The sequence below is a fragment of the Apium graveolens genome, chromosome 3 (genome assembly GCF_009905375.1).
Source record: "Apium graveolens cultivar Ventura chromosome 3, ASM990537v1, whole genome shotgun sequence".
In the NCBI taxonomy this organism is placed as follows: Eukaryota; Viridiplantae; Streptophyta; class Magnoliopsida; order Apiales; family Apiaceae; genus Apium; species Apium graveolens.
The window spans coordinates 105,055,736-105,127,824 of NC_133649.1; the positions used below are offsets into that span (position 1 = coordinate 105,055,736).

The window sequence follows — 72,089 nt, forward strand, 5'->3', positions numbered from 1 at the left end:
ATTAACTAATTATTAACTACAATTAATTACAAGAATACAACACTTAAATTAACACTTGATTTAACTATCTTAACACACATGAGATCATAACTTCATTACTACTTCCTTCAATAGTCATTGTTATTACCCTTAGCATGTAATGGTGATTATTAATCGAACAACACGAAACTGATAGAAGCCAACTTTCGTTGTACTAATACCATTCTACCAAGCATCCACAATTAAGATAGAAGTTGAATAGTCATCAATTATGTTGAGACCCTATATGTCTACAGAATTTGACAACATAACGATTTAAGCATAAGTTATTCTTTATGATTACACAGGGCAAGTAAAATAGTTAGAGTTACCCACTAATCATGCATACACACACATGAACCTATGCTAGCATGGCAAGTTCTAAATCTTAAGATCCACTGTCACTTCACAAGAGATTAACAGACTATCTTATATGTTCGCAATGCACATAAGACGATTAAGCACAACCTATGCTAGATATCATACAATCATCACACACCAAGGTATTAAACAACTAACTAAAGAATTCTATAGTAAATCCGTTACGACCCCATGATCACAATTAGCCCGTGATAGAACTCATCGTCATCATGGGTTCATATGAAAACATGATAATAACACGCAATATAAACTAACTAACTATTTATTAAAACCAGAGTACGTCACAAGAGTAAATAGGTTCAAAGTAAAGAAAACTAGCATCCACTGTTACAATGAATAAAGAATCACAAGAAAATGTATGCTTCCTCTTCTTCTTTGTTATGTGTTAAAAACGGTCTTCTTCCTTCTCTCCTTGCTCCTTGCTTGATACCACACACTTTGAAACGTCTCTGTAAACTACTTATGTAGAAGCCCACAAGAACCAGCCCTAGCAGAAGTCCATCAGAATAAGGATTGTAAAAATCAGTTTCTAATTTTACGCCCCCGGGCGGCCGTCCAAACTTCCCGGGCGGGCGCCCCAGCTTCAGGAGGCCGCCCCAGCTTCCTGAGCGGGCGCCCAACAGGCTACTGGAAAATTTTTCATTGTGCTCCCGTTTTCTGCTGCGTTCTGCTCATAACTTCCCACACCCAATGCCAAGCACTTCCCTAGGCTTATTCCTAATGAAATCTCCCCACAAACGCAAGTTATACCCTGAAATACAAAAACACTAGAAAAACGCATCAAATACACAAAATACTTGATTTCAAGACATCAATTCAAGTCATTATAAGACGTTCTAAGTGGTATAAAATACCACTTATCACACCCCCAAACTTAAATCGATGCTTGTCCTCAAGCGTCACAGACTAAACAAATAAGACCAAAAACATGCATGAATGCAACTACATGAAATGCAGTGATCCCCCTTCACAATGGCTAAGTCAATCAACTCATGACATCTCAACAAATGAAATTAGGCGATCAAAGATCAATCAAATCATAAAAACTAAAATACAACCAGAAACGTGGTGTGTGCGGATGCTTAACAGATATGCTTCGAAACTAGATCAACTATCATGACTCAACTATCCTCATGGCAATCACATGATTATACGAAGAATAAATTCTAGACACAAAAATGACTTATAACACTTCAAGATCACTGGAGCTTATTACGGAATCATGCTTTTATTCAACACAACATACAAATGCTTATTTGACCGTACAATGAGTGAGGTCCACAAAAGACTTATGCAATGACATCCTTTTAGCGAGCATTAGGTTAGCGGATCCCAGACTATGAAAGCCTTAGGTCACTAGGCACAAAGTCCCCTAAGAACTTAATAACTCGAATACCAAAGAGCCCACTCGTGATCAATTATGCATTAAACTTTATTTTTCTTTTATTTATTTTTATTTATTTTTTATTTATTTTTTATTTTTTTTTCTTTTTTCATTTCTCCTTTTTTTTCAAATTTCTGAGCAAGTGCGTTTCGCTCCATCTTGCTCAACCCTAGACTACTCGCATAAAAATACGAGCCGACTACTAGCCATTTGACGCCTAGCCACCATTAGCAATGAATTCCAATTTTTACTCCAATTTTTTCTTTTCATGTCTTTTATCATTAAGAGTCAATCATACATTCTCAGCATAATCAATAGATTAACCTCAAAAACTATCAAACCATGACAACAATCTAGTCCTTAAGCATACTCTAAGATTTAGTGAAATTACAAGTGTTTCTAGCATGCATGTCAACCTACATGATTCAACATCACTCTAACGCTATCACTACACTTGCATAAATATCATAAATCAATCGGTAAAGCACGCAAAAGGGATCATGATATATGCATGAGCTAAATGACATGATAAATAAAGCTATGAATAAAATAAAATAAAAACTATATGGCAAAAACATGCAACTATATGAACTAAACTATCACGAATATGCAACTATATAACCCACACACAAATATGCTCCTTAACTACCACCCCCAAACTTAAAATCTTCACTATCCCCAGTGAAGGTAGTAGAAAGGAACACAGGATATACCTAATCGGAGAAATCATCATCATCACCCTCAAAGGGTGGAGTGTCAGGAGGCGGATAAGCAGAGTCCTCGCCAAAAATGGGCCACTAGATGTCAGCTCCAAGGCCTCTGAAAGCAGTCCCAAGTGCAAGGGTGAGCTCCTGAGAAAACCTACTATGCGACTCGTACATCGCATCCATCCTCCTGGATAGCCTCCTATATTGGGCATCGGCCATCCCTGAACCAGCACCTCCCTGGGTTCTAGAACAGCCTGCCGCATCAGGAGCCTGACTGGGCTTAGCCATAGTAGCACCAGCTGCTGGACGTCCTCCTCGAAGACGATAACCCAAACCATGCTCTTCGGGCTCTCCACCCGTCCACTCCTGCATCGCATTCAGAGTCGATAAATCAATAGAAGCGGTCGGCATCTACAGCTGCTCATAAGAAGGCTAGTGAACTCCAACTACTCTGTATAGCTTCGTGACAGTAGATGCATAAGGGATATTGCTTTGCGTCCTCCCCCTAAAAAAATTCAAAATCCCTTGGTAGATGAACTCACCAAGGTCCACTTAATACTCCTCATTTACGATCCCCCACAACAATCTGGCTCTCTCAACTGTAACCTCATGTGCATGCGAAGAAGGCAAAATATTAGCACAAATAAACGCATTCCATGCACGGGCATACCTATTCATCGCAACTGCCGGAAAAGAACGATACTCGATAGATCCCGTCTTGAGCTTCCATACCGTGCCCGGCTGACAGAGAGTAGCACAAATTAAATCCAGATCAAAATCCCCGGGGGCCTTCTCATTCCAGTTCTCCTCCTCGGGCTTCTTTTATCGCTGCCCAATGACACGGCGAATCGCCTCGGCCTGATAATCGATAGTAAGGCCACGAACAACCGTATAACCATTCTTATCAGCCTTGGCGTTCGCATAAAACTCACGAACCACACTCATTGGAACCGCCTCCGACGATTCACAAAAAGAAATCCACCCCTTTTCAGTAATCATCGGTAGTAACTCACCATCCCTCCCGGATGGTAAAAATCCCTTCTCCTTCAGAATCGGCTTAGTCAGAAGCCGATTATACTCCACCTCGGCAGCCCTATCCACCAAACGAGGCCTCGCAGCAGTTCCTCTTGAAGAATCAGTAGTAGGAACGGTGTTGCTGCTATCAACAGTTCTAGATCTCTTAGGTGCAATCGAATCTGAGCAAAAGTGTTTGAGAGTTATGTTTTAAGTGTAGGAGAGAGTTTTTGGAGTTAAAAGTATATGGGAGTGTATATGGATGGGTTGTGTGTATATATAGGGTAGGATTTAGGGTTAAAATTAGAGTAGGAGTGGGGTTTGTGGGAGAGAAAACGTGGGTTGTGGGTTGTTGCTGTATTGTGTTTTTTTTGTTTTGATTTTTTTTCTGTTTTTTTTATAAGGCCGAAAAAAAATCTGACAGAAAGGTTCCAGGCGGCCGCCCGAGCCTTTTGGGCGGGCGCCCCAGACTCCAGGCGGTCTCCCGGGATTTCCAGGCGGGAGCCCCAAGGGTTTCTGGAAAAAAATAAATTCTGCCCAATTTTTCTGATTTTTTTGTGGTTTTGGATATGGTACTAATTAATGAATAAAAATCAAGAAGAAAAAGAACTTCTAAGGGTTCCTATAGTATCAAATCTTGGGTTGCCTCCCAAGAAGCGCTTCTTTTACGTCATTAGCTTGACGTAGAGTACTTCGCTCAAGTTGACAATAAAACGGCACTAACCACTTCCCGGTTTGTCGTGTCCCCATAATAATGCTTCAATCTCTAACCATTAACCTTGAATGTTTGGCCCGGATCGTTCTCAAAAATCCCCACCGCTCCATGTGGAAACACAGTTTTGACGATAAATGGTCTAGACCACCTTGATTTCAACTTCCCAGGAAAAAGTCGGAGACGAGAGTTGAATAAAAGAACTTGTTGCCCCGGCACAAATGACTTAGGAGATAGCTTCCTGTCATGCTACCTTTTTACTTTTTCCTTGTACATTTTGTTGTTCTAGTACGCTTGAAGTCTGAATTTATCAAGTTCATTTAACTGAAGCATTCGCTTCTTCCCAGCTGCATCCAAATCAAGGTTCAACTTCTTCAATGCCTAATAAGCCTTATACTCCAGCTCCGCAGGTAAATGACATCCCTTATAATAGACAAGTTGAAACGGGGACATCCCAAGTGGAGTTTTATATGTTGTATATGCGTTTGCAAGTTGAAACGTAAGTTATACCCTAAAATGCATATACTTGTATATGTTGTGCCTAACAAGTTTTTCGCACCGCTGCCGGGGACAAAACACGCGCTAATATTCACGCAAGTATATGCATTTGCAAGTAATATAAAATAATTTCTAGTTCGTTCCCACAGAGACTCAGACTAATTATGTTCAATTACACTCACACACCAATGTATGATTACTTCCCAATGTCAAAACAATAACACTTAAGATTGATTAACTAATTATTAACTACAATTAATTACGAGAATAAAACACTTAAATTAACACTTGATTTAACTATCTTAACACACATGAGATCATAACTTCATTACTACTTCCTTCAATAGTCAGTGTTATTACCCTTAGCATGTAATGGCGATGATATTAATCGAACAACACGAAACTGATAGAAGCCAACTTTCTTTGTACTAATACCATTCTACCAAGCATCCACAATTAAGATAGAAGTTAAATAGTCATCAATTATGTTGAGACCCTATATGTCAGTTATTCTTTATGATTACACAAGGAAAGTAAAACGATTAGAGTTACCCACTACTCATGCATACACACACATGAACCTATGCTAGCATGGCAAGTTCTAAATCTCAAGATCCACTGTCACTTCACAAGAGATTAACAGACTATCTTATATGTTCGCGATGCACATAAGACGATTAAGCACAACATATGCTAAATATCATACAATCATCACACACCAAGGTATTAAACAACTAACTAAAGAATTTTATAGTAAATCCGTTAAGACCCCATGATCACAATTATCCCATGAAAGAACTCATCGTCATCATGGGTTCATATGAAAACATGATAATAACACACAATATAAACTAACTAACTATTTATTAAAACCAGAGTACATCACAAGAGTAAATAGGTTCAAAGTAAAGAAAACTAGCATCCACTGTTACAATGAATAAAAGAATCACAAGAAAATGTATGCTTCCTCTTTTTCGTTGCTATGTGCTAAAAACGGTCTTCTTCCTTCTCTCTTTGCTCCTTGCTTGATACCACACACTTTGAAACGTCTCTGAAAACTACTTATGTAGAAGCCCATAAGAACCAGCCCTAGTAGAAGTCCATCAGAATAAGGATTGTAAAAATCAGTTTCTAATTTTACGCCCCCGGGCGGCCGCCCCAGCTTCCCGGGCGGGTGCCCCAGCTCCCAGGAGGCCGCCCCAGCTTCCTGAGCGGGCGCTCAGCAGGCTACTAGAAAATTTTTCATCCTGCTCTCGATTTCTGCTGCGTTCTGCTCCTAACTTCCCACACCCAATGCCAAGCACTTCCCTAGGCTTATTCCTAATGAAATCTCCCCACAAACGCAAGTTATACCCTGAAATGCAAAAACACTAGAAAAATGCATCAAATACATAAAATACTTGATTTCAAGATATCAATTCAAGTCATTATAAGACATTCTAATTGGTATAAAATGCCACTTATCATCAGGCCGCTCTAGTAATGGAAAGTGACCAGAAGTTGGTTGTTAAGGAAGAGGGTAATAAGAAAAGGAAGTCTGAAGGTGTTATAGACGAGGCAGACCAAGGAGAATCCAGCCAGGAGTTTCAGAATCGGTTTGGCCGAAATAGGAGTTAAAGATTTCGGAGACAGAGTTTCTCTCAGGCTAGGTCTAGTGCTACTTCAGTTGCGTCCACTCCAGCCCAGTCAGTTAAGTTAGCAGTGGATTGCAAGTCCTGTGACAGGAGACACAGTGGTTTGTGCAAAAAGGATGTGTAATGTTTCAAATGTGGTCATAAGGGTCATTATGTGTCGGAATGTAAGCCAGAAAATTCAGGAGTTACTTGTTACAAATGTGGGAAGGTCAGACATATTGCGAGGATCTGTGGAACGTCTATCCAAGATACTGTATCTCAAGGGCCAGCATCCAACACAACTAGAGACAAAACCTTCAAAATGATCGAGGGATCCAACACTTAGGACTCGGATGCAGCTGCAGGTTCTTTTTCTCTCAACTCTATACATGTTAAAGTTTTAATGATTCAGAAGTGTCTAAGCCTTTTATACCAAAGAAATGCATAAATAAAATGAATTTGATATTAGAAGACTTAGCCGAGCCTTTAACCATAAAAGTGTTCAACCAAGATGGACTTTCAGTGAGTCACCACTGTCTAAACTGTCAATTAGAATTCATAAGTATTCTTTTCAGCTGATCTGACACCCTTCGAGCTAGGGGAGTTCGATGTGATTTTAGTAACGGATTGGTTATTCTGTCATAAGGCAAGGATTGATTCTCAGAAGAAGCGAATTATAAAGTGTATTGAATCCAATAGTAAAGTGAGTTTCTAAGGGAAGAAGCAAGATAAGAAGTTCTTCCAATCATACGAGAAAAGGAGTAATAAGCCAAGGATATAAGGTCGATCCACTATATGTAGAGATACGAAGAAGAAAGTACTTAAGCTGGAAGAAGTTCGAGTAACGAATGAATGCCCTGGAGTCTCTCCAGAGGCCAGTGAAAATGAAACAATTAGTTAAGTCATTGCAGGAGTTATTGGAAAGGGGTGCGATCATACCAGATATATCCCCGTGGGGTACACCAGTGATGTTATGGAAAAAGAGGAATGAAATTATGAGATTGTGTACCGATTATCGGAAGTTTGATAAGACGACGAATGAGAATAAGTAACCCCTATTTAGAACTGATTACTTATGTGACCTAATTTAAGGAGTGTGATATTTCTCGAAGGATGACTTAAGCTCTAGTTTGAGAACATATCAAAGACTGCGGTTAAAACAAGTTAGGAGCATCAAAAGTTCTGGTGATATTAATTGGATTAACAAGTGTACCAGCCAATGAACATGGTGTATAAGGAGTGCTTGGATAAACATGATTGTATTTATTGATAACATCCTCAGTGTGGAACGCCCAAGGAATTCCCTATGAAGATTAGAAGGGAAACAGTTATACGCTAAGCTTTCAAGTATGAATTTTGACTGGGATTAACCAAAGATTTCAATTATTTCATTAACAACCACATAAGCAAAGCCGGTGTGGTAATAGATGCCTTGTGCAGAAAGAAAGGATTGAATGTAACTTACTTTCCAGCCTTAATTGATGGAAATGAGTAAGAAGTGTTCAAATGTTTGGAAACTAAGTAGAAAGTGAGTACCATCTATCATCTTTAGACAAAGGGTCAAAGTGAGATGACGATTTACAAGATATAAAATATGTTGAGAGTATATATATTTTGGGTTTAAAAGGAAACTGAGCTAATCACCTACCTTTGATTGAGTTTTCTATACTAATAGTTATCATGCTAGTAGGGGAATGCTACCTCACGAAGCCTTGTATGGACATAAGTGTGGGTTCCCCCTCTATTGAGAGAAAGTGGGAGTAGAGATGTTGTTAGGTCCTGAATTAATTCAGCACACCAAGGACGTAGTGGTGTTGATTTGGAAAAGAATTGAAGCAGCTCGGGTTAGATAAAGAAAGAAGGTGGATTGCATCGAAAGAATATGGATATAGAAATAGGATCATTGGTATTGACAAAAGTTTCACCTTGGAAGAGATTGGTTAGGTTTGATTAGAAGGGGCGAGTTGAGTCCTGAATATATGGAACCGTTCGGGGTATCGAGGAAGATAGATAAAGTTGCTAATGAGTTAGTATTGCCGCCACAGTTGCAGCAAATTTATAGTGTATTCCATGTGTAAATGTTAAAGCGATATGTTTCTGATTCGAACCAAGTCGTTGATTAGGAGCCAATGGGCTCTCATCCAAATTTGTTCTGCTTGGAATGATCGATCCAAGTCCTAGATCGTTAAGAGCGAGTCCTTAGAAATGAGTTTATTTCTATAGTGAATATGCTTTGAATAATCCTCTACTTGGGAGTTAGAGTCAAATATACTTGACAAATAACCTCACTTATTTAGTTAGATCAGATTCTGAGGACAAAATCTTTTTAAGGGGGGAAGGATATAATGACTCGTATATTTTTATTATTATTATTATTTAAATGTGTAATTACTGAATAATTAAACAAATAAAATATGTGTATGGGTTCTGTCTGCTGGATATTATTTTGTTATTAATAATATATGGTTGTTGGTGTTCGAGGATCATTTGTGTAATTAATTGTGTAGCTGTGTTATTTTGTTTTTATATTTAAAGGTGAATTTATTCAAGATTTATTTCCATAAATACTTGGGTTATCTCTAAAATTAATTTTATTACTTTATAATTTTATTTTTTATTTTTAGGATTTTATAAAATTAAGAAATCAATATTTCATTGATTATTTATCTTTAAATGATTTTCTGATTTCATTTATGTGTAAAATCCGTATATAATTACAGAATTCTTCAAAAATTGTGAAACTCATATTTTATTAAGTTCATAATATTTTAAGAATTTTAAAATTATTTTGGAAATTTTTGGGATTAATTTCACAAGCGCGTTAATACGTTTAATTGTTAAAAGCGGGTATAAATTGTATTTCAAAAATTATTTTAAAATCACGAAATTTACGTTTTAATTAGTTTAGGGATATTTAGAAAATTTTAAGACTATTTTGGGATCAATTTGATTAATACTCATTCGCAAGTTGTACAGTTAAAAGATTAAAGACGATACAGAATTGGGCTTCCAGTCGGTAAAGAGGACACGTGGCAGTGTCATGTTACTCCGTTAACACGTGTCAGCTATTTAGTTTATAAAAAAAGGCAGAAACACAGGGAGCTTTCCTTTTGTTCTTTATCTTCCTCGCCTGAATTCTCTCGGCGGCATCTCTCCAGTCAATTCCTCTTCCGAATTTTCTCCATCTCTGTTTCTCCTCTCTTCTTCCTTTTTAATTCTTCTTCCCATCCCTTTTTGTTCTCGTTTTTCTCTTCCCTTTTTCCGGCTTTGGTAGCCGCTGTTCTGTGGTTCTCTGGTAAGCTTGGCCGCCGGCTGTTTTCTGGTCATGTGTGGCTTTGTTTGCTTACCGATATATATATATATATATATATATATATATATGTATTTATGTGTGTATAATCTGTGGTGGTCTGTGATTACTTGTTCTGGTTGCTGCCGGTTTTTCCGGCGAGGTAGCCTTGTGTTCGCGATGCGTGTGTGTTGGCTATTCATGTTTGCTCAATTGATCCTGATGTTAATTTTTAATTAATTCAGCAGAATTTTATTGATTATTTAATGAAATGAATTGTGATGCGTGCGGAAAATAATTATTTATCGGTGAAACCTGTATTTGGAAACCCGATTTGGGTACCTACGGATTTTACCTCCGTCGGTGATGAGCCTCGGCGAGCCGACGGTGGACCATGATGAATCATTCTGAGTCCTAAAGCGATATAAATAATAATTAGTACGTAAAATTATTTTTTTTGGTACGACAATTAGTTATTTTAAATCGAGGTTGGGCACATAATTTGGATTGAGAAATGTGACTGTTGGTTTGATTGCCTGATTGATGGGTTGTTGTTGTTGATTTGTCGTCGAATTGGTTCGACGAGATAGTCCGATAAATAAAGGAAGTGCTGTCCGATTTCTGGGAAATCAAACTACGGAAATACGGAAGCGTATCCGGTAATTATCGGAATGTCGAGCGAATATATATATATATATATTTTATACGAAACTTGATTGTATGTTGTGGTGAAATATTTTGCCAAAACCAATAACCCTAATTTCGTAAAATGACGAGTATTCTTATTTTCTGAAAACGAACACCGAACCGAGTTTCGAGAGCGTGAACCCTAATTGTTGCGTGTGTTATTATAATATGTATAATTATGAGTCAGGATTTGATATCCAATGGGTAGATTTGTTAGCGAGGATATGTCAAGCATACCTAGACGTCTAACATAGAGTATTTCGACTCCTGTAGGTTTTAGTCGGGAGACCTGAAAGTTGACGTCAGACTAAAATTAATCTAGTGATCAGTCGACAAGCGCAGCGAGGTTCCAAGCGAAGGACCTAAGCGTTGAATTCGGATCCAGGATAGTCTGCTAATTAGGTGATAAGACCATACTCTTATGGTTCAGTATATATGAATGAAATATTGTTTTATTTTTGAAATGGAACAGAAATGTTTTAAGTTACGCATCCCCTATATTTAAAAAATGTTATTTAAATATGTTTTTGGGGAAAAGTAACTTCTGAAAGTACCCATCTCTAAAAAGTGATTAAAATGAAAGGAAGTTTTGAATAGTGTGTTATGACAGAATGGTTTTTAACAAGAGATAGGTAAAAGTGACTTTGCAAACTGGATAAAATGAATTAGATATTGGATAATATTGCGTAAGTGGCTAATTCGGTTGCACACCCTATCTTCACCGATTATTCCAGCATAGTTAATCAAAGACCTAGCTAGTCTCTGCGGATCCGGTTAATTTGTGTGAAAGCCCGATCAGCTTCCTAGACAATTTGTGTGATAGCCCGGCCAACTATACTAGATAATTTGTGTGGAGGCCTGATCAGCCGTCCCTAGATAACACCCAATACAAATCTGATTGTGATTGTGGTTCCAGTAACGGAACAAATGGTTTTGTGTTCCCCGTAATGGGACAAATGGTTTTATGGTTCCTGTAATGGAATGGTGGTATTGGAAATGAAAATAACATGCTAAAATTGAACTCTGGTATTTATGCACAGCACACGACTGTTGATTTTGCTTTATAGAGCATGCTAGTTTTGACATCTAGTTTATATATGTTTTACTTGTGATCTAACGAGTTATGAATTTTGTTCCTATAACTGCCTTAGTTTAAATCATTTTACTTGTTATTCATATAGTGGTACTGCTGAGCAATTGATTGCTCACCCTTGCAGAATGTTTTGTATATATGTATTGTAGATGCTTAAACGATTCTCCCGTCGTAGTCAGGGCAGAGTTCTAGTTCTTTCAGTACCAGGCTCCTCTGATATAGTTGTGTTGGACCAAAGGTGGTCTGTTGAGTTGCTGTATTAAGTTAGTATTGTTCAGATTGTTTGTAGTAAGTTGGTTTTGTAATAACCTAAGTCATACTTAAACCTGGTAAAGGTCTTGGTAAAGGGGTCGTGGTTATGTATTATTAATGGTTTGGATTATATTATGCTTATTATTCTCGTTGTTGGTGATGTCAACTCCTGACCCCGGGGTTGAGGCCGTCACATAAGGGAACTGGTTTTGAAGTTGTTGGATATACAGATGCAGATTTTGCTGGATGCAGGTTTGACAGAAAGAGTACTAGTGGAAGCTGTCAGTTTCTTGGACAAAGACTTGTATCCTGGTATAGCAAGAAACAACAATCTGTGTCAACTTCCACAGCTGAAGCTGAGTACATAGCTGCTGGAAGTTATTGTGCTCAAGTGCTTTGGATTAGAAATCAGCTAATGGACTATGGCCTAGTGTAACAAAATTCCAATCATGTGTGACAATACTAGTGCTATATATATTGTGGTTAATCCAGTTAATCATTCTAGGACAAAGCACATTGATGTAAGGTACCATTTTATCAGAGAACATACTGTAAATGGTACCATTGAGCTCATTTTTGTTCCAACAGAAAAAAAATTTTACTAAACCATTGGATGACGCAACTTTCACTAGATTTATAGGTGAAATTGGAATTCTTAATCCTTCATCCTAAGGCAAGAACTCAGCTAATGTGTTGCAGCAAATTAATTTCTAGTAAATCAAAATTAATTTGATTTAATTAGAAATTAACTGAAATATGAATTATAAATATTTCAGATATCTCTGCATATTTATTTTTCAAAATTCAAAATTTAGATTGGAATTTTTCAAATTCTAAGTAAACTGTCTGAATGTTAATTTACATTCTCAGTATGTAAAATTAACAGAAGGCAGAATCAAAGTGATCAAAAGTATATAGAGAACTGAGTTCTCGATAAGTCAAATTGACTTATCGACAAGTCATTTTAAGACTTCTCGAGTGAGTTATCGATAAGTCAATTTACTGACTTCTCGAGTGACTTCTCGATAAGCTTTATTATGACTTATCGATAAGTCATTGTAGAGTTCTCTATAAGTGTTAACTCACAGAGTTCTTTACAACTATAATTTTAGACTTATAAATAACAAAGAACTGAAATAATTTAATCCAATAAATTATTTTAGTAAAATACTTTTGACAAAATTATTCTGATTTTATTTTGATTTATTCAAATAAAAATTGGAAATAATTCAGTCCATTTTTGGACAAACTGGGTATTTATTTGACATCTCGATAAGTTAATTTTTAGTTCTCTAAAGAGTAAATTAAAATGACTTCTCGATATGTAATTCACCTTCAAAATGACTTCTCGATAAGTATACTCCAAACGTCTATTTTTAACTTCTCGATAAGTCATCTGCTTTTACTATAAATACCCCGACATCTGGATACACATATACTTACGCCTTCGAGAACACTAAGTGACCTGGCTTTTTCAATCCAAAACCGATTTCTCTCTAGTTTCGAATCCTTTTCTCTAATTTCTTTTACCCATTAATCTTCACACTCATAACAATGGCAGCAAACAATATTCTACCCTTCATCCCAAAGGAGACCAACTTCCTTGCATTCTTAGATGCAAACCAAGCTCCTGAAACTTTCAAAAGTTTTATCAATTTCTTGTCTGAGACCTATTTTGTTAGAGCTCTCACAGCTAATCCAGTTCTCTATCTGGATGTTTTAGGTGATTTTTGGAACACGGCTATAGCTAGGACAGTTGTGCATGAAGATCAATCTTCAAGCCTGGTTGTTAACTGTCAAATCAAAGGATAACGAGTTGAGATAACTGAAGCTGACATGAACTTGGCCTTGAACATTCCAACTGACAAGGTAGTAGGGATCCCAACTCAGGATGATCTGTATGAATTTATGGACTTCATCAACTACTCTGAGAAGATTAACTTGGCCAACTTGAACAAGAAAAATCCGAGAAGGGAATGGTCTTTTCTGTTTGATTCTGTGATAAGAGCTTTCACATGTAGGAAATCAGGATTTGACAACATTTCTAGTGTTGTCCAGAAGCTGGTCTACTCAATGGCTCACAACAAACAGGTCAATGTAGGACACTACATTCTGGAGGAACTGAGCACCAGGCTCATCGTGCCATTCATTTCAAGAGGTAAAAAAATTTCCTTCCAAGATTCATTATGTATGCTTTAAATCATAAAGTGAATGACATACATATGCTTGAAGGTGTAGATAGGTCACTAATAGGCAACTGTAAGCAAGTGTCCAAAATTCTATTTGGATCACTTACTACTAAAAATAAGGTACAGGTGGGTCTTAAGTTAACACCTTTCATGATTGAAAGATTTAAGACCTATCCTTACCTTATGCCTGACATGAGAACCAATGTGAGTCAAGCTAGTGTAACAATGGTTCCTGAGCCTGTGGAAGCACAAACACAGGCACACCCACAGGAACCTACCCATGTTGAGCCTACTTCTTCAAAACCATTAGCAGTTAGGAAACCAACCACTTCATCCTCTCAAAAGGATGAAGTGAGTAAAAAATAGAGAAAGGAGATAACCCTTACAGTTATGAATGAGAGTGGTGAGGAACAAATGCAACCTGAGTCACCCTTGGTCAGAAAAATAAAGAAGGATAAGAAAACTAAGTTGACCACTCAAACCACCTCTGTATCCTCCCAAAAGGATGCAGTTGTACAAATGGGGCCAAAACAGATTCTAGAAACATCCTCTCAACAGGGTGTTTCTATTAAAAAGAGCATTCTCCCTAATGCACCTTGTACAGAGTCTGCACAACCAACACTTGAACAAATCCAAGTGTATTGTAGAAGAAATAAGGATGCCACACACAAGGAGAGCACATCCCCTGAAGCTCCCTCATCCATTCAGGGGGAGCTGTCAATACTCAGTCTTGAGCTTCACAATCTTATATCTAATGTTTCTTCTTCCTATACTGAAGCACTTGAATCAAATCCTCAAGTGTTTCCCCAATCAAGTGACTTAGTTCAAGAAACCTTGCTCACCACCCAGAAACCACAATTAGTTGGTGAGACACCAACACAAACATGGGGGATTCATCAGTTTTTACCGAATACCCCATGGAGATCACAAATACACCTTCATGTGCAAATCAGTATTCATAGACTGTCAGGTTTGAGGGTAGTACTCCTGAGGGGGAGCTATCTAAATCCTCTTCATTTCAATTGGAGGTTCATGTTTAAGGAACAACTCCCTTCAAAACCCTGGCTGAAATTACTTTGACAATTGAAGCTGGGAGTACAATTGCCAATGATCCTATCATAGAGGAGGTAAGTATAGTACATTTAAGTGATAGTGTGGTGCAAGACACATAAGAGTTTGAGGCTGTTGCAGATGACAGTAGCACAGTCAAATCCCCTCCAATTCAAATGGAGGTTCCCATAACTAGTGAGGAACAACGCCCCGTCATAAATAAAGAGAAATATGTGAGTCAAACTGTGACTCCTGTCACAGGTGGTTCTGACCCTACACTTCAACCCTCAACCTCAACCTCTCAACAACCTCACCTCATCTCCCAATGGTTGCATACAGCTGAAGCTCAACAAACAACTGTGGATGATCTTCTAGTGGATCAGTTGTCTGGACTTGCTCACATCTCTTAACAAATGCTAACCTCAGATATGTCTAACCAGGATTACTGTGATGCTTGGCTGAACAAGGACTATAGTCTGGAGATGGAAGATGTTTTGGCTAAATTCAGGGCAGACTATCTAACCATTTTGGGAAGCAATGCCAAAGCTCTAACTCCTGGTGAGGTTTATGATACAATGAATGAAGTCTCCAAAGCTCAACTCAAAGCTTTCCATCTCTTTGGTAAAGCTCTAGCAATCAAGTTGACTGGTCATGAAGACAAAATAATGGGAATGGTGAGAAGAAAGATGGATGAAATAATCCCCTCATAAGTGTAGATCAAGAATCAATTCAAAACCTTTTCTGAACAAATGTCAAGGTATGATCTAAGTGGGGTGGATAAGAGTGTCACACAACTCAAGGAATCCTTTGTAGCCTTGCACAAGGTAGTTCAAGATCATATAACAAATTCTAATGACAAAAGGTGGAAGTTGGATCAGATGCACACTGCAAGATACACTCTTTCCCCTTTGGTCATTGATGAAATACAGAAGCATGTGCAAGCTTCATTTGGACCATCTACCTCAACCTTTACTTCAAGCTCCTCTACTCAAGATATTCAAGATCTCAAGGCACAGGTTGCTTCTCTAGAGACTTCAAATGCATCCCTCAATGCTCAAGTTCAGACTTTGACTTCTCTAGTCAAGAGTCAACAATCAGATATCAAGACCCTGGTGGACTCTCACAAGCATCTACAAATCCAGAATTCTGTTTCTTTGGGTGCCATCATGGGGAAGCTCAACATACCATTTCCCTCTCTACCTGAAGAAATAAGGCCAGAATTACCAACTCCCCTACTCATGCCTGTCACCAAGACTAAGGGGGAGATTGAGGCTAGGATTTAACAATCCAGGGATGCTAAAGCTAAGTCTAAAGAGCCTATTCAGGTTGGTCAAAGCTCTTTAAGTGCTCAAGTTAATGTTAGAAAAGAAAGACTTCTAAAGGCTGCAGAAGGACCCAATCAAGACCAGAAATTCAGTGAACTTCTTGCAGTACTAAGAATGTCTCTTCAAAGCAATTACATGACCTACAAGAAAGCTTTGGCCAAGAACATCAACTTCATCAGGGCAGTAGTTGTAAAAATTGATAATTTCTTGGAGAAAAGAATTGTTATGAATATCAATGATGGTGGTGTAGACAGATGTCTTCAGGTGTCTCTTCCAAATCTTAAAACCTTAAAAGCATCTAAACTGGATGTAATGATTGACAGAGTAAATCCAGTTATTCCAGAAGACACCCAACTTCTTCATGAGCTCAAAAATGCACAGATAGCAGCTTTTCCTGAAGCTTATCCATATCCAAATAAAGGGGTAGGTCACATCTGTCCAACAACCAAGAAATGCAAACATTTCCTTGTTCATAAAAATAGTGTCACATCAAACATGAGGTTGATCATGACTTTGCAGTCTGATCTAAATTACAAAAGGAGCAAGAAGCATGAGGATGATGAGATGATACAGATTCTAGACAGATACCTAATGAACTTTGACACCATGTTGCCACCTACTCAGTTTAATCTAAGAAATGACAAGGATGATGATGAGCAGAAGCATGGTGAACAAAAACCTTCTGGCTCAAATCCAAGTCAATCATCAAGAGCAACTGGTAGCAAGGATAAGAAGCAGGATGAGAAGAAGGATGGTGACAAGAAAATAGGACAATAAAGGAGAAGTAAGAAAAAGCAGGATGGCTCAGAATTATAACAAACCCTAAAAATCCAAACAAATCAAGCTCAACTTTCAAAGCCATCCAAATCATACACTGAACCACCTCCTACCTCAAAGCCTAAATTCCTATACAAACAAACTGCTAACACCTTTCTGAAATACCAATCACCACAAGCCAAATAGTTCTCAAGAAAATTACAGACCTACCTTCTGTAAAACTATCACTCAAAGTTAACTACAAGTCTGTTGGTAGGAAACCTAAGAAAGCTAAACATACTGAAAAAGTACAGGTTACTGAGAGGCCCATCTGGAACTGTTTCAGCAAAGTGATTTTCTACCTCTAAACCGGTGCATCTCAGATGAAGATTATTTTCAACAACATAAATTATTTTCAGGCAACATTTCTTGACAGTACCTTAATGGACACTTTCTCTCCCACATAAATTAAAAGAGTGATAAGTTTACTAAAGGACAAGGACACTGCTACAAGAGCATGGAGATCTGTTTTAGATGAATGGTTGATTGCAAGGGAGGAAAGAAGAGCAAGGAATAAAGCTAAATATGAGGAGAAGAAGAGGAAGTATGATAAGGAGATTGAAATATATATCAAAAGATCAGAAGAACTCAAAGAAAATGGGATGAGCATAATTTCCAAAGATGGAAGATTTCTAAATGTAAAAGATGGATCATTCTCAAAGTTTAGGATTAAGATGTCAGACTGTTATCCAAAGCAAGACATACTCAAACTTGTGGAAGCTTTAATAGGGACATTAATCATAGAGGAACTTGAAATTCTTGTATATCTAAAGGACCTCATTAGAGAAGAATTAAAAGTCCCAGTTTTGTCTAATGCATGTAACTATTTAAACTCAAGAAATCACCTGATGTATAAATGATGTATTTGTGTCAATTTTTATGTATTATTCTAATTTTCCATTGAAGCTTGGGGTTAGTCTTGTTAACAGACATGAATTTGTGATAAGCAATCTTCTCACAAATTGGGGGAGATTATTGTGCAAGACATGCCTGTATAATAACAAGACTAAGTCAAAATTGACAACCCTGAGTAAGTTATATTATAATCTATGTTCTACATTTTGTATTGTAACATTTAAGTCTGTAAAAATGTATAAGAGCAGACTAAAATATTTTTCTGTAAACAGTATCAAGCCTAATAATTATATATGGAAGAAGATCAAGAAGATCATGCCTCAGAAGAATTATGAAGAAGCTTGGAGTTGAATAAATATGTTTGGGGAAAAATATTTTAAGTCAAGATCTCTACAAGTCACATATTAAGTGTTATAGAGAAGTCATTCGAGAACTCCAGAATGACTTATCGAGAAGTCAGGAAAGCTACTAAAGAACTCAGAGATATCAACAAGCCAATTTGAAGACATGAAGAATGGAGATATCGACAAGTCATTTCTTCACTAGAAAACTCTGAGATATCGACAAGTCAAAATATCACTAGAGAACTCTGAGATATTGACCAGTCAAAAATATCACTAGAGAACTCAGAGATATCGATAAGCCAAAGTGAAGACATGAAGATGAGAGATCTCGACAAGCCAAATTCTCTTATAGAGAACTAAGAGACTTCGATAAGTCAAATCAACTGTAGAGTGATTAGAGATCTCGATAAGCCAATATACTTATCGAGATGTCAAGTTCTTTATATGCCAAACTGGAGATCTCGAGGTAAAACTCAAAATACAAAGTGCAAACCAGTTCAATATCCAAGATTATCAATCAACAAACAATCTAATCAGTTGGATTGACAAGTCTACAAAAGCAGCTTGAAGAGTGCAAGATCAAAGGCCAAGATTATCTGGCAAAGTAAAGTCACAGGCGTGCAAGATTAGCAAAGATACACTAAGCCAGAAAAAGATTTGATTATCTAAAAATAGGGTTTAGTACATTGCTGTTACATGCTATGTAATAACCAGTGTTTACTGTTCTATAAAGTGAACACTGGATGCTTTGTTAGTAGAAACAATTTAGATCAGAAAAATCTTGTATTCTCTCGAGGAAGAAGCTAAGCTCTTTATCAATAAAGAGCCTAGAAATTTTATTGCAAAATATTCTTAATTTTAATATAAAATTAAGTGAGTTTTGAAAGATTTGTCTTTATTGTTTTATCTGTCTAAATTCAGTACTAACACAATTAACTACAAGATTTTAATTTACTCTGTTCATTACCATAAACAATTTAAGAAAAGCAGAAAAACATAAAAATACATCACCCTCCCCCCTCTGTGTGATTCATTATCTAACATAAATCTATTATTATTATATATTTATATAAATATATTAAAGTTACTATATAATTGGATAATTTTTTTTAAAATTATTTCAAAATGAACGAACCCGTGCATTGCACGGGATTTAAGCTAGTATTAAATAATACCATAAACAAAAGCATTAACATGCTTGTGTTCAATCTAAAAAGTTGACGTAAAAAAATCAAATATTTGATGCAGAATTGCAGATTACACAAATAAACAGTACCCATGGTAAATATTTAAGGCATTTTTAATATCGATTTTTCTATTGTGTGTTCATGTAGGGGCGGACACTATATCAAAAGTTTTCGGGGGCCAAAAATATTAACACATATATAAATAAAAAAGTATTTTTTAATAATATTTCAAAATAGAGATATTCGCTTATTCAAGTCAAATATTTTTTCATCTATAAAATATAAATAATAGTCGAATATCGATATATTGATATAAATGTATAAATAGGAAAGTGTTCAAATGAGATCCTATCTTAAAATTAGAACTTAGATTCAATATCAGCCACCCATTTATCTAGGTCCCTTTTAATCATAACTGTGCTTTTTTAATTATTTTAGTCCACGCAATTGTACGCGCTCTCATCATTCTTTTCACTTTCTATCACTCTCCACACTCTCTTTCTCTTCTCAGCATCAGATATATCTTCTCTCTCCGTCATCATTTTCTCTCTCCTCTCTTTCTCTCCTCTCCCAAGCTACAACCTCTCTCTCTCTACACTTACGACCATCACTCTCACCACCTACAGTCTCTCTTCATCTATGACCATCATATCCTTTTGTCGAATCTTAATTACTATTTTCAATTACTGTAATCTAAAAAAACATATATCGCGTATGACTTTTTTTTAACTCCTCTTTCAGATCTGATCAAGTGGAATAAATAAATTCAAGTAAAGGAGTTGGTTATGGCGTGATGATGGTGATGGAGGTGTGAGGGATGAATATTCTATTAAAGATGGTGGTTATGGTGGTGGTATATTTTATGATACAGGTGGTTTGTTTGATAGTATGTTGTTGATATTTGCCGATTTGTGTTAGATTTTAGGTGATTTGTGTTAAAATTTGGTATTTAGTAAGGTGCTTTGTGTTGATTTTTTAGTGTTTTATCTTGAAATTCGGTGCTTTGTGTCAATATTTGGTACTTTTGTGAGGTGCTTTGTGTTAGCTTTTAGGTGATTTGTGTTAAATTCGGTACTTTTATGAGGTGCTTTGTGTTAATTTTTAGGTGATTTTTGTTAAATTTGGTACTTTTGTGAGGTGCATTGTGTTGAGTTTTTAGTGCTTTGTTGAATTTTTAGTACTTTTTCTTGAAATTCGGTGCTTTGTGTTAATATTTGATACTTCTCTGAGGTGCTTTGTGTTAGTTTTTAGGTGATTTATATTAAAATTCGGTACTTTTGTGAGGTGCTTTGTGTTAATTCTTTTATGTTTTTTCTTGAATTTTTAGTACTTTGGTGATTTGTGTAAGTTTATTTGGTGAATCGTATACATATTTTGATAATTTGGATTAAATCATTAGTAAAGATATATTCTAAGCAACCATTATTAAGTATATTTGGTGAATCGTATACATATTTTGATAATTTGAATTAAATTATTAGTAAAGATATATTCTAAGCAACCAGTATAAATTTGTTACGGGTTGTTATGTTTTGATGGAAAAATTAATAGAATTACATAGATTGTGTTGTGATTATGGTGAACATGTGATGGTGTGATGGGTGGTGGAACGCCAGAAGAATAGTTGATGCGATGATTGTGACTGTGGAGGTCATGATTTTTTTTATGTATTATATGTATAATATGTGTCTATTACTTTAAAATTTGAAAATCTAATAACGTTGGGTTATTAAACCTATTTTTAAGCCATGTACTAAGTTCTAATTATAAGAAGGGTCTCACTGGAGTAAACACCTGTATAAACATAAATTAAAACACTTATTTTACTACTAGAGTAAACACCCTAGAATTTGTAAAAGAAATAACACCTGAAATCTCCTTCTATATATTAAAAAGGAACTAAGGGCAAAATGAGCTCAAAAATTGCTTGAAAAAAATACAATTTTACCCTTAATTGACATAGAATTGCAAAATTGTCATTTTTGTTACACCCATCCTATTTTTCAATGGTCAACTAATCTATATTTTCCTGCTTGTGAATTAGGGATTCGAAGTGGGGTTCGTGTCTCTGCAATCTAAATTCCTCGTTTAGGAAGGAGAGTTAAAGGAAAGGGCCTTGGCACATAACTATCTATTCCAGGTTAGTATCTATGTTGTTTGCGTATCTGTGTTGTATGCGTGTGTGATCGAATTTTATGATGTTTATTAGCTTTACTGTTTGAGGTCTGAAAATTTATTAACTTTTGTTAAATTTGAGGCCAATTGTCTATGTATTTATGATGTATATATGCGTTCCCCTTTAAAGATGGTTTGCTATGTAAATTATTTTAGTGTTTTCCAATTAAAATTTTTGCGGAGATAATGAGTGCGACGAATTCTAATCCTAACATTGTATATTGTAACTGCTTTGTCAACTTCGTAGCAATTCAAATATTCGAGTAGGTACTTATTACAACCTTAAGTACATGGGTTTTTATATGGTTGCCTTGTGATACTAATAAATTAGAGGAGAAACTTATGGTCCTCTCTAAAGAAATTTCAAATAGAGTTAGAAAAGCTTAATTGTAGTTGGAAAATATTTGTGACTTAAATCTAAGGTGCTGGAAATATTCAAATACACTATGCTTGACGTACATTTAAGGGGATGACAATATCAACGTCTTAATCAATGCCAGTTCTGCTAAAGAATACCACTTTGGTCCTGTTTGATGAATTTCCCTCGTCTCTGTGCGTGATGTATGTACTATGACCGCAAATATGAGAGAAGAGTTAATTTTTTAATGCCATAAAATCTACTGATGTTTATAATATTTGTTAATTATTCACCGAGTTATTTCTCTGTGTCAAAAAACAAAATCACGACCTTGGTTGGAACTTACACCCGGCTTGTTTTTTTGTATCTTTGTGATACTAGGATTTTAGTTTTTCAACAATCTCATTGTTTGGTAAAATTATTAGGACGCCTTATTAATTGGAGAATAATTGTGTGCATTGCATGCTTTGTATGAAGCTCGTGGTTAAGTAGCCAACCTTGTAATACAGTTGCACCTTATTTTTTGCAACCAAAATGTTTTTCAGTAATTTGTGCTATGAAATTGTATTACACAGTTCTCTTGATCAACTGCTTCTGAATTGTGAAAGATGAGCAAATATAGGACTTTGGTATCTTGCTTTTTTATTGTTTTCTTTTTACATTAAAAATACGTAAATTATATTAATAATTAAAATATTCTAAATACAATGCTTGAGCAAGGAAATATATAATTACTGAGCAAATGTTATCCTGTTAACACGGATTAGAAACTGAGAGGTTCCTTTTCTCCCGCAGCCTCTTGATAATCTCATATATGCACCAATTTACTGGTAATTAACCCGTAAATATTTTAGCTTTTGCTTTAATGAGCCTTTTTCATGGTTTTATTTGCTGAGAAACAATGTGTGGTTTTTTATATGTGGCTTATAAGTTAAAATATACACACAATTTTTTGAAATATTATAATTTTACTATATGGTAAGCAAACTATTGACTGTGGGATAACTAATATCCTGAACACGTAAAGAATTATGGAAAAATATTCGTGGTGGCTAGATGTGAGAAAGCTAATACCTTTTGTGTGGGTATTAGTTTAAAATTTAGTTGGGAGACTAAATGTGTCAGTCATGATGATTGATAGTGGAAATGAGTATAAATTTTATGTATGAGTTGATATGTAGTGGTGATGTTGGCTTAGTGGTTTTATGGACGTTAATTTGTATAAATAATACCTTTGGAGAGGTCTAAAAATATTTGAATTTGGCAGATCCCTTATTGTCGGCACAAAACAGCAACTATGCATAAGCCAAATTGAGGGAATTAAAAATTTTAGGGCCTCACAAAATCTCAGAATGTTAGGGGAGCAAGATTACACAACAATAAGGAAAGAAAACAAAACAAAGTACAAATCTGAGGCCTGTTCTCTGAGTAAACATTTTTATATACATCCTATATATGAATTTGTGAACCTCTGTTATGAACCCACAACCTTTGCAAACGGACGATCAAACTTCTTCTTGATGATCATTTCCCCACATGTTTGACATACCATATTCAACATACATTTTATCTTCAATTGTGTGCTTCATGTTAAAACATCAATGCAACCCATGCACATGTTGTTGACAAACAGGTTCACATGTCGAAGATAAGAAAATCATAAGCACGTGATGTGGTGTTAGAGTGCAGTGTTTTCAACTAAATGAAACGGAACCTCGAGAAGTATAGATGAACAATAATAAAACATGTAGTAATATATATATAATTATTTCAATTTTGAAGTGTAAAGGTGATCAAGTTGAGACATAAACCTATAAATAAAATTAGTGAATTGGTTTTGCAGAACCAAGGTAGTTTAAAATTCAATATGGGATCTATCATCAAATGACCAAGTACACAAGAAGTATGGGCTTTAGGATGACGGCGATCAGACCTTCCTGCATTTATGTCAACTTGAAAAATATATATAGACATTGTTCACATTCGCATGGCAAAGAGCACACAATTTTGGTAAAGAATTACTGTGACGGCCTCAACCCCGGCGTCAGGAGTTGACGTCATCCACAACACAACAACTAACATAATATAATTCTTCACTGATAAAATATAATCATGACCCCTCTTACCAAGATCTTTTCCAGTTTTAAGTATGACTTAGGTTATAATTACTACAAAACTAACTCATTACAACCACCTTGACAATACTATTTTAACACAGCAACTCAACAGACCATTTTTGGTCTAACACAACTACCTCAAAGGAGCCTGACACGGAAGGAACTGGAACTCTGTCCTGACTACCACGGAAAAATCTCCTAGGTATCCGCAATATATATATAACATTTTACAAGGGTGAGCAATCAATTGCTCATCAGTACCACTATATGAATAATAATAAAAAACAGTTTATGCCAAACATTTATAGGAACAGGAATCATAACTTGTTTATAAAAAAACAAGTAAAACAGGTGAAAACAGATGAAAGCCGATGAAAACTGGATATCAATAGCTAGCATGCTCTATAAAACATCTCATTAGCTGTGCTGTGTAAATATCAGAGTTCCATTTTAGCATGCTACTTTCATTTCCAAATCTTTCGTTCCATTACAGGAACCATAAAACCATTTGTTCCGTTACGGGAACCATAAACCATTTGTTCCGTTACGGGAACCATAAACCATTTGTCCCGTTACGAGGACCCAAAATCATCAGTTCTGTTACAGGAACCACAAAATCTCGCTCAGATATAAAAGTATTGGATGATCCCTGGTGAGACAGCTGATCAGGCTATTTCCATAGGACGACTCTATCTTGGCCATCCTATGAAACTTGTTCCGGAACTCAGAGACTAGCTAGGTCCCTGTCACGCTGGGCTGGTGGTTATAATAGGGTGCGCAACCACTTCGCCTCTTACGCTATCTTCCTGGCCGTTACGGGCCCTTACGCACGCTCATCCAATTATCTGATCAACTTAATCCAGTTTTCCAAACCACTTACCTATCTCTTTTCAAACAATTCTATCACAGCACATTTTCCAAAATATTTTCATTTCATTCAAAGTTTAGAGATAGGTACTTTCAGAAGTTACTCTTTCCCCCAAAACATCAGTTAACAAAACATTTTGAAACACAGGGGATACGTAACCTAAAACGTTCTGTTCCAGTACGTAAATTTAAATCAACAATTATTCATATATTACTGAACCATGAAGATATGGTCAGGGGTACTTTCCTTGCAGAGCTTTACAACTATTCCTGATTGACCTTGAACCGATTTGGACACTCGGCTTTATCGCCTTACTATTTGACTATTCTTGATCCGACCTCGACACTCGGGTCCTTTGCTTGGAACCTTGCGGAACTTGTCGACTGATCACTAGGTTATCTTTAGTCCAGTGCCAACTCTCGGGCCTTCCGACTAGAACCAATAAAGTCGAAATACCCTAACTTAGACATTCGATTATGCTTGACATATCCTCACTAACAATCTACCCGTACGTTAACAAAACCCGACTCGTAACATACTCAATATTATAATACACGTATCAATTAGGGTTCACATTCTCGAAAGTCGGTTCGGTGTTCGTTTTCAGAAAATACGTATACTCGCCATTTTATGAAATTAGGGTTATTATTTTTTTTTGGCAAAATGTTTCACTCAACATACAATCAGGTTTGCATGAAATATTTGTATATAATCGCTCGACATTCCGATAATTACTGGATACGCCCCCGTATTTCCGTAATTTAATTTCCCAGAAATCGGGAAGCACCTCCTTTAATTATTGGACTAACATGTCGAAAAACTCGACGTCAAACCAATTCACAACAACTACAACGACAACCCAATCACAATTCCCAACCACCGATTCAACTACAACAATAACAATCCACAAATTCCCAACACCAACTAAATACAGTTATTAATTAATATTCATGTTTTTATGTTTTAATTCATGTTTTATAATTTTTATTTTTATTCGTAGGACTCAGAAATATTCATCACCGTTCACCGTCGGCTCGCCGAGGCTCATCGCCGACGGCGGGAAAAATTCGCGGGTACCGAATAATTCGGATTTCCAACGCGAATTTCACCGATTGAAATTCTCGAAATAATTCGAAAATTAGAAGTTAAAATTTAAAATTTAATAAATCACAAAAGCAATCATTGAATTAAACAAAAATCACCACCCAGCCTTCGAATTACTGGCAGCTAACATAAAACCAACCTGCATGCACGCGCGCGTGGGCCAAGAAATCAATTAACAGGGCCAGAAACGCAACAGCCGGCGACAACAACACAGGGCGCAATACACACATATACTGCGATGCACACACACAACCACACATAGATATATACACATAATACTCGCCACCGCACCGTTGACACCTCACCGGAAAAACAGGCGGCATCAAGGCGGTCGGAGGAAAAGAACAGGGCGGCACACAGAGAAACACGGGAGATTCAACACACACACAACACACAAATGCACACACACAGATGTATACACAATACGCACACACACCTACCACTCACACACACACGGATTTTGGCCGAAAAATGAAGATAGCAGCGGCCGGAAAGCAGACACAGCGAGGAAGAGAGATTACCAAGCACACAGGGGAGCAACAGAAGAGAGGATAGCGACAGAGGGAGTCGAGAGGAAGAAATAAAGAGAGAAAAGAGAATGAATTAAAGAAAAATTGTCGAGAGAGAGATGGTAATTGAGATTGGAAGAAGTGAATAACATAATGAGCAATTCGTGTCCATTCTAATTGCACAACACATGTTTTGTATCAGGACACGTCTTAATAAAACGTACCATAGTCCTCTTTATGTTTCGCTAATTTGCAATTTATCGAGCCAAGCCGCACATAAAATAAGTCTATAAAATTACGAAAATAGACTTAAAATATAAGAAATATCCCGAAGTAAATAAAAATGTAAATTTTAAAATTTTAAAATAATTTTTGAAACACAATTTATACCCGCTTTTATCAATTAAACGAATCAACGCGCGGGTGAAATTAATCCCAAAAATTCCCAAAATAATTTTAAAATTCTCGGAATACTTCAAACTAAAATAAATATGAGTTTCATAATTTTTAAAGAATTCTGGAATTAAATACGGATTTTATAAATAAATGCAATCAAAAAATCATATAGGGCTAAATAATTGATGAAATATTGATTTCTAAATTTTATAAAATCCCAAAAATAATTATTTTAATTATAAAAACCATAAAAACAATTTTAGAGACAATCCATATATTTATGCAAATAAATATGCCCTAAAACCACTTTTACAACTAACAACGAGACAATACAGCTCAACAAACAGTTATACAAATAATCTTCGAACACCAACGAACACACATAATTAATAACAAAATAATATCCAACTAACAGAACCCATACGCATATTTTAATTATTTAATTATTCAATAATTACACATTTAAATAATAATAATAATGAAAATATACAAATCGTTATAATTAGGGCTAGCTAGCTAGACACACACTGACACACATATGCATAATTCTATTTTAGTAGCCACTGCAGAAGCGTTAGTCAAATAAATCAAGTATATGTACTTTGCAAGTATACGAGCCTACTCTTTACTTGACATGTCTAAAACCTCAAATCAGTTTTTGACCCTGCAGTATGGTAAGCATAACAATCACTCTCTATCTACTGCCTAAAATATTCAGGTTATACGTCATACATGCGAAGCCAGGATTATTTTTGTGTTGGAGGACAAGGGATAGTACTACAACTGCTGCCCGAGATGCTCACGCAAGGTCCATTTTATAAATGGAAACTATTATTGCAACTACTGTGTAAAGGAGGAAAGCGACTTCAAGTCACAGTACTATTACTATTTAATGACTATAAACCAACCGCCAATATCACTAACTCTAATAAACAAACACATAATAAGTTAATAATGTATTCGTAGCACTGTAATTATCATTGTTCATACCACACGCATAATATTTTATTCTGCAATTAGTTTCAGACTTATTGTTCGTGTGGAAGATGATCCAGTACACACGAGTTGAACAATATTTAGCGAGGAAGCCAAGAAGCTCATCGGTGTACCCGTGGAAAAAATTATTGTTGAACTTTCTGAGGTAATCCAACATGTATCTTCCATTACAACAACAATATCAATTACAACAAGGTGTTGACAATATTTGTATTTTGATATACTCTTAGAACATAAATGTGATCGCTACACCACCAATTATCAAGAACATAGTTGGGAAAAAGTGTGCTTTTGATATTAAAATTAATTCAGACACTGAATGCGGCTAGGAATATACCGTCTACCGCCTCTCAGAGAGTATACTACAATAACCCATCACCCAAACAAGAAGAAAATGGATGCCAATACCGTAAAAAACAGAAATCTACATGACCAGTGGCGCCTATATTGGATGGGTTGCTGAAATGAACACAATTATCATTTCAGTTATTTCACCTCATTATCGAGACTATGCACTCTCTCATCTTTAATTTTTCCTTTGCAGGTGTTTAAATTAAGAATAGTTTTATCCCATACCTGATAATTTCATATTTATGCATGACTAAAACTTTAAACTATATCTATGTTGTTGAAAATTAAATGCTTTTATCAGCCGGTTTGCTTCTTTTTTTGTTTTAAGTATTTTTTATAAGCATGCATGAAATTGATAATACAGTCTCTTTTGTTTTTCCATGAAAAATGATATAGTTTCTAAAATTCTACAATATCTCTTACTGTTTGTGTCTTTCAATCCAGATTTTTTTTATATGTCGAGGACCAGATTTCTAGTAGCCGTGTTTTCAATTGAAGTGATAATTTATAAAATTTACTTATGTTATATTATTAGTTATTACTTGGTCTGATCTGAGTTTTAGTCTTCTTCATGCGGAATTGTAAACTAATGTCCCAAACAACCAATAATTTTAGATTAAGAAAGAATCTTTTGACATGAAGCTTTATATTCAATACTCTAGATTTAGTAGAACAAATGGTACACGGTGCTGCCACATTGTGAAGTAGCATCTACAGCGAATAAGATGTACGTTAAAGCCCCCTGCTCAAAAGAGTAAAAATGTTGTTTCCGCAGAGATCCTAACTGTAAGATAAAACGTGCTAGTTCCCTTGTGTCAATTATTAAATAAAAATTATGCATTACAAAGGCGTGACATTCCAAAACTTTATAATTATGGTGAGTTAATTTGTACCAACAATGGGATGATTACAATTTGTGATACTTTCAGTACCTTCTCACAGGCTAACATCTGCCGGAGGTATCAAGAACAGTTGTAATAGCCCGCACTTCCGGACTATTAGTTCTAAATCGAAAACTAAAAATAAAATAAATTCTTACTCGATAATTCAAAATATATAACGAAAGTCAAAGCAGCGGTCAAACTCAATAATCAAAATCATAAAAATAGAGACGCAGCTCCACAAATCCGATATTAATTGTCTAAACAGATTATCAAATTTATTTTCTAAAAAGAAAGCCTTTATTTTAATTCAAATAGTACGAAACGAAGCAGCACAGATCTCCACATAATTCTCATTCATTATTCTCAATATGCTCTAAATTCCAAACCTGAAATATTAAAAGGGGTGAGCTATAAAACTTAGCAAGTACAAATTGACTAACTCATAAACAGAAAAATAATGGGTGTTTTAATAAAACGATTTTTCTTAAAACAATAATAATTTTGTAAAACATTTTCTAAAATAAATCCAACCCAAAGTTTTATATTTTAAAATTCAGAATTTAAAACAGAACAGAGCAGATTTTATAACATAACATATTTTATAACAGATCAATACAAAATAAAACAGAACGAAACGATAATTCTTATAAGTACCACAGTCTTGATCTACGACCACACTTTGCCAGTAGCCGGCATCTTATTCTTATTCTTATTTACCACACTTTATCAGTGGTCGGCATCTAAAATTCAATAATTACGCGCCCTTAATAGGTATCTAAAGTTACTAAGGGTATCTAAGGCTAGTTCCGGAACTATAGCGTAAATTACGAACGGGTTCGAAACGTAGAGACTGAGTTCTAAAATTCACAAATACTTATATCTTATAATTTCTAAATCAAAGTTCTTATATCTTATACGAAATCAAAAACATAATTGAAATATATTTTTCGAAAATTAAAAGTAAGTCAAAAGTACTTATCTCAAAGTCGACACTTAAAATCCGAAATTAACAACGCGAACAATTCCTAAAATTTATAAGCAGGACTTAATTAATTGTTTAATTCGAAAAACAATTTCCACACATACTATGCAAGAGAAACCACACATTTGGTCATGTACAAAGCTTGACAGAAACTTAAATATTAAAATTCAAGTAACAGAAGATCAAAACTTAGGCACATAAAACAATTTAACAATTAAATATATATTCGCTGATAAGGCCGATTGGGCCTTAAGCCCAATTAAGACCATATCTAAAATAATTTCCTTGCACATCCTCACTGTCACTTTGGTTTTATTATATTAAAATATAAATTGTTGTGCATAATAAAATCTATACATCATAAATACATGCATGTAAATTAATATGAAATTAACATGAACATGCACATTTACCCGTACACTAAACTATGTCTCATGCTAAATTAGCTAATGGTCAAAATTAGTACACCGAACAAAAAAAACTTTATACATATTTTATATTATTTAAATAATTTTCAAATCCCACTTTATTTATAAAATTGACTCAAAATAATACTATTTTTAAGAAGTAACTTGTATTTTAAGAAAAATTAAATAAATATATGTATACTCATTTAATCACAGAGACAAGATATTTAAATATATATATATATAAATTAAAGAGTAGTGATATAAATACTTTTAATCGAAAACAAAATAATTATAAATTGTTGCTAGCATGTAATTGACACCAAAACAATTAACAAGGAGAAGACAAGAATTTGCAGGTTTGAACATGGTACACAAATTTCGAAGCTACATAAAATAAAAACATGTTAGCCTCAAAAATTAAAAAGAATAATCATACTAAATTAGTTATACTAATTTTATGATACAACACATATAAGTAATTAACATGGCATATCATGTTTTTAAAATATACAAAAAAAAATTAGTCTTGGTCTCTGTTATAAGATTCCGCATGCATTACCACACTAAAGGTTTATCACTTAATTATACATGTAGAATGTGACGCAGGTGATCTATACTTCACTATCATTACACATGATATTTCACATCAAAAAGCAGGCATACAGTTAATACGTAGACACGATATGGAATAAAACGTACCTCTTTACGAAGAGGTGGAACCTGTACAACATTTTTACTAATAACAAAGGGCCTTTATATAGACACACAAAAACCCTATTTTTAATTAAGGAATTACAAAATCTTCTCCTATTTGATTTTGCATCCTCTCCAAGTAATTTCTTAAAATAAAATATTTGACACACAAAATCAAAAAGATATCGATTTTCTAATTTATTCTCACAATTATTTTCACAAATAACAAATCTTTTTTTTTCTAACTCAAATAACTTGCACAAAAAGATTTCCGGAATATTATAATTTAAAAATATTTATCTAAACAAATTATTATCTAATTTCTAATAAATAAATAAATAAATAAATAATAAAATCACGTATTTTACAACAGCTAAATTGGTCGAGTCTTGGTCATCTTACTCGCGCCATTACCGAGGACTTAAAATATTGACAGTTGTGCTTATTAGTTATAGAGGTTTATCCTTTAGACTCTAGAGTATTGAAAGCGTTTTGAGGGTGCCTGCATGCCTCGACATCATGCTAATACACCATATTCCCGCATTTTACATGCATGCCTTGCCTGCATCTTCTCAAGCATGCTAATTAGATCAAAATGATGCTAAAACATAACATTTCAACTGAACAATTTTTTGATTTCGTTGATGAGATATAAATTACGCAATATATTTAGTCTCGTGCCTCGCACAGATTTCTACGCTAGTTAACATATAATATCAAAATTCGGAGTAAAAATAATTAAAACATAAATATCAACAAACTTGTGCTTTTTTGATTTCTTGATCATCTCTCTTATTTAATTATTAAATTTATATAATGGAGTGAATTGCTTAAGAATTGTTGAATGTGTTTTACATTGTCTCTACTCTCTACCTTTTTGCTCATGACCCAACTAAATTTGGAGGGTGCCCATTATATCTTACAAGCAATCAAATATACGCAAATGCATCTACCTCTTATTTGGGTATGGCCAAGTCCCCCATCGGTCCCTCTTTCATTCAGCAACACATAATTAGCGCGCAAGTTTATAATTAAATATTTATTTTAATTATTTTTTTTATAATAGTGATGTATCACCTGTATTTATAACAACTTGATCAATCAAGCTCGCAACGCAAAGGTTGGTTCAGACGGTTAAAAAGAGGATAAATATCCTCTTGGTCACATTTTCGAATAGCACGGAGGAGAATTTATAATTGTGTCTCATGAATCAGAGTCTCTCATTTAAGTACGGTTTATCTTAGATCACATAATTTACAGTCTGTTGCGTGAGCAGTGAAAATTAATCCAATACGCACCCAAAAGTTAGCGGATGCGGGCTCTTGCAAAAAAAAGTTAGACCAATCAAATAAATCTAAAAAAAAAACGAATGAGAATAAAAGATACCCCACAAAAGTTAGCATGAGCTGTCCTGTCCCGTCCCGTCCAGTCCAGGCGGCTCTGACAAAGGAACCCATTGTACTCTGATCTGACACTTTCCCACACACTTAAATTAAAAAACAACCTCAACTTAAATTAAACACTCTAACCCCCTCCTCAATATGCAATCATCAGAACCACCGGACATCACCCCCGCACCACCACCACCCACCTCCTCCGACGAGTTCTTCTCCTCAACCTCATTACCCTCCTCCTCTTCCTCCGATTGCGACAATCAAACCTCTCCTCCACCAATCTCATGGCCTCAATCCCTAACCCTAGATTGGATCCTAAACCTAATCTCTACTTTCGAATGGGCTTCTAAGAATTTACCCCCAACTGAACTCCCTTCTGTTTTGCCAGTCAAGGTTTTCGATAGTCTCGTGCTGAGTGCTTCGAAAATCTTGCATAAGGAGCCTAATTGTGTCAGAATTGATGGGTGTGGAGAGAATTCGAGTGTGGTTGTTGTTGGGGATGTTCATGGGCAGTTACATGATGTTTTGTTTTTGTTTAGAGAGGTTGGCTTTCCCGATCAGAATCGGGTTTTTGTTTTTAATGGGGATTATGTTGATCGTGGCGCTTGGGGCCTCGAGACGTTTTTGATCCTTTTGGCTTGGAAGGTAGTATATTTTTCCTAGTTTATAGTCATTTTCAGTTTCTTTTTTACAAAGTTGGGAATTTGCGGATTCCAGATGAATTTATTGTGTGTTGGATTCTTTATGTGATTTTTTCATTGGAATGGAAGTTTTTAGAGTTTGTTTTTAGTAGAAAGATTGATCTTTGGTGTTCTTGATTTTGTCGGATTGTGTTAATGTGCAGTGAATATAATGTATCATCCATTTTGTTAACATATGCCTAAATGGTATTTTGGTGCTTCACACTATTGCTCGATATAAGTGGAAAATACAAGAGCTTTTTGTGCTTAAACAATATTCATGCTCATTTTGTAGTTTATATACATGTGCAGTGTATATCTTGTGATATCTGATGTTATTGGCTTAATTGTAGTAATTGAGCTATTAGTTGTGTAGTTTAATTATTGTTTTTCTGATTGAAGCTTGTTTTCGATACTAACATAATTGGTCGATCATAATGGAAGTTTTCTGCAATTGGAAATTATAGGAGTTTGTTTTTAGTAAAAGATGAAATATTGATGTTACTTTTGTTGTTTACACAATGGACATTGTTATCTTGTATGATCTGTTTGTTTGCTTATGGGTTAGAGCCAAGGCATGTAGCAACAAGGTTACAAAGGCATCTTATTTGCATTCTGGAACTAGAGAGATTGAATATGTTTTACTTTTACAAGAAAATCCTCGGGGTTCATAAATGAAGACTTGAATATCGATAGTATTCAAATTCTCTGCTTGTTTTATTATAATGTGTAGAAACATTGAATAATGAATTTCTAGAATTTTGTTCAAATATTTGTTTATAACTAGTTGGTTAAACTTCAACATGAACTCTCTGAAAATGGTATCATTTTTGGTTGAATCTTAAATCTTTATTGTCATTGTTCTTTACTTATTTAATTATATTTTAGTTAATAAAAGGGTTGTTAATTTACAACTGTTCATTTACAACACAGTAACTATTTGGCTATACATTCTGTACTCATTATGACAATCACTATGATAGAGTAATTGTCTTGCATATCATAGATTTTTCGGGTATATTTTAGTTATCTTAGTAATTTTGTATGGATGCTAGATTTTCTTAGATTAGTCCATTATCCTCTCTTAGTAGTTTGCATAAATTTTGTTGAGTACATGCATTTACAATGGCTTTTAATGTCCTATTTTTTTTAAGCATACGTCTCGTTTTGGACATGGTACATCATTTTGTTTTTAATGTAAGGCATATTATATTTTCATTAATCCTTAGTCCATACTCTGTTATTCATATGATTAATGATGCAATGGCTTCAGGTTTTCATGCCCCACAGAGTATATCTGCTACGTGGAAATCATGAATCGAAATATTGCACCTCTGTGTATGGTTTTGAAAAAGAAGTTATGACCAAATACGGAGGTAACGGGAAGCATGTTTACCGAAAATGTCTGGGATGCTTTGAAGGACTTCCTTTAGCTTCAATTATAGCCGGGAGTGTTTACACAGCACATGGAGGGCTGTTTCGTGGCACACCTGTTACCCCATCAAAGAGAGCTAAAAAGAAGACGCGTAAAATTATAATCAATCCAGAGTCAAATTCTTTATTCCTAGGATCTTTGGAGGAGTTATTGAAAGCCAGAAGATCTGTACTTGATCCTCCATGGGAAGGTGCGAACCTGATTCCTGGTGATGTGCTCTGGTCTGACCCATCTATGACCCCTGGTCTATCCCCTAACAATGAGAGAGGCATTGGCCTCTTGTGGGGTCCCGATTGCACTGAAGAATTTTTGAAGAAGTTCGGTTTCAAGGTTAGTTCTTGAGTTCCTGTTTTGTGCTAAAATTATTTGTTTTTCATTAATTGATTATATTCATCTTTCCGCTTTCACACAGACACATACACGTGTCCTTTTAAGTAATATGTCTACCAAATGTCTGTTAAATTGTATATCTTATCTTGTAGATATCTTATTAATGAGTTTACAGGAAATACCAGAAGGTATACGTGTATGAAACTAACTTTATTGCTATTTTATTTCTGTGTCAGTTGATTATCAGATCACACGAAGGTCCCGACGCAAGGGAAAAAAGACCTGGCTTAGGAGGAATGGACGAAGGTTACACAATAGATCATGTCGTGGAGTCCGGAAAACTAATCACCCTGTTCAGTGCTCCAGATTACCCTCAGTTCCAAGTAATTATTATTTCTCTTTTCAATTTTAAAAAACAATCTTTTACTATTGTTATGTAGAATGTTAATGTTAAGATGGAATATTTTACTCTTTATACACTGTTTAATATAAACTTGAATGTGGGATACTCTTTAGATGTGGTCAGAATAACCTATGCTAGGGGAATTATGTGCTACTCACACAATTTCAATACAGAGCTTGTGGGTCTAATACCTTTGTGCAACCTCAGTTCTGTATTTCTTTCCTTGATTCCATGTAATTAAACATCGATCCTAAAGCTTCTGAACTCCTCCGTTTATGCATACTGACCTTGGATTTTCTGTAACAATAATATTTAATTTGAATCACTGCCGTTTATTGTTATATAGCAATTTAGGGTCCCTGATATAGGTAGTGTAACCGGAGGCCTCTTCCACTTTGACCAGCAAGGGGTACGGATTGCAATTGCTTCCACGTTAGTGCTATTAGTTTGATCAACCACTTTAGTGGGTAAATTTTTTCATTCATGTTTTACTCTTGATTCTCAATTAAATTGATAAATTTTCCTATTTGTAGACATAATACGTCTACTTGTTCTCATAATTTAAAGGCCTTTAAACATAAAGAATTGAGCCAGATAAACTTAATGTAAAAAAAAATCTTTTTATGTAGCACAGCATGTGGTCAAGCATATGGTGCAGCTACACATGACCGATTGCAAAGGATTTGGGAAGCAGAATAGTTCTTTGATATCTTAAAACACTATTGGATTCTTTTGAGGAGAAATTAGCATAAAGATTCATGCAAGAATTTAGAGGAGCAAGTCTTATTTCATATATTTATTTATTTATTAGCTTTAAGACAAGCTCACCTTACCCTACAATCTACATCATGTTCTTAAAGCAAAGTCCCATCTTACTTTTAATATATTTATTTGAGTTTCCATTTTTCAATGGATCAATCCATAGTGATTGGAATCTAGGAATAAAGTATCCCTGGTCTTCCCTTCAAGCCGCTGGGTTCTACTTTGCAAACGAAACTCATGAAATTCCGACCACCTTTTGATCTACAACAGCGCCAAAACCCCCGATTCCTGACAGTTGGCAATAGTTAGTATAAATTACACTACACAGACATGGATTCTTTTTCAGCATATTTAAAGGCTTCGTTATATTGAGTTTCTTCTGGGTGTTATCAATTATTTGAGGTCATCATACGATATGCATTTATTGTTAATGATGCCATTGCCTAATTTTTTATTATTTGTTTATAATACAGGCGACAGAGGAAAGATATAAAAATAAAGGGGCTTATATTGTTTTAGAGGCTCCTAATTTTGATACTCCGGTATTCCATAGTTTTGAAGCAGTCACTCCCAGACCAAAGGTACCAGATCTCTGATTATCTGAATATGTAATAGTACTTTCTTCATTACCCATTTTTAAGTTGTGAACAATTTTTGAGTTGATACACTTTCCTAGAATAACTTTAATTGCATAAATAATAGCAGCTCATTGTTTCTTTACTGCAATTATTGTTGTCATGGATGACTAGTCAGTTTGAGAAAATCAACGGGAGAGGTGGATTTGCGAATTGTCGACTAGTCGGTCTACTTGGGCGACTAGTCGGTCGACTTATCAACTAGTCGGTCTACTTGGGCGACTATCGGTCGACTTATCGACTAGTCGATCGACAAATGCAAAATCCAATTAAAATTTAAAATGAAAAAAATAAAAATAAATTAAAGGCCTACTCAACATCAGCAACAATCAACATTCTAATCTCAGTTTATATATCTTTGTGTGTGTGTTTGTTTATGTACGTGTAAATTGATTAAAACTGAATATACATGTAATATATTATGTTTTATGTATAGGCACAAAAAGTGTATTTTTTTTGAATATACATTGTCAAAGTGCTTAAAAAACTCCGTACAATCTAAGACAATTGTATGAAACAACGATCTTCCTTGAGACCCCTTACACGAATCTGCGAATGTCTTTGCATCCGTCTCAAACACAGTTTCTGAACCCCAAATCCTTCACCCACGATAACGCTTCTTTCAAACTTACCGCCTCTGCTTTCCTGGGGTGCAAGTTCACAGAGAGATGCTTGATCCTTGCTCGTATGAACTCTCCATTTGCATTCCGAATCACACTGCTCAGACCCGCTGATTCAGTAGCTTGAAAAGTAGCTGCATCAATGTTTACTTTCACCCACCCTTGAGGTGGTGGACTCCAACTTCTAGTACTTACAGTGCTCACCGGTCTGGCTACTTTGTTTACCATTTGAGCTTGTTTCCAATCATGGAACATATTCGTTGCAGCTAGCTGAACACCAGTCTCAGACCCCACAATTTTATCCCATACCCATCGATTCCTTCTATTCCACAAACTCCAACAGATCATCATTATCCATACAAGCTTGTCCCTAGTACATGAGTTGACCAAATTGAATAGAATCTCCCAAGCTGATCCTGGACAGTCTACATTATTCATCTCCTGCATTCCTACCCACCCTGTACAAATGAACATCCAAACAACACATGGCCTATATCTTCATCTTTAACCATGAACCAAGGGCATTTCGTAGAGATTTGAACTCTTTTACTTGCCAAAGCAACAGCAGTTGGTATTACATTTCGACATACTCTCCAAATAAAATTAGTGACTTTCCCTGGGAGTTCTAATGACCAAAGCTTATGCCAAAAAGATGCCTGTGACCAATGTTGTTCACCAACGAGCTTCTGATAGCAGCTTTTCACAGTAAACCCAGACTGCTCCAAGATCCAAAACCATGTGTCTTGCTGCACGTTCTTAGATATTGGAATAGTTTTAATCAACTCAGTATCTCTATCATTAAATAAGTCCTACAATAAATCGGTATCCCAGCCATCCTTACTAGGAGTCATCAAATTTGTGACTTGTACATTTTCGAGTTCCGGATACATAACAGTTGTAAGGTAACCATTATGCACACAGGGTAACCAGGGAACCTTCCAAATATCAGTACTTCCCCCATCTCCTATCCGTCTTCTACTACCTTGTTTTATAATCTCCTGAGATTGCAGCTTCGCCACATGTAACTCGGGTTTGATCCTAATTTGGCATCCAAAAAAGTTGAATTTGGAAAATATCGACGCGTTCATTATCTTTGCAACCAGTGGGTTATCTTCATTCAGTAAACGCCACCCCTGCTTTGCTAACATAGCGATGTTAAACTTCTGTAAGTCTCTAAATCCCAAACCCCCGTTTAGTTTCCCTTCACACAGTCTCTCCCATGACAGCCAACGTATCCCCTTTCCTTCCCTACCATTTCCCCACCAAAATGCATTCATTTGCCTCTGAATATTGACACAAGTCTCACTTGGAATTAAGAGTAAACTCATCCAAAAATTTGGGATTGATTGGGCCGCTATTTTAAGTAATACCATTTTTCCTCCCTTCGACCTAGCCTTATCCCTCCAACTTTGCAATTTCTGACTTGCTCTTTCTACTAGGAACTTGAACCCATTGTTTTATGTCTCCCTATACACATTGGTAAGCCCAAGTACTTACATGGAGATTCAGATTCACGATCCTGTAGGATATTACATATCTGCTGCCTGCAAACTACTTCAGTATTTGGACTGAAAGTAACTATCGATTCATGAAGTTGATCGCTTGACCAGACTTTCTCTCATATCTTTCCAAAATTTGTTTCATACAGCGTGCTTCTTGAACTGTTGCTTTGAAGAATAAGTAGAAGTCGTCTGCGAAAAGTAAATGTGATATGGGCGGAGCTCCTCTAGCAATAGAACAACCATGCACTAGTCCAACCTCTTCATTCCTTCTAATTATTGCACCAAAGCCTTCTGCGCACAAGAGATATAAGTGGGGGAGATTGGATCTCCTTGCCTAATACCTCGTTGAGGTCTCACGTCTCCAAATTCTGACCCATCATGAATAAAACTGTATGAGACCGTTTGAACACACTTCATTACACGTTCCACCCAAACCGTGTTAAACCCAAATTTGTGCAGCATACTCTCCAGAAAAGACCACTCAACCCTGTCATACGCTTTGGATATATCCAATTTCAAACCAGCAACTCCACTCCTTCCTTGAGTTTTCCTCCTAATATAATGATTAAGCTCAAACGCAATAAGGGCGTTATCTGTCAACAGTCTATCTTGAATAAATGCACTCTGGTTGTCAGAGATCAAACCTGGTAGACATTCCTTAAGACGATTAGCCAATACTTTGGATAAGACTCGAAAAAGCACATTGCAGAGTGATATAGGGCGTATATTAGTCATTTGTTGTGTATTTCTCTTCTTAGGAATTAAACACACCAGTGTACGGTTGACTTCACTTGGTAATTCCCCTGTGTCAAAGAATGATCTGCAAAAGTTCACTACATCAGTCCCCACCACATTCCAATACGCTTGATAAAACCCAGGATTTAATCCGTCATTGCCAGGAGATTTTTCCGGATACATGGAGAAAACCGCTGCTTTCACTTCCTCAGTTGTAACAGGCATAGATAATTTTTAGTTCTGCTCCTCTGTAACCTGCTTAATTATCTCTCTTTCAGACAAACCAGCTGTTGTCGTTGATGACTGGAAAATCTGCTCAAAATACTCTGTAATTATCGCCCTGATATCATCCTGGCTCTCCTTCCACACTCCATCTTTATCCTTCAAACGTTTCAACTGATTATTCTTTTTTCTCCCAGATGCATAGTTATGAAAAAACCTCGTATTTTGATCACCATCCTTGAGCCAATATTGTTTAGCTCGCTGCTTCCAATACACTTCTTGCTTCTCCAGTAACTTTAAAAATTCCCATCGAGCTTCATTATACTTTCTAATGCCACCCTCATCCTTCTAGACCGAAGCTTCCTCATCTCCTTCCTGTACGCCTGGATTTGAGCTTTCATTTCTTTTATTTTCCCAACCCCCACTCTTCGAGCCGTAAACAACAAAACCTTATCTTTTCGACAATATTTCGCCCCCTAGTTTGCTGCCAGCTTTCTTGATCGAGCTTATAACACTGTTCTTTTTTAATCCACATATTCTCAAATTTAAACCTTTTCGACCTAGGAGCATCTGTCTATTAACTTCCAAGAAAATTGGCATATGATCAGATGTTGATACCTTATCAAGAACTTGGACCGTAGCCTGTGGAAACATAGTACACCATTGTTGAGTTGCCAATGCCCGATCAAGCCTCTCCTGGACCCATGTAGAACTTCCTCTAGATTTCTCCCAAGTAAACTCGCTACCCATGAATCCTATATCAATTAAGTTACTATCAAACACAGCTTCTTTGAACCCTTCTAATACCCTATTATCACATTTTCTACCTCCTTTCTTCTCATGTTCATACATTATATCATTAAAATCACCGATAATGCACCATGGTAGCTGGGATTGTGTACCTAAATTTCTGATCATTTGCCACGACTCTCTTCTTCTTTGATGCTCTGGACATCCATAAAAACCGGTGTACCTCCAGCGTCCCACCTGCTCACAACTTACTTCAAAATCAATGAAATTTTGAGAGCTACTTTTAACCTCTACACCTCCATCATTTTTCCACAATAACGCTAAACCCCCTCCATGTCTGTCAGATTTCAGAGCATACCAGCCTGCATAGTGAATGGATTTACAAACTTGCTCTATCTTTTTACCTGTAACAAACGTTTCAGACAAGAAAACTAAATTTGGCCTTAACTGGGTTATGATTTCCTTAAGAAATCGAACTGATCGTGGTTGGGCCAAACCACGACAGTTCCAAGCAAAGAGACTCATGGCTCTCGGTGGGCCTGGAAACCAGAGCCCAACGAGAGCCCACCCCATTCAAGTTTTTTGGCACGTTGATAGTGTTTAATATGGTTCCATCTATAAGTCCATCTGTAGTCATATTCTCAGGCCCATTATCCATTCCATCCTGTCCAGAATCCACCCGTCTCCTTTTGGGTCCAATACCACTCTTATCTTTTCTATATAACCGCCCAAATTTGAATTGTTTAGATGTTCCCCCCCTTTCTCATGATTACGCGGTGTTAACACAACTGCCCCATTATCCCCACCTTTTTCTCGCATTATCCCCTCAACCTTCTCAAATCTTGCCACGTTTGTCGCCTTACTGTTTGTTGCCTGATTCTCTTCTACGCCACCATGACCTGTCCACCTTCCTCCTTCCGTCGTTCTTAGCCACCTAGCTCCTAGATATTTTTTGTTATTACGGATTTGTGCTCTAAGCCAAACACCATAAGCTCGTACGATTTCCTTTTCTGGATTGTCATAGACGATGCCACACTCCCTCTCCGTATGTCCTATAATTCCACACACAAAACAAAAACTTCCCAGTCTCTCATATTTAAAGTTAATCTAACACCATGCTCCCCCCTCCCTTTTGATCTTCATCCTTCTTTTCAATGGTTTCTGCACATCTAATGTGACACTGATTCTCACGTACGATTTCCATACTCCTTCAAAGTTTGCAGGGTCTGCCTTTACATATTTTCCAATATAAGTTCCCACGCTTCTCAGTATATTCTCTGATATGAACCCCTTAGGTATATCATGCACTTGTACCCAAATATCCATCTCATTTAGCGCCATCAGATGTGGATCTTCTGCTTCCTTCAATTGACTATACACCAGCATATTTTGCTCAAACGACCATGGTCCACCTTCAAGTACTTTTCGCATATCCATGACATGATAAAACACGAACGAGAAGCGATAGCCTCCTATATCGTGCACTTCCATACCTTCCTTGGGCCTCCATATAGATGCCATCATATTTTGCATAGCCTGAAAGTTTATATTCTTATCCGTCATAAACTTGCCAACAAGCACATAGGTTTCCTTACTCCTGAAATTCCTCCGCTCCCACCACTACTACACTAGCCTCCTCATCCTCGATGGATAAATTGGCATACAGTTCCTCCAGATTTGTTCTGTTTCTTTGAGCCATAATATGATATCATACTAAACATAGCAGTAGATGTAATGAAAAGGATTATAAGAATTTAAAAACTTGCCATAGAGACAAGACTACTCTGAGTTTCCAGAGAGAAAAAAAGTAAAAAATACTTGGCACAGAAAGCGTATTTATTTGTGTACATGAAAGGGGAAAAAAGAAATGTTTGTAATTAACATATCTATTCTGTGATTGATATACATGTGTCTGAGAGTGTTATAATTTTGTAGTAGGAAAATATGTATTTAAGATATATATTATCAAGGGCACATGATAATTAGCATTAAGTGTAGTTGATTAATGCAGTTGATTAGTGCTAGTAGATACTCGTGTAATCTCTTAAACAACTGCAAACAATTATGACTCTAGTTTCTTCTTTCATGTTTTTAATGTACATGATTCATCCTCCTCTGTCTAGTAACTAAAAACAACAGGCTTGTTTACTTGAAAAAAATTAACATGTTCATTCGATTTACTCCAAACTTTTTATTTATATAAAAAATTTAATTTTGATATGAATGTTAAATACATATCAATTTAATAAAATAAATAAAGTTAAAGAAATATGAAACAATATTAAAAATTAATTGTCCAAGGTAACAAACCTTAATAATTACATTATTTAATAGGAATATAAGCACAAAATATAGAATTTCTCTCTAATTTAATGTCAAATGAATTTGTTTATATAATATTCAAAAATATACTATTTCTTTTAAATTTATATGAAAACAAAATCAAGGTTTCGGTAACATGAGAAGAAGAGAAGATGTTTGGTGCAAATCTTTAAAAAAAGTTTATATCTTTAATCAACAGCAAACTTAAAAACAATAGGTGAATTAATGTTACAAATGGGGAACAGTAAGAGTTTAAGGAATTTTTAAAAAAGGTGGTATTATCAATGAAATAGAACATTAAATGAGTGTAACTAATGCTGATTATCCTGTGCCCTTATGTTAGCCAACCCGATTATTATATATTGTTTAATTAATTATTATTATTATTTCGACTAGTCAGCACTAGTACTCTAGTGGACTAGTCGACAAGATGGACCTCCATCGACTCATCTTATCGATGTGACAACCATAAACTCTACTAAAGTGGAAATCTCTGAACAGTGTGTTGTGAGTATGCAAGCTGATGTACGATTTTATGGCAGGCAAACCCCTACTATGATTTTGAGTATGCGATTGATTCTGATGAAGAATTGGATTTAGCATCAATGGTTACATCTTAAAGGGAGTCCATTTCTGTCTTTTTTAGAAACTTGTTACCTGGCCAATTCTGGCATTTTGCTCAAGGGTTCTGTTGTATCATATATATTATAGCAATTAGCAAGAGACTTTTTCCTGTCATCTGTGATAAAATCATGTATTTAGAGCTTCAAAAGGGCAGCAACGAAGCCGGTACAGAAATCAGTTTGTTACTTCATAAATTATTTGTATTTGTTGGCTGCAAATTTCAATCATGTTCTAGAAATACTTGTGACAGGGTTCAGCCGTGGTATTATAACCTATAATCTGGTTTGGATGTCACTGGTGGTATAATGTTGCTGGGGCAATTTAGCCTCATGTTTTCTGTATTTAATCAGCGTTTGACATACTGTTACTCTAAATTTGTGTTACTTGGACTGCAGCTCCCATCGGCAGTGCATTTGATACTTGTTTATTTTATGAATCATAAAATATAGCTTATATTCCATCATTCAAATTAGTCCTCAATTCCTCGACCCAAGTTGATCCTATATAACTTTAGTACTAGTTACTATTTAAATTCACCAAAAACCCATTCCTGCATATCATCTTAAGGGCTCTGCACTGTCCTGTAAACCTACATGTATACCATGAAACTCAGTAACTCATCTACCAGGATATCTTGAACATGACAAGCACATAGCTACAACTCTTAGTCCTCTTCTTACGCACAGCACAGCACAGCAACATGACGCTCAAATACAGGTTACGCAAGTATCCCCACAAATCTTCGCTCAAAAATGATGGCAAAATAGAAATTTCCGGACTCGACAAAAAAAGATTCATCCAGTCATTAACAGTGGCGGAAGGAAAGGGGGGGCTGGGGGGTCCATTGCCCCTCCAAACATGCATAGTATCAAATTAACAACCTTTTCCAACCCATGATTAAGACAAAACTTAAACCAACTTCTTGTTCCCCAAAGCCTGAACACCATCTCATACATCCCTCCCATAATAATAATAAACACAAACAACACTTCCCCTTCTCTTGATTTTATCAACTTCACTTGGCCTTAAAAGTGGATGCAAGAATTGCATCAGATAATCATATTTTTACAGTAGTCTAACCTGATCTTGCGTATCAGAACCTGGGAGTCGTTTGTCATATGGACTGCTGCAGAAGATGGCACGGGAGGGAGGGAGAGAATGTCTGTTGTGAGAGTCGTTTGTCATATGGACTGCTGCAGAAGATGGCACGGGAGGGAGGGAGGGAGAGAATGTCTGTTGTGATTAGAGAGGGAGGGAGGGACAATGTAACAATTAAGTGTACACTTAATGTTTGACATAAATAGCATTTACCAAATACACTAAAACAACTTTATTAACTTACAACTTGAAAATTAGAATAAAACTACAATCTGAAAATAGTGCTCCTTCAGGCCTATCCAGAGTACTGTTTGTAAAGTGAGTTGATTAGCAGCCCCCGGTACTCGCTATCCAATTCCCACCAATTACGGTTATTTAATTCCAACAATACCTCCTCTTCCATATCGGCATCATAAAATGGAAAATCAGTTTCATCAAAGTAAAGATTTACTGATTTTCTAATAAGTCTTCCGTCTCGATCGAAGGCAAGAAGTGCAGAATTATTACCGCACCAATCAGGTCGGCAACCACAACCATATGGAGGCTCGGGCCGACAATAGCAACAATACAACCTCAGATCAACAGGTAACACCTCGGATTCAAGTGCAAACAACCATGGCAAATCAAAAATCATATCTTCGTATAAGGCTTTCCTTTTGCCAGAAATGATGTATATCACTTCAAACTCATCATCTGCACCCTTCATATCCCTCATACGGGCATACCTTGTTTTCAAAAATTCTAGGAATTTTATTGTACGATTATATAATTCCTTGCCCTCAAAAAAGATAATGATTCTCTTGTCCACGAGTTCATACAATGGAACCTAGAAAATAAAAATAATATTGAGCATAACTTCTAGGTTTTACAAACACAAGAAACTAACATTAACATATTAAACAAACTGAAAATTCTACCAGCTCCGATAGGAGATAAAGTCATCTTATGCCACGCTTGTTAATAAAACTCTCAACTCAAGTAGACAGCACACTCAGAGTTACACTTGTAATATATTAATGTTAAATTTTTTTTTGTGCCTTTTGTTCACATAGACATCTTGCAAAACATTTTCCATTAGAAACGTAACATACTACTTTACATGTCCATATACAATTCCCAACATGTACAAATGCTTGTTTGTGCATAATCCCTCCACACACAAACACAATGTGTAACAGAAGGAAATATATACACAGGTGTTAGTTACAATGTGTGATAGGAGTAAGTATTTACACAGCTGTTTGTAGACCACATGTAAATTGCAAAAGATCACTTTTTAACAATCAACTATTTGAAGAAAATTGAGATTTGGTCATTTAAAATTTAAACTACGAACGAGAAAAATTGTACAGAGATATCAAAACAACTCACCTCAGTCCCATCATTTCTTCGAAAAAGAGCGTTCCAATCCCAGAGCATCTCCAGCTTCAGTTCCTTTACCTTTTCAGTCTCTAGCTTAGCAACTGCCTCACGGGTGAACGGGTATGCCGGAAGCTTATATCTCATCAAGATGTCAGCACCCCACGGTTCAATATATTTCCCGTGAGGCCCAATGATTACAAGTAAAGGAGTTTGTACCAGCTCACCCGGATCAGTATTGTGGCCAAAAAGGCGCTTTAACTTTCTATATGTTGGGTCTTTAAAAGGGAGTGCCAACCAAGGCATAGACTTAAATGTTTTTAAAAACGATTCTTCATTTGCATAGTCACAAGTGTGTTCTGTGTCATAAAGGTAAATGAGCACAACCTCAAATTCTTTTTTCTTTTCTGCGAACTCTTCATATGCCAATTTAATTTCTGTAAGCCAACTGAGATTTTGACCCTCTTCATAGAAATATAGTGCTACAACCTTTTCTTCAAGTGTGTCGATAAGTACCTATTAAGACAAGCAGGCAGTGATAAGAAAATATACTGACGATGAGGAAATTAAGATTGTAAAGAAATAAAACGACGTGTAAAAAGAAAGATGTATAATAGATAAATCCATGACAATCATGCATGGCCACCCTACAATATTCTGCTGTCAAATGGCTTAATTCATACCTTATCCCCTTTGTTTGTGATGACATAATCACGTCCAGGAGAAGCTAGGAGCATTTTCAAAGAGGGTTGCTCAGCAATTGCATAGTCTTGAGCTTTTAGGAATTCTATTCTTCCATTAGAGAAAGGATATCCCTGACCTCCGTAATAATTAAATATGGATAAACAGTAACTTTGCAAAAGCATTCCTGTCGAATCAAAGACAAAAGAATCCAGGGAAGTATCATATCTTCTACTCAGACGTTCTCTGGATGTAATATCTGAGAATGGGATGGCAGGCCAAGGCATGCGAAAAAAGATAGCTTCAAATAGCTCCTCAGGATTTAATCGACAACAATCAGTCTCATAAGCGACCAGTACTACCTCAAAAACATTATGAGGCCGCAAATAGTTGTAAGTTTCTACCAAATGTGTTGTGGCCATCTTCTCTAGCACAGAATCAGCGAGTAAAGGCACAAAATATAAAGCAATAACCTTGTCTGCCAACTCCCCGGCCTTCACCTACAAAATATATATTACACAGATTCAGCTGGTCCAACTTATTTACACAACGTTAAATCGAACTTGCATCTCTTCCTTCAAAATCAATATGATGCATGTAATTCTGGGGATATAGTTATGGAAGACGGTAGTTTCTTCTGCCAACAGAGTAACAAACTCAGCACTAATGTCAAAACACAAAAGAGGCCACTCTACTTATAATATAACCCAACCAAGGGATGGCTGGACTTGCTTTTTATATAAACCTAACAAAAACCATATATTTGTAGTTTTAAATACAGTAATTTTAAAAAGTTTTGATTAGCAAAATAAGAATTATCTGTAACTTTTGACATCATTTTTTTAACCTTAAAATCTAGTTTTAACATGCTTTAAGCCTTTTGTATCTTTTATTTGTGGTACTTCTGCATTCATTTACCATATTTGCCTTATGTTGCAAAATGTGCCTAGAATGACGACGATACATTTTTATTATTATTATTACAGGTCGAACATGAGGCAAAATGATAAGGATCAGTAGTAGTGTGTATCCTGTTTGAGTTTAATCTTGACTTAACAGTTGGGAAAGTTATTATCAGTAGTGTTATTTCAATTGTGTACTTGACTTTGTATTATCTAGTTCTTAATAGCTACAGCTAGAACCTTTAATAGTAGTTGGGAGCTGCACTACTATTTTACCCAGCTGTTTGGGTTTGTAAACAGCCTATATATACCCCTGTATCAGCTTCTTATGAAGGGAGACTTTGATTATATATATAACTTCTTCTCTGAATATTGATAATGTATCAATTTGGGGATAGCTTGGGGTAGAGATTGTCCTGCGGTTCAATCTCCCGAGGTTTATAATCACTGTTCTTGTTGTGTTTATCATTATCTTGTTATTATAATCTTATTCTTGTCATTGTGATGCGTCAAATTGGTATCAGAGCAAAAATTCTGGTTGTTATCATTGTTAAAGGTCATCCTACTGTTACTGTTCATCCGCGGTCATATACATCTTATTCATGTTATATTCACCATGATTTCTATCCAAACCTGACCATTGCTACATAATCCAGAAACCTACTTTCAGTCACTAAATACTGTTCGTCTTTACTAAAATCAGGCACATAGCACCCTAGTATCACCACCGCAGCACCACCAAATTCCACCACTTCAAGTGCTGCCCAGGAACCTACAAAACTGCACCTATTTTATCTTTTAAAACCCTTTAAACACTTAGTTTCAGTTCTCACAACACCATATATACACTAACTAATTAAAACAAGCGTCATACCCACGATTACTCACCAAAGCAGAAAGGAGAATAGGTCTGGGAAAGGAAATCAAGAAAGAAATAGAGAGAGGCAGCAAGGATATAACAAATATGAGAAGAGAGCATCATAGAGTCGTCACTATCGTCCTGCAACATAAATTTATTGCGCTATGGCTGTTCATTTCACTGGACATCTACACGACACTTTCTCCGTTGTGCTGTAACGAAACAAGGGAGGTAACCTATACCCTGTTTGGATATTCTAATATTCTTAATCATATTCTTTTAGGACGGCCTTGGTTGTATGACCGTAGTGTGTCTCACTATGGTAGACATAACACATACGTGTTTACACAATGGGAAGAAGATCACATTGCTTCCTAGTAACATTGCTTCCTAGTAGACCATGTGAGACTGTTAAGAGCGACGCAAAGGCAAATAGTGTTCCTACACAACCGATTAAATCTCTCCATATTTTGAAGAGGAAGGAATTCGAGACATGTGCTTTAGAGTCAAAGGTTGTGTACATGCTACAGAGGCGAAAAAACATTCATGAGATGAGTGGTATTGAGATTCCTAGTGATGTTCAAGAATTCGAATTTGTTAATATCTTGCCTAGTGAGTTGCCTGAGGGATTGCCACCTCTCAGAGATATCCAGCATGCTATAGACTTTATTCTCGGATCCTCTTTACCTAACCTACCACACTATAGGATGAATCCTTCTAAGCAGATAGAGATGAGGCGACAAGTAGATGAATTGCTTAGGAAAGGATTTGTACGAGAGAGTCTTAGCCCCTTGTGCAGTACCGGCCTTGTTCACACCTAAGGCCGATGGTAGTATGAGGATGTGTTGCGACAGTCGAGCAATCAATAAGATTACTGTCAAGTATAGGTTTCCCATTCCTAGACTTGATGACATGTTAGACATGATTGTTGGAGCTCAGTTTTTTACTAACATCGACTTACGGAGTGGATATCATCAGATTCGTGTTAGAGAAGGAGATGAATGGAAGACTGCCTTTAACACAGCCGATGGGCTTTACGAATGGTTAGTTCTACCTTTTGGGTTATCCAATGCGCCCAGCACATTCATGAGAGTCACGAACCAAGTGCTTCGTCCAGTATTGGCAAATTTGTTGTTGGGTACTTAGATGATATCCTTATCTATAATCCTACGCGTGAGGAGCACTTGTCACACTTGCGTCAGGTTCTAGCACTTCTCTTACATGAGATATTATATGTGAACCTGAAAAAGTGCTCTTTTGTGCAGCATTCAGTGATATTCCTTGGACTTGTGGTCTCCAAGGATGGAGTTTCTGCAGACCCAGAAAAGGTAAAGGCAATTCGAGAATGGCCCGAACCTTCGACTATCCATGAGGTTCGTAGTTTTCATGGATTAGCTACATTCTATAGGCGGTTCATTAGGGGTTTCAGTACCATCATGGCTCCCATCAGGGATAGTATAAAGAAAGGCGAGTTTGTGTGGTCTAAATCGGCTGTGAAAGCCTTTGCTGAGATTAAGGAGAGGTTGATCCATGCTCCAGTTCTCGTTTTACCAGATTTTGGTAAGGTGTTTGAGGTCACATGTGATGCTTCGGGAGTGGGAATAGGTGGAGTGTTAAGTCAAGGTGGTCATCCTATAGCTTTTCTCAGTAAAAAGCTTAACGAGGCCAAGAAGAAGTATACCACCTATGATAGGGAGTTTTATGCTATAGTTCAAGCGCTTAGGTATTGGCGGCATTATCTGTTGCCCAAGGAGTTTGTTCTATATTCTGATCACCAGGCGCTTCAATATATCAACTCCCAGAAAAAGTTAAATCATAGACACGCCAAGTGGTTTGAGATTGTTCAGGAGTACACCTTTGTACTCAGACATTGCAAAGGTACCGAGAACAAAGTTGTTGACGCACTTAGTAGAGTGACCCTTATTCTTAACACTATGAGTGTCGAGGTCGTAGGGTTCACACATATGATTCAGGACTATCCTTCGTGTCACAACTTTGGACAGATTTATGCTAGCTTACAGGATCCTAGTTCACTACCTTCCAGGGATTATTGTATTCACGATGGATACTTATTTCGCGGGATCCATTTGTGTATTCCTAATACATCTTTGAGAGAGTATCTCGTGAGAGAGTTACATGCGGGAGGTTTAGCTGGTCACTTTGGTCGAGATAAGACCATTGCTATTGTTGAGGATAGGTTCTTTTGGTCTAGTTTTTGGTCTAGTTTGAAGAGGGATGTTGCTCGTATAGTCGCAGAGTGTCGTACTTGCCAAACGGCCAAGGGTAGAAAACAAAATACGGGTTTATACACTCCTCTTCCAGTTCCCATGCTCCTTGGGAAGATGTTAGCATGGACTTTGTGTTAGGATTGCCTAGGACTCATAGGAGTCATGATTCGGTCTTTGTTGTAGTTGATTGTTTCACTAAGATGGCTCATTTTGTTCCGTGCAGCAAGACTGACAATGCTGCTCATATTGCCTCGATCTTCTTTAGTGAGATAGTGAGGATACATGGTGTTCCCTTGAGTATAGTATTTGACAGAGATGTTAAGTTTGTAAGTTATTTATAGAGGACTCTATGGAAATTATTCGGTACTAGTCTTAAGTTCTCTACAGCCTATCATCCCCAGACAGATGGACAGACTGAGGTGGTTAATAGGAGTCTAGGTGATTTAATTAGGTGTCTCGTAGGTGAACATGTGTCTTCATGGGATAGGGTTATACCTACGGCCGAGTTTGCGTATAATAGCTCTGTTAATAGGTCTACAAGAGTCGGTCCTTTTCAGGCTTACATTGGTCGTCAGCCGAGGAAACCCATAGATTTGGTTCCCCTTCCCCCTGCATATAGGTCTAGCGAGTCTGCAGAGTCGTTTGCACATCACATTCATAAGTTGCATGCTGAGATACGACAGAAAATTAATTTAAGCAATGAAAATTATAAGTCTGCTGCAGATATTCATCGCAGGTTTCGAGAGTATAATGAAGGTGATCATGTTATGCTATGACACCGCACAGAGAGGCTACCTCCCGGTGCTTGGAAGAAAGTGCATGCTAAGAGGATGGGTCCATTTCGAATTCGAAAGAGGGTTGGTCCTAATGGTTATGAGTTAGATCTTCTGACTGATATGACTATTGGCCCTGTATTTAATGTAGAAGATCTTACTCCTTTTCATGGAACCTCTGATATTTCTTCACCTTCTTCACCTGTTAGTGTTCCTATGCCTTCTAGCCCCAGTCAGCCTATACTTAATCCTCCGCTACTTGTACCACCTACACCTCCTTATGTTTCGGCACAACCAACAGTAGATGTGCCTGTTGATGTTCTAGATGGGAGATTTATGCCAACACGGCGTGGTGGTTTTCGACAGTACTTAGTTCACTGGAGTAACAGATGATGAGCGTATATGGATTAGTGCTACAGAGTTTCAGCATCTTGCTCCTGATCTTTTTGTGCATTACACAGTTCAGTTCAACAGAGCCAAACTTTTCCTAGTCGGGGAGAGTTGATAGGGATCAGTAGTAGTGTGTATCCTGTTTGAGTTTAATCTTGACTTAACAGTTGGGAAAGTTATTATCGGTAGTGTTATTTCAATTGTGTACTTGACTTTGTATAATCTAGTTCTTAGTAACTACAGCTAGAACCTTTAATAAGTAGTTGGGAGCTGCACTATTATCTTACCCAGCTGTTTGGGTTTGTAAACAGCCTATATATCAGCTTCTTATGAAGGCAGACTTTGATTATATAGATAACTTCTTCTCTGAATATTGATAATGTATCAATTTGGGGATATCTTGGGGTAGAGATTGTCTTGCGGTTCAATCTCCTGAGGCTTATAATCACTGTTCTTATTATGTTTATCATTATCTTGTTATTTAAATCTCATTCTTGTCATTGTGCTGCGTCACAAAACCTTGGGTATTTGCTACTAAGAGCAAGTCCAAGAGATGCCTTAAATTATGACCTAAATTAAAATTTAGGGCAATTAATAGAAAAAGAAAGCTCCAACAATGTCTTAAAAGTGCCTTAAAATACTAGGACATCTCTAACCTGCCCTAATTTTAAGGTTGTCCTAGTCTAGCCTTATTTTACTTTCAATAATAAAAAATTATTGTTCCCTCTTTTTCCAAACTTCTTTTACCTTCCATTTTTACAATTCAAGTATATTGTTATTATAAATATAAGACATGAGGATAAGGATTGTTATTGAAGTACATGCATAAAAATAATGTCCTGATTTATCACTAGGACACTATATTTTATAATATTTATTAGGCACCTACTATGAAACTCTTGGACTTGCTCTAAACTAGACTAGATTTTTTTAGTGGTTTCGTACCCAACTGACAATTAATTTAATGTTTATAGGTTTTGATTATATTAATTTTGTAAACATTCATTAATCTGCTATGATTTGTACACTATAACGAAGCAAGGCAAGTATCTGACTGTATATATATTTTCAACAAATTGTGCTAATTGTTCCCTCTTTTTGTAATTTTAGTTATGAACTAGCACCCAAATTTTGAACCGAGTAGCTAAAAAACAATTTTCCACCAAGTAGTCAGTACTCATGCTCGTTAGCACCCAAACACTACTAAAACCGAAAATGGAATCAAGTAATGATGAGCTAGAATTAGATCAGTTGCACTAGAAACAAGGTTTATTGAACTTAATTTGGGTTTAGGACATCAAAAAGGGGGAGATAAAATAATGCTAAGATGTGTCACATTTTTTTAAGAATCATGGGAACTCGTTACAGAATCAAAAGATGATACGAGCACTCAAATAGCATTTCTTATTCTTGCAAGCATGCCTCAAAACAAAAGAATAATATAGCTCACATCTCGTGATATGTGGATTATAACCATGATGGCTATTTTAAAGTTCTCAAGGGGAAGACATGAAATAATGGGTTGATGCATTACAACTGTTGAAGATTCATGGCAAAACATTCCAAAATCATAAGATGACAAGAGAACTCTTGTATAAGTTTTAAAATGTTGAAAGCAAAGCATGCCCAAGGACAAAAGTATGATATAGCTCCCAACATGTATGTAGATCAAATCAGTGATACCTATTCAAAAAAAAAAACAAACACTACCATATATAGATGACATACAAAAACTAATTATACATACAATTTGTGATATACAGATGTGTACCTTTTGGCCATTGTATTTGATGAGATAATCCCTGTTTTGGGTGAAAAGGCCGTTTAAATGAATCGCATCTCCTTTGTTAACCCACGTAAACCATTCCATCTTCTTAAAATCTGTATTTGTTTGCATCATCATATCTTGATCATGTCCTCCTTTTGCTTCCTCCTTCGCAATCTTTTTATTTCTAAGGTCTCCTGTCAAGAAAAATGTGACACTGTTTTTTACGAATTTTCATTTTTTAGCACCTGCTTAAAAACACACCTTCAGTCTAACTTATAATTTAGTCCCCTAGCTTAGCCGTCAAAGATGTTCTTTAGTAAAAAGCTTAATTATAGGGATGGGCATCCGTTCCACTTCCACCTCAGTAACCCCAATTTTTTTGTAAGTAAATAGCTAGAATCAAGTTCTGCTACAAAATATTCTGGAAAATTAAGTTCTTTATTAAAAAAAGATGAATTAGTTCAATCTCTTAAAGTCCGAGACTTTACAAAAAATATATTTTATGTTAACCTTTAATCTGTTTTAATTAAAGACTGTATCTTTGATCCACATGTTCCACACCAAGGACCAATTAGTAATCGTGTATGTTGTTATTATGTGTATATAACGAAAACCTTGGGGGACTACTTGTATCCTATGGTTAAAATTTGTTAATATAATAAAATACGGTCAAATTACGATAACATGGTTAATCTAAAACATCTGTTATGTAAATACGAATGGGAATGTGAATGAAGAGTATGCAAATAGAAATGAAATGGAATCCCAATAGAGATGGAGGGTTTAATCGACTCACCAATACCCAGAGGGAATGATATTCCCATTCCAAACCACTAAATTGCAAATCCCAAAGTTATGAAATAGGATTAAGGTTCACCCATTAAAAAAATCAATTTTTTTACCAAAATACCACCAAGTAATTAATAAATCACCATAATTCATTTCACCCATTGATAATAAATTTGATCAACAAGAAACTTCACAGAATCTATAATTTTGTAGAAATATCAGTTATTTTTAGTTTAAACATATATAAACATAATTTTGCATATTCAAAAAACCAGCAACCCAAAATCTCTTATCAATGAATGCATAAACTATAAACAATTAAAAAAAAAAGAAGGGAACAAAAATCGACTAACCTTGGAAATAACGGGGGCTGTGTGTGAAGGTGTTTGATGCATACAAATTTCTCAAACGAGAAACTCTCCTCATCATTAATTTACTCAAGCTCATAGACATCGTATGATGATGTTTTTGAATTTATTAAAGGTGGGGTTTTGGATTGTGTGCTGTGTGTCAGTGACGTATTTCCGATTCCGCAAAAATTAACGGCGCAGAGATGTTCCAATAAATTATTAGTAGTAGTGTGTTTTTAATATGGTTCGGCCAACAAATCTCCGAGAGGTATAAGGTGAAATCGCGGGAGAATACGTTTTCCGGTCAAAATAGGGTTAACGTCGGAAGAAATTGGAGAAGTTTGTAGTTTGATTCAGCGACAGAGGCTTCCTGTGAGTTGGAAGAGGAGAAGAAACGAAGCCATAAGAAAAGGACACTGATTGATATCTATCTCATGTGAGGCGATTCTTCATCTTCAGTAAACGGCACCATTTCCTAGACCTGTCAAAGTTAAGTTTCGCGTTTAAAATCGAACCCGACCCGAATTTGCATTGACGTACCTCATTAGAAAAAAAGCACCTAAATGTTACTTTCTCGACTCAAATGTACCTCAATGTCATTTTTTAAATTATTGGCTCTAAATCTCACTTTAAAACGAGATTTCTGTTAAAGTTTTTCAAAATAAATGAAAAAGCAGTTTCGTGTTGAATTTTTCTATAATAATTTTTTATTATTTTTTTTAAATAAAAGAAAAACGCAGTTTCATTTTGTGTTTTTGTTTAAAAACGTGGTTTCAAACTGTGTTTTGGATGAAAACGCAATTTAAGAAATTGTTTTGATAAAAAACGCAGTCTCATGTTTAGTTTATGGATATAAAAACGGGTTTTCAAACCTAGTTTCTTGTAAAAACACAGTTTCTAATCGAATTTTTCTCAGATGCAAAAAAAACCAAAACCAAAACGTAAATCCAAAATGAGTTAATATGAAAAACTCATCCTGAGATTGCGTTTTCCCCATAAACATGAATTGAAGTTGTGTTTTCAGTTTTAAAAAAAATAAAAAATTGAAAACGTAACACGCAACTCCGTTTTTCATTAAAAACAAAAACTTCAACCGAAACTCCGTTTTGAAATGACATTTGGGGTCAATTATTTAGAAAGTGACATTAAGGACCATTTGAATAAAAAAAGTGACATTTGGGGCTAACACCCACCTCTTTAATAGTACCAATTTTGAACTAATATATTTTTATTTACCTATTTAGTACACAGATTATTTATGACAAAATTAATTATTAGAAACGACGGCAGATGATTAAATAATTTAAAATAGTAAATACAAAGTTCCGAAGACAAATACATGAAATTAGCGAAAATGTTCTTGCAAGTACAACAAACTACATATATTTATTTCGTTTAGTTTCGTTCGGTACCGTGTACTTAGGCCTCTCAATAGAGTGAAAATCTGATCCGACTCGAGACTATTTTAGCGGATATGGATCGACCTATTAAAAATGTTAGATATATTTGATAATGTCATGACTAATATGATTTATGTTTAGTTTTCAGATCTTACTTAAACAGGACAAATCAGTACTTAACTGAAATCAGCACTTATACTGAAGTCAGAACTTAAGTTATCAGTACTTAAGGTTCAGGAGATATTTATCAGAAGATAATATCAGGATTTAAAGGAAACGTTCAGATAAGGAAGGCGACTGATTGAAAGGAAAAGAAGATCAAGACAAACGTAAGAAGAGATATGCATGAAGAAGGAATTCTATGAAGAATAGAATACTTGGAAGAAAAGATATTTGATTGATATATTTTAGGAAGCAGAATTATATTTCATATCAATTAACAATTATCTTGTAACTGTGTAGTATATAAACATAGACATAGGGTTTACACTAGAAGTGTTATCATTATCGAGAATATTATTCATTGTAACCCTAGCAGCTCTCGTGATATTTGTTCATCACTGAGAGAGGACAGTTCCATATTGTAACAGAGTTTATTGATTTGAATAAAGTTTGTTTTCTGTTACTTGTGTTATTAGAATTCGATTTGATTGTGCTATACACTGTATTCACCCCCCTCTACAGTGTGTGTGTGTGACCTAACAAGTGGTATCAGAGCCTATCTGTTAACACACAAACAGTTTAAGATCCAAAAATAATCATGTCTGAAGCAGAAACTCCAACCAAGCCCACCAAAACTGAAGAACCACCAAAGACACAAATCCATAGTCGATATGAGACTATTAGAGTTCCCATATTGAAACCGTCTGAATATCTCATATGAAAGGTGAGGATGACTATGTTTCTGGAAGCTACAGATCCAGAATATCTTGACAAAATCAAGGAAGGACCTCAAAATCCAACAAAGCTCTCTGTTGCAGTTGCAGGTGAAGCAGCAAAGTCTGTACCAAAGGAGAAGAGTGATTACACTGCTGAAGATATCGCTTCAATTGCTAAGGATGCGAAGGTACGACACTTACTGCATAGTGCCATTGATAATGTAATGTCAAATAGGGTAATTAACTGCAAGACTGCAAAGGAGATATGGGATGCCTTGGAAACAAGATGCCAGGGAACTGATTCGATCAAGAAGAACAAGAAGACAATACTCACTCAAGAGTATGAACACTTTGACTCAAAGCCAAATGAGTCATTGACTGATTTATATGACAGATTTGTCAAGCTCTTGAATGATTTGTCACTGGTTGATAAGGAGTATGATCTTGAAGATTCAAACCTTAAATTCCTGTTAACTCTTCCTGAAAGCTGGGATTTGAAGGCAACAACTATAAGAGACAACTATAATCTTAATGAAACGACTCTTGATGAAGTTTATGGGATGCTCAAGACTCATGAACTTGAGATGGAACAAAGAAGCAAGAGGAAAGGAGGAAAGTCAAGGGCAGTTGCTCTTAAGGCTGAAGAAGAATCCCCCAAGGCAGCTACCTCAAGGAAAGGCAAGGGAAAAGCGCTCATCACAAAGTCTGATACTGAGTCATCAAGTTCTGATAGTGATGATGACTCAGAATCTGAAAGCTTGCCTGAGACGAATGCTGATGAAGAGATGATGAAGCTGTGTGCTCTTATGGTGAAAGGAATCACGAAGATTGCATACAGGAAGTTCAGGAAGGGAAAGAAGTTTTCCAGGAGAGGTGCAAGTTCTGATAAGAAGAATTTCAGAAAATCTAAAGGCAAAGGAGGAAAGTCTGACATAGGAGATTATACAAATGTCAAATGTTACAATTGTGGTGAGAAAGGCCACATATCTCCTGATTGTAAGAAAGTGAAGAGTGACAAAGGCAAGGCTCTTGTCACAAAGAAGAAAAGCTGGACAGACACCTCAGATTCTGAAAGTGAGGAGAATTATGCCTTGATGGCAAATGATGATATGACAAGTGCTGAAAGCAGTTCTGAAGCTGCTGAGTTAAAGGTACCTCAAACTACTTATGCCTTTCATACTGATGATATAAATGAGTTGAGAAGATATCTTAAAACCATGTTCATTAGCTATAGAGACCAAACTTTAACATGTGAAAGATTAACTTCTAAAAATCTTGCTTGTAAAAAGAGGAATGATTATTTAGAAAAAGAGTTGGTCATGTTCCATCAAACTCAGAAAAATAGAGATGATGCTTTCTATGTTAGGGATGAAGTACTTAAAATGAATGAATCTCTAAAAGCTGAGTTAGAAAAGGAAAGAGAGATTATCAGGACTTGGACCAACTCTGGCAGAACAACTCAGAATTTGTTAAGTAGTGAAAACTGGAAAGAGGGCTTAGGTTATGGAGATGATAAGAATGATAAAGGAACTGTAGATATTAAGCCTATAGTTGTTAAACAAAAGCCAAAGTTAAAACCTGTTAATTTTGTAGCTGTAAATTCTGATACTGAAAAATCAGAAGTTAAAAAGGAATTAACTTCTGACAAACTAAAACAGGAAAATACAACTAAAGTAAACGTAGGCTTAATGACAAAGAAGCAGCTTAAGCATAAGCTGAAAGATGTTAAGAATGCAAACAAGGTAAAATCACCTAGGAAAAATAGGAATGGAAAGGAAGGTGTGAATAAAAGCAATGATTATAAGTCTGTTCCTGATGCTCCTAGAAAAACGTGTCATAATTGTGGAAGTTCTAACCATCTGGCTTCTTTTTGCAGGAAGAATAAGAGCATAAACTCCTTACCTTCAAATTCAGGAGTTAAGAGTCAGCCTGTTAGATATAAGCCACAAAATCCTTATTTTCATTGTGGTAGTTCATGGCATTCCATTTATACTTGTAAGGAATATCATAGTCTGTACTATGATTATTATCAAATAATGTTAGGAATATGTGTATTAGTTTGATGATAAGTTATACAAAACACTTAAGTAGAAATCTAGTGTTTGTAGCCTTAACGGATAAGACCATCTTGGCTATCCGTTGAAGGAGTAGCTTTACTTAGCAATAAGTTTAGTATTGTAGCACATTTCATTCTCTGGATTCAAGTTGTAATTCTTAGATGTTGTAGGAAATTATCAGTCATGTTGACTACTAGTGGATATGCAAATAGGAGGGCTAATTGTAAATATTTCATGCCTTGTAATTTTGTATAAGTGAAGAAGTATCAACTGATATTGAAGACCTTCAACGGATAAGAAACAAAGCTTCAACGGATGTCTCTAAAGCTTCAACGGATAATATCCATCAACGGATAAGTGCTTCAACGGATAAAGACTTCAACTGCTAATGCATCAACGGATAAAGCTTCAACGGATAAAGCCTCAACGGATAAGGCATGAACGGATGAAAGCTTCAACGGATGCTTAGTTCATTAGCAGTTGATAGTGACAATTCATAAGCTGACAGAGGCACATGGGTTGACAGAGACAAACTGGAATGTGGAAGCCTCTAGGAGGAATCAAGAAAATGCAGCATTTAAATTCTGGTGCAAACAAGGAAGTATTCAAAGATTAACAGCTAAGCCTAAATTGCATTGGATAGAGAAATGAAGAAGAAACATGTGAAGAGCCTTTTTAATTATATTTTACAGTTTTGTCTTCACTTATAAACTTGGTGATATATAAAACAAGTAGCAGCTAGTAATTAGATGTCAATTTTCCAGAGCTGTTTAGAAAAATCCAGAGAGAAAATCATCTAGTTTGTACTAGGAAGCAACTGTGATTTAATTATTTGAATCACAGATTTTCTAAAATAACACATCTCTGGTGGAACAACAAATCCACCAGAAAAGTTTTTAAGTTCTTTGTGTTCTTTACATTTATGTTTGAATATATATATGTCTGTATTAGCTTCAAGCCATCCACACACATTTGCTCACTAAAATACTTAGCCTTAGAAACTACTCAAAACTTGAAAAAGTTTTGAGATTTACATTCAACCCCCCTTCTGTAAATCTCATTGTTAGTCCACTGGGAATAACAATTGGTATTAGAGCAAGCTCTTAACATACAAAGAGTTTAAAGATCTATTCTGCTAACATCATGAGTAAGAAGGATATTGGTGTAAAGATTCCAATCTTGGAAAGAGATAATTATCATCACTGGAAAGTGAAGATGCATTTACATCTTCTCTCTCAAGATGAAAGCTACATCAACTGCATTGAAAATGGTCCTCACATCCCTCACAAGGTGGCAACAGCTGCTACTGCAACAGTTGTTGTTGGACAGTCTATTCCCAAGCCAAAAGCAAAATGGACTGTTGAAGATATTGAAGAGGTTCACAAGGACAAGAAAGCCATGAACATTCTGTTTAATGGACTAGATCAAGATATGTTTGACAATGTCATTAACAGCCAAACTGCTAAGGAAATTTGGGATACTGTGCAGCTTATCTGTGAAGGCACTGAGCAAGTGAGAGAAAACAAAATGCAGCTTCTCATTCAACAGTATGAATATTTTCATTTTGAAGAAGAAGAATCATTGAATGATACCTTCAACAGATTTCAGAAACTGTTGAATGGATTGAAGCTGTATGGCAGAATGTACCAAGTCAAGGACTCCAATTTAAAATTTCTAAGGTCTCTACCAAAGGAATGGAAGCCTATGACTGTTTCTCTAAGAAATTCTCAAGATTATAAGGACTTCACACTTGAAAGATTATATGGAATTTTGAAGACATGTGAACTTGAGATGGAGCAAGATGAGCTGTTGGAAAAGGGAAAGAGAAAAGGAGGATCAGTTGCACTTGTAGTTGACAGTGAGAAGGTTGGAGCCAGGAATGAGGAGAAGACAATGCCAAGTCTCAAAATTGGCACAAGCAAATCAGAATCAAACAAGGGTAAAGAGCAAGTAGCTGAGGATGAAAACAATTCCAGTCAGGATGACTCTGATGATGTTGATGAACATCTGGCTTTTCTGTCCAGGAGGTTTGCAAAGATGAAGTTCAGGAAAAATACAAAATTCACTAAGCCAAACAAAAACATGGTGGACAAATCCAAGTTCAAATGTTATAACTGTGGCATTAGTGGACACTTTGCAAGTGAGTGTAGGAATCCAACCTCTGATAAGAAGAAATTTGAGCAAGTTGATTACAAAAAGAAGTATTTTAATTTGCTCAAACAAAAGGAAAGAGCTTTTCTCACTCAAGATGATTGGGCAGCAGATGAAGTCAATGAAGATGATGATATGAAATATGTCAACCTAGCCCTGATGGCTAATTCTGATGAAAATGAAACTAGTTCATCAAGCAACCAGGTAATTACTACTGATCTCTCTCAGCTTTATAAAAATGAATGCAATGAAGCCATAAATGATATGTCCAATGAATTATATCATTTGTGTGTTTCCCTTAAATCACTAGCTAAAGAAAACACTAGGATCAAAGAGAATAATGTGTTTTTAAGTGATAGGAATGCTGTGTTAGAAGATCAGGTAATTGAGCTTGAAAAGATTAAACTTAAATGCTTGACTGTTGAGAGTGAACTAGAAGAAGCTGTTAAGAAAGTAGAAATTCTTTCTAAACAGTTAGAAAGTGAGCAAGAGGTAATCAAGACCTGGAAAACATCTAGGGATGTTAGTGTTCAGATTGCCGAGGTTCAGGGAATTGAATCATTCTGTGAGGATGCCTGGAAGAAAAACAAAAAGGAGTTAGAATTAATTGATGGATTGTCAACGGATGTGGAATCAACGGATGATGAAAGTTATCCGTTGAAGGAAGAAAAAGATCATCAATTAAAACAAGCAAGTAATTTTAAATTAAAAATCTCAATAAGAAGGATGATTCAACTTTCAAGAACTTTGTCAAAGAAGGAGCTATCACATCCAAAGATGCCAGTAAGGTGAATATAGGACACATGACTTTAGATCAGCTGAAAAATAGGCTTAAGTTGGTTGAGGATAAGAAGGAAACTAAAAGAAAATCTAAAAGAAATGGGAAGGTAGGGATTAATAAATATAACAATTACACACCTGATAGGTATGCTCCTAGAAAAAGCTGTGTGCATTGTAAAAGTGTTAATCACCTATCTGATAATTGCAAATCTGTTAAAAATGCTCCCATGCCTTCAAATCCCTCCATGCCTAACATGTCTATGTCACCTCTGCATGTTATGCCTGTTATGTCTCATCAGAATCCCCATGCACATTTTGCAAACATGCCATATATTAATAATCCTTATTTTACTGCATTTAGTATGCCTCAAATACCATACAATATGCCTGTGGAATAACATGTTTGCACAATCTATGCCTTATCAAATTCAATCAAATGTGTTAAATGATTCCGTGACTAACCCTACACTTCAACCAACCACATCTGAGATCAAGGTTGACCCAAAGTTACCTAAGTCAAAAGATGCAGGAGGAATGAAGTCTAGGAAAAAGACTAACAAGGCTGGACCCAAGGAAACTTGGGTACCAAAATCAACTTGATTGATTTTGTTGTGTGCAGGGAAAAAGAAGAAATCTATGGTACTTGGACAGTGGTTGTTCAAGACACATGACAGGAGATTTCACCCTGCTCACGGAGTTTAAGGAGAGAGCTGGCCCTAGCATAACCTTTGGAGATGACAGCAAAGGATTCACTATGGGATATGGCTTGATTTCAAAAGAAAATGTCATCATTGATGAAATTGCATTGGTTGATGGTCTCAAACACAACTTATTGAGCATCAGTCAACTATGTGACAGAGGGAATACTGTTTCCTTCAATTCTGAAGCCTGTATTATCACAAGTAAGAAGGACAATAAAGTGGTTCTAACTGGAGTTAGAAAAGGGAATGTGTACTTAGCTGACTTCAACTCTACAGATGCAGAATCTATTACTTGTCTTCTCAGCAAAGCAAGCTCAGTTGAAAGTTGGCTATGGCACAAGAAGCTGTCCCATTTGAATTTCAAGACAATGAATGATCTAGTCAAAAAGGACTTAGTTAGAGGAATACCTCTAGTAGAATTCACAAGGGATGGACTGTGTGATGCTTGTCAGAAAGGAAAGCAAAAGAAAGTATCATTCAGTAAGAAGCTTGAATCTGCAATTGATGAACCATTACAACTGCTACACATGGATCTTTTTGGACCAGTCAATGTATTGTCAATTTCAAGGAAAAAATATTGCCTAGTGATTGTAGATGATTTCTCAAAGTTTTCATGGGTTTATTTTCTTGGATCAAAGGATGAAGCTAGTGAAATCATTATCAATCATATCAAGCAAGTCAACAATCATCCTGCTTTCAAAGTAAGGAATATTAGGAGTGACAATGGAACTGAGTTCAAGAATTCAACCATGAAGTTGTTCTGTGAAGAAAATGGGATCATGCATGAGTTCTCAGCTCCAAGGACCCCACAATAAAATGGTGTGGTGGAAAGGAAGAACAGATCACTAATTGAAGCTGCAAGGACAATGCTTGAAGAGTCAAAACTCCCAACTTACTTTTGGGCTGAGGCTGTTAACTGTGCATGTTACACTCAGAATATTTCTCTAATCAATCAGGCAAAAGGCATGACTCCCTATCAATTATTCAAGAGAAGAAAACTAACTTTAAACTTTCTGCATATCTTTGGTTGCAAATGTTACATCTTAAGGAATCAATCTGATCACAAAGGGAAGTTTGATGCAAAGGCTGATGAAGGAATATTTGTTGGTTATTCTGCTGGAAAATCATATAGGGTCTACAATCTAAGAACCAACATTGTCATGGAATTTGTGCATGTTGTGTTTGATGATAAAAAGATTGATGGACTAACAGATGAGGGACATCATGAAGGACTCAAATTTGACAATATTGAGATATATTGTGATGATAGTGAATATGAGAATGATGAAGAAGGCATCTCAAGAAGAATTCAAAATTTGCCTTTGGATAATGCACAGAATGCTGCATCCGTTGAAAGTCATAATTCAGCTTCCGTTGAAAGAAGCAATGCAGCATCCGTTGAAAGACAAAGTGCATCATCCGTTGAAGTTCATAATGAAGCATCCGTTGATCACAGTCTGTCAACGGATAATCAATTCACTTCATCAGTTGATAGAGCTCCCAATTCATTTCAAAGGATCAGCAACTCAGGGGGAGTTTCAACCAATCAACATTCTATCACACATCATGACGATACTGAGGCAACCTCATCTAGAGCTAATCTACCACCTCAAAGGAAATGGACCAAGAATCACCCTTTTGAACTGATCATTGGTGATGCTACATCTAAAGTGTAAACTAGAAGGGCTACTCAAGATGAATGTCTGTATAGTAGCTTTCTATCACAGGAGGAACCTAAGAGAGTGGAAGAAGCCCTATTGGATCCAGATTGGATTTTAGCAATGCAAGAGGAGCTAAACCAATTTGAGAGGAATAAAGTATGGAAGCTAGTACCCAAGCCAAAGAACAAGAGTTCTATTGACACAAAATGGGTATTCAGAAACAAGATGGATGAAAATTGCATTATCATAAGGAATAAAGCCAGATTGGTTGCTAAAGGCTATTCTCAACAAGAGGGAATAGATTTTGATGAAACATTTGCTCCAGTTGCCAGACTTGAGGCCATCAGAATCTTTCTAGCCTATGCAGCCCATGCCAATTTCAATGTCTATCAAATGGATGTCAAGAGTGCATTTCTAAATGGCGAATTGGAGGAAGAAGTTTATGTAAGCCAACCTCCAGGATTTGAAGATCCAAACTTTCCAGACTATGTGTATAATCTGTTGAAAGCCCTCTATGGACTAAAACAAGCACCTAGAGCCTGGTATGAGACTTTGTCAAAATTTCTTCTAGATAATCCCTTCACAAGAGATACTGTTGACAAAACTCTTTTCTTTAGAAATGTTAATGGCTCTACAATACTTGTTCAAATTTATGTAGATGATATTATATTTGGATCTACAGATGATAAGCTTTGTAAAAAGTTTGCTAAGTTAATGCAAAGTAAATATGAAATGAGCATGATGGGAGAGCTAACTTATTTTCTTGGTTTACAAGTTAAACAAGTTAGTGGTGGAATTTTCATTAGTCAAACTAAATATATTTATGATCTTTTAAAGAAGTTTGATTTAATGGACTGTTCATCTGCAAAAACTCCCATGGCCACTGCCACCAAGCTTGAATTAAACAAGGCTGAAAAGTCTGTGGACATTTCAAGTTATAGAGGCATGGTTGGCTCACTTTTATATTTAACTGCTAGTAGACCTGATATAATGTTTTCTACATATCTCTGTGCTAGATTTCAAGCTGACCCTAAAGAATCTCACTTAGTGGCTATTAAAAGAATCTTCAGATATCTCAAAGGGACTCCAAATCTAGGAATTTGGTACCCTAGAGAGTCTGGTTTTGATCTAATTGGCTACTCAGACGCAGATTATGCAGGCTGCAAAATAGACAGGAAAAGCACAACTGGCACCTGTCAATTTCTAGGGAACAAGCTTGTGTCATGGTTCAGCAAGAAGCAAAATTCTGTTTCTACATCAACAGCTGAAGCTGAGTACATTGTTGCTGGTAGTTGCTCTGCACAGATACTATGGATGAGGAATCAACTATGTGACTATGGACTAACTGTTGACAAAATTCCTATATTCTGTGACAACACAAGTGCCATTGCCATTACTGAAAATCCAGTGCAGCACTCAAGAACCAAGCACATTGACATCAAGTACCACTTCATTAGGGAACATATGATGAAATGTACAGTGGAACTTCATTTTGTTCCAAGTAAAAAGCAGATTGCAGACATATTTACCAAGCCACTTAATGAATCAACATTCACAAGATTAGTAAGTGAGCTAGGTATGCTTAATTATTCATAAATTTATGTCCTCTTTGAAATCTGCCTTGAAGCCTGAAATGAATTTGCTGCAAGAACAAAGTTGGCTTTAAGTAAGACTTATTCTATCAACGGATATTCCCTATCCGTTGAAAGCCAAAATTGTTCTATCAATGGATGTTCATTATCCGTTGAAAGACAAATACATTTCTGGTAATTTTATCCCTCAACGGATAAAATAGTATTGATCATCAACGGATAACTATTTACCTTATCCGTTGAAGTGTCACATCAGTTACTTTAAGTGAGTCACAGCCGTTGATTCTTTTCCTTAACCGTTGATACAGATATACACTATTGTATGTATTTGTATTAAAGGCAGTTTTCAGAATTTCTACAGTTTTCTTTATTCTTAAACGACTGTAATTTGTTTAAAAGTATCATTTAATCATTTATTTATGTTTTAATTCAAGAAAGTATAAAAGCCCATTGAATTCTTATTTTCACTTTACGTTTTCTTGCAATTTTTATTCTCCTTCTCTCCCAAAATTCTCAAGTTTTTCTCTGCAACCTCTACTCACACCAATGGCACCGGTAGTCAAAATTATGTCTCAATCTGGATTTGTTTATGAAAAGAATAATTTCGTAGCCTTGGTTGAAAAGAATGAAGCCCATTCTGATTATCAGAAGATGATGGACTTCATCAAAAACTACAAACTAAGCTATGCAATGCTGGAAGCCCCAACCATCTACTGTGAGGTGATTGAGGAGATTTGGACAACTGCAGAGTTCAACTCCATAGATATGACTATTGCCTTCTCTCTCAAAGGTAAGGATTATTGCATTAACTGTGATGATATACAGTCTTGCTTTAAGTTGCCTGAGAATAATGCCATGACACCACACACTGATAAAGATGTATCTGCTATGTTAAATTCCATAGGCTATGCTTTTGATTCTGCTAGCTTAGGTAGTATTAGAAGGAAGGGCCTTAGGAAAGAATGGAGTTTTCTTGGAGATGCCTTTATCAAGGTTTTCTCTGGGAAGATTAGCAATTTTGATGCCATAACTTCATCTCTTGTTAATATGCTCTATATGCTAGTTTCTGATAGGTACTTTAATTTTAGCAACTATGTCATGCTAGAATTAGGTTCCAGATTAGGTAACAAAGCTAATAGACCACATAACATCTACTATGCTAGATTCTTTATATTATTGGCTAACCATGTTGCTGAAGGATTGGTTATATCTAATGAGAACAATAAACTCAAATGTTGGGCACAAGAGAAAAGGGTCCTTGCAGACCTTTTGAGAACGAACCTCAACAGCCAGGTGCCATTGGTATATTTGCCAATCATGAATGCACCACGGGTAAGTGAGGTAAACACTTCTATAACTCCTACTGTTTCCAACCCCATTGTTTCTTTGCCTTCCAGTGTGGCAATGGAATATGTGTCTTTGTCCAAACAGGTTCCTACCAAAGCCACCAAAACTAAAATTTCAAAACACAAGCCAAAGAAAACCACCTCTGTTGTCTCTCAAAAGTCAATAGTTATAACAACTACCATAAACCCTGAAGGGAGTGAACAGGGTGTGAGTGGTGAAGGGAGGGGTGAACATCAAGAAACCCCCCAGGATAAGGTGGGAGAGGTGAGTGATACCCCAGCCAGCCAAGCCACAGTCTCTCAAAAGACTGTGGTGGTTCAAAAGGAGTCAAACACAACCCTAGTTGCATCATCCCAAAAGGGTGCAACTATTGAAAATAGTCCCCAACCAGGGACACAGAACAAAAGAGGGAGGGACACTGGAACCATACATTCACCAATCAAAGCCTTTTCAAGGAAGAAGAAGGCCAAGACCCTAGTTTCCATACAAGGGGCACACACAGCACAGATACATCCACCTGTATCTTTGCCTTCTCAAATTCACCTTGATGTGACTCCAGCAAATGTGGAGTCACAACCCCATTCTCTCATAATAGAAATACATCAATCATCAAACTCTCCATCACCCTCTCTGGATGTGGATATGATATTCACATCAATTCCTGATTCTCCCTCATTAAAACTCAGGGAGGAGCCCCACTCAAAACCTGATGATCATCATCTTTTAGATGATTTGTTGGATTATCAGCCAATTCTTTCAGATATAGTTGAAGAATTTGTGTCACCTCACTTAAAATCAATTCACACAGATTCTACAATTATGTCACTTTCAATATCTACATCTTTTCTTTCTTCAACGGATATCTCTCATCCGTTGACAAGTGGTTGTTCTTCGACGGATAAGCTTAACAGCAGTTATCCGTTGATACCATCAGTTTCCACTTCAACGGATACTCCCTATCCGTTGATGGTCTCTACACATATAACAGAAACAATTCCAACTGTAGAAGACATGGTTACTGTATAATCACTTTTAGGTTTGAGGGAAGGGAGTGAAAATTTGAGTGAGAGGCTGGGTTGCTCCCAGGCAAAATGAGAGGTTGAGAGTCATCATATGTATGCTATTTCTTCCAGCATGGCAAAAGTGAGTGAGGGGAGTACCACCTTAGAAGGTGAGGGTGAGGGTGTGAGGGTGTGTGTGAGCCAGGGGGAGCCCCTGATGCAAGAACATAGAGAAAATGAGAGAAAGGCATGTACAGAAGCTATAAGGGTGGATCCAGCCATTGCTAGTGAGTCAATGATAGTGGATGATGCAGACAAGGGAAGACAATTTCAGCAACATTACAAAGCTGTAGTTGATAACATTTCCTTGGATGCTGACACTTTTACTCACCCTGTTCCAGCCTATCAATTGTTGGCTGCTCAGGGCAATGTGGAGGCAGAACAGACTTTAAACATTGTACACACTTCAGAATCTCTTCTCAGAGACAAAGTTGCTGTTAACAGGCTGCCTTCTCAAGCTGGTGAGCCATTTGAAGAATTTGGAGTAAATTCTAATGATGATGACTCTAATTCTTTGGATGAGAGCATGAACTTAGGGGGAGAAGCAGACCCAAGTTCTGTTCCAGATCTCCCTGATTGGGCATGGGCAAAGGCCTCTACACCAGGAGAGTTTGGTGTAACTTTGGTCAGACAAGTAATAACTATTCAGAAGGCCCTTCAGGAGACTACATATGCTGGTACCAAGGCAATTCTTCAAGCTCATCTGGACTCTCTGCATCTCTTGTAGTTGCAGCATTTCAAACAGAATCTAAGTATGGATGAAATCAAGCAGGACATTGCTGATCTGAAATCCTACAATGCTGAGAAGATGGATTCAGTCATGCCTTATAGTACTATGCAAGATTTGTTGGGGAGACTGAGGAAAGCATCTGATGCTGACAAGAGGCTGGCCCGGTTGGAAGACAGAGTTCAGATCATTGAAGACTCTATGGTCACCATTCTTCAGAATCAACAAACTCAGACAAATCTACTAATGCAGCTGGCAAAAGCACAAGGCTTGACCCCTACCCTTGATGATAACAAAAAGGGGGAGAATAAAGGGGAAGGGGAAGGAGAGCCATCAACAACAGTTCAAATATCTCAAGTGCTAGTTCCTGCCATCACCACTTCTCCACCTATTCAAATCAAAGGAAAGCTTGATGGAATTGATCTAATCCAGATAGCAGCAGCTGAATTGCAAGTCAAAGAGCAAAGGAGGAAAATTGATGAAAAGGTGCAACAAATTTTTGGTTCCACAGCTTCTAAATCACAATCTGTGAAGCATAGCACAACAGTGGAATCAATTATTATGGAGCTCAAGCCAGTAAGGAGGAATAAGGTTGGAGAGACTTCTGCCAAGAATATGCAACCTATGGTTCTCAAGCCCAACAACAGATCCAATAAGGACTCTACAAAGAATCCTCTAAGCCTTGCTCAGATGAAAGAAGTGGATTTTCCTCTTCCAAAGCCTGATGAAGACAAGGTTTTGGGTGGAAGTATCATAAAGCACAAAGAGACCATGGATGTGGTTGTAAGGAGGAACATGGCTATTATCTTTAGAGAGGGAAAAAGCATTTGTGTGATGCAAGGACATCCCAAATTCCCAATAGCCAAGAGGGAAGAAACCAGAAGGTTGAAGGAAGAAGCCAAAAAGCTAAAGGCTGACAAAAGAGCACAAGCAAAGCTTGAAAAATAGCTAAAGTCAAGTCAAGCTGAAGAAAAGAAAGAAATTGAAGACAAAAGTGAAGATGAAGGTATGGGGGACATGGTTGATAATGATATGGAAGAAAGAAGTAAGGAAAGAGAGGAATGGCAGAAAGGGAACAGAAAGAAGGCCAATGCAAAGAGAAAGATGGTAGATGAGACTGAAGAAACCCAATCAAAATCCAAACCACTACCTTCTATTCCTGAACCCATTGTGCCTGACCCCTTCATAAACATTCATGGTGAAGCAGTCATTCCTAAGGAGGAACCAATTGATTGGGACACCATCAAATTGCCCACCTTCTTAACCTCTTCTCCACCATCAAAGAAGCAGAAAAGAAGAATCAAATCAACACCTTCTAAAACCTCAATCAAATTCACTCAGAAGCCTAAGCCTAAGCCACAAGCCTCTAAGGATGATTATGTTCACATTTGTGACATAAAAGAATTTTCAGAGATTGAACTCTATCTGGATGAGCTGGAGGAAGTAAGGGGAATAACTGCCTACAAACAGCTACCAGAAAGACTAGTGTTCAAATACAAAGGAAGTGGGGAAAGAACTTGGCCTCTCTACAGGATTCTGAATGAAGGCTACTCTACCTTGGTTAGAGTCTACTCAGCCATACAAAGGGATTCTGGCTTTACCAGGACTGCCAAGACCGAGATTCTCAACAAGATTGCCAACATAAGGAAAACTTGGTGGTAGCCCAATGCCTTGCCTAGAACATTACTCATTCAAGAAAGAGGAATTACAGTTCACAAATCACCTCATTGGTTGATGGAGTTCAGAGACAACAAAGGAGTCAGAAGATTGTTCAGACTTGAAGATCAGCTCAAGATTGCCAGTAATGAAACTCTCAAGGATATGCAATCTAAGTTGGATATCAATGAAGAAGATGAAGCTGAGTTCTACAAACAACTTCAACTTCAAATAGAGGAGAATGATAGGAGGCTAGGAAAGAAAACAAGGGATCAAAGGAAAAGAAATTTATCTGCTCAGGCTAAAGGAGCACCCTTGGAAACAATGTAATTCTTTAATTCCATCTCAGCATACACATTTTTGCAGCACTTTTGAATTTCTGCTTTATTACAGTTAATATATTTGTCAAGTGTTTTGTTATCATCAAGCTAAACCCAAATTTATGCCTACAGTTCTAGTAGACATAAATAAGGGGAGATTGTTAGGAATATGTGTATTAGTTTGATGATAAGTTATATAAAACACTTAAGTAGAAATCTAGTGTTTGTAGCCTCAACGGATAAGACCATTTTGGCTATCCGTTGAAGGAGTAGTTTTACTTAGCAATAAGTTTAGTATTGTAGCACATTTCATTCTCTGGATTCAAGTTGTAATTCTTAGATGTTGTAGAAAATTATCAGTCATGTTGACTACTAGTGGATATGCAAATAGGAGGGCTAATTGTAAATATTTCATGCCTTATAATTTTGTTTAAGTGAAGAAGTATCAACTGATATTGAAGACCTTCAACGGATAAGAAACAAAGCTTCAACGGATGTCTCTAAAGCTTCAACGGATAATGTCCATCAACGGATAAGTGCTTCAATGGATAAAGACTTCAACTGCTAATGCATCAATGGATAAAGCTTCAACGGATAAAGCCTCAACGGATAAGGTATCAACGGATGAAAGCTTCAACGGATGCTTAGTTCATTAGCAGTTGATAGTGACAATTCATAAGCTGAAAGAGGCACATGGGTTGACAGAGACAAACTGGAATGTGAAAGCCTCAAGGAGGAATCAAGAAAATGCAGCATTTCCATTCTGGTGCAAACAAGGAAGTATTCAAAGATTAACAGCTAAGCCTAAATTGCATTGGATAGAGAAATGAAGAAGAAACATGTGAAGAGCCTTTTTAATTGTATTTTATAGTTTTGTCTTCACTTGTAAA

General features: G+C 36.3%; 2 protein-coding genes and 1 long non-coding RNA gene across 3 annotated transcripts; 2 read left to right on the plus strand and 1 right to left on the minus strand.

The window, feature by feature from the left end:
* The first annotated feature begins 19,898 nt into the window (after positions 1–19,898).
* Positions 19,899–28,031, plus strand: LOC141710843 (uncharacterized). The gene is made up of 3 exons (XR_012571092.1): positions 19,899–20,285; positions 21,459–21,554; positions 27,660–28,031. It is a non-coding gene; the product is annotated as an uncharacterized LOC141710843 (long non-coding RNA).
* Positions 28,032–32,679: 4,648 nt separating this feature from the next.
* On the plus strand, positions 32,680–44,065 carry LOC141712670 (serine/threonine-protein phosphatase 7). Its single transcript, XM_074515693.1, has 5 exons — positions 32,680–33,296; positions 34,605–35,096; positions 35,333–35,479; positions 36,735–36,842; positions 43,590–44,065. Exons 1-5 carry the CDS (start codon positions 32,799–32,801, stop codon positions 43,665–43,667), a joined length of 1,323 nt encoding a protein of 440 aa, XP_074371794.1. The 5' UTR covers positions 32,680–32,798; the 3' UTR covers positions 43,668–44,065.
* An 870-nt stretch (positions 44,066–44,935) lies between these two features.
* LOC141712669 (putative nucleoredoxin 1) lies at positions 44,936–55,394 on the minus strand. Its single transcript, XM_074515692.1, has 5 exons — positions 54,872–55,394; positions 53,733–53,923; positions 46,812–47,309; positions 46,141–46,644; positions 44,936–45,595 (listed from the first exon to the last, which is right to left on the minus strand). Exons 1-5 carry the CDS (start codon positions 54,969–54,971, stop codon positions 45,065–45,067), a joined length of 1,824 nt encoding a protein of 607 aa, XP_074371793.1. The 5' UTR covers positions 54,972–55,394; the 3' UTR covers positions 44,936–45,064.
* Positions 55,395–72,089: the final 16,695 nt, after the last annotated feature.

What these genes read in the sequence shown, in the direction of transcription:
- LOC141712670 (XM_074515693.1), top strand. Translation starts at nt 32,799, where the DNA reads ATGCAATCATCAGAACCACCGGACATCACCCCCGCACCACCACCACCC. An exon ending in TGATCCTTTTGGCTTGGAAG is followed by an intron (nt 33,297 to 34,604) that starts GTAGTATATTTT and finishes CAATGGCTTCAG; the next exon opens with GTTTTCATGCCCCACAGAGT. An exon ending in TGAAGAAGTTCGGTTTCAAG is followed by an intron (nt 35,097 to 35,332) that starts GTTAGTTCTTGA and finishes TTTCTGTGTCAG; the next exon opens with TTGATTATCAGATCACACGA.
- LOC141712669 (XM_074515692.1), bottom strand. Translation starts at nt 54,971, where the DNA reads ATGTCTATGAGCTTGAGTAAATTAATGATGAGGAGAGTTTCTCGTTTG. An exon ending in TCACAAACAAAGGGGATAAG is followed by an intron (nt 46,645 to 46,811) that starts GTATGAATTAAG and finishes TTGTCTTAATAG; the next exon opens with GTACTTATCGACACACTTGA. An exon ending in GAAGAAATGATGGGACTGAG is followed by an intron (nt 45,596 to 46,140) that starts GTGAGTTGTTTT and finishes TTTATTTTCTAG; the next exon opens with GTTCCATTGTATGAACTCGT.